At 43.2% G+C, this 72089-nt stretch overlaps 1 protein-coding gene across 1 annotated transcript; it reads right to left on the reverse strand.

Annotated features, from left to right (window-relative positions):
• Nucleotides 1-3246: 3246 nt before the first annotated feature.
• Nucleotides 3247-54007, reverse strand: LOC147703517 (serine protease 27-like). The gene is made up of 6 exons (XM_086929500.1): nt 53812-54007; nt 53114-53140; nt 32984-33146; nt 30393-30658; nt 15132-15301; nt 3247-3534 (listed from the first exon to the last, which is right to left on the reverse strand). The coding sequence occupies exons 1-6, from the start codon at nt 54005-54007 to the stop codon at nt 3247-3249; spliced, it is 1110 nt and encodes a 369-aa protein (XP_086785626.1).
• Between the last annotated feature and the right edge of the window lie 18082 nt (nt 54008-72089).

Here is a 72089-nt window from a genome sequence, read left to right on the forward strand (position 1 = left end):
CATCTGTCCTACGGTTCAAATTTCTTGTGTATTGCACCTCATTCTCAACTACATTGATAGCTCCAGCCTAGGAATCCAAACATTTTCATCTTTCAATGTGGAGGGAGTGTTTGAGAGTGTACCCTCACATTGATGGAGGAAGGATTCGCACAAAAAGCGACTTGCTTGAATTCATGAACCTCGAATAACCCTAACTATGTAACCAACCTGTTTGTCTTACTAATTTACCCTTTTTCTATTTATATTGGGTATCCGAGTGAAGCTTGCTTATGTGTTTTCTAATCTTAATACGCCTGCAAATAAAATGGCTGCTGCTAAGCGGGAATTTCTACTGCGCATGCATCTGTCATACCCACGTGACATGACGTACTCGCAGCTTTGGAGGGAACCCTGTCGCATCTGCGCGCTAGTGTTAATATGGCTGTTCTGTGTTCTCAAATGCAAGAGGTTTGCACTGCTGCTTTTGCTAAGCTGTTCGTTCTGCCTAATTCTAATGCTATAGTTTATTATAAAGTAATTGGTATAGTGTAGAAATTCATGGTATACAGTGTAATCATTTATTCTGTGTTCTAAACCTGTTTCTTTTCCATTTCATGTTACACTTTTGAAAACTGGCCTGTTTCGTAACGCTGTACACCATCTTTGTTGAAACTGAGTCTGCGCGAGAATCACAAGTCTCCGGAGCAGTGACCTTTGGACTATTGCCAAGGAGCTGACTGACTAGAAGATGCTCCTGAGAAGCTGCCCCAATGAACTCTAAATTCTATAAATTGTAATCATCAATAGAACATCCATTGTTAGGAAGAAGAAATCGGCATGAGAACCTGAATTTGATGGGCGTGGACATAAATTTAAATAAGGAGACTGCGAAAGTCTAAAATTTAGGTGGTGTGAGGACCTGTCCTCTTCTTTTGTCCAATTGAAATTGGGGATCCTTACACTTGCAAAATTGGGGGGTGGTACACTGACCTGGAAAACAGTATAACTAGCGTAGGTTTAGCTAGAGAAATTGTCCGACTTGTCAGAATAGCTGACCTGTCACTGACCCAACGCACTCAATAGGTGACTAAGAGCAGAGAAAGGCTGGGCACTCTGTCGGGAGGTTCGAGGAACCAGTCGGGGTTCTGGAAAGTTGAAGTGCTGGCGAAGCACTTTGCTGGTGAATGCTGTAACCCAATCGGGGTTTTGGCTGATTCCTTGCAGAGGGAGTAGCGCAGGTGTTGCAACCGAAACTGCGGGTGCTGGTCTTAACCTTTGGTGGTCCGGTCCTGATACAAATCCTGGGGTTATCCTGTCCTGATTTTCTGATCTGCACCTGCTTGCCTACTGGCACTGAAATCTTTGAGGTTTCTCCTGTCCTTTCCATCTGACCCGTGGCCAGGGTTGGTCTTCACACCATTCTAGGTAAATATAAATCTGTATGGGTAATTGTCATTCTAATTTGCGTCCTTTTCTTTACCTTCCCTGATTTGCAAAGTTTGATTGCATATGTTCCTTTTTCTTACCCTTCCCTTGGTTAAATGATAAATTCATGTTTTGCTGTTTATTAGTATGTTTCATTTTTCCCCACCTTTTAGTTAAATGCTAATTGTGTTGCTTATGATAGTATAATTGCTCTTTTTCTTGACCCTCCCTTTCAGAAGTTAAGCTTGATTAACTGAATTTATAGTGTGTTCCAAATGTTTACCTTCCCTGTAGTTATGTGCTAAAATAGAGTTTCGATATTGCATATTTTGTTCTCTTTCCAAACTGTTAGCAATTGCGAAAGTACTTGGTTTTAGTATGTTCCTCTTCCTTACCTTCCTTTAGTCAAATTGCGTAAATCTGTTTCTTGAAATAGTATGCTCCTTGTTTTACCTTTCCCTTATTTTCGAGTTTGCTAAATGGTTGGCATAATCTATCTTTTGCATAGTTATACACTGTTTCTAATCTTGGTTATTGACAGTTTAATCGCTTTTAATCTATGGGTCATGACTTTTGATGATTAGATAAAGAGTTTGAACCTACCCAGAGTCTGTGGTTATTATATGAGTGCAAACGTTATGGGATTTTTGATTGCCTTTCTTTACATAACTCTCTGATCCATGTGGTCCTAAGTACCTATGACCAGGATTGGTAAATCAATGGTATAGGAATTAGTGGAATTAAATAAACTGGTAGTAGAGTGTGGGTTACCTGATTAAGTAAATGTGTAATTGAATTATGGGCCCAGGTGAGTATTGGTAAAATTATAGTCGGGTGACCTGCGCGCTCTATCAACATCTCCAACCTGCAGCATGAGGCGGTGCTGAACCTGGCAAGCTGTGGAGTCTGTTGATCTAGTCCCAGAAGCACATGATAGAGACAGACAGAGGTGGCAGAAAATGGCCAGTGGGATGGGGGAATGGAGGAGAGAATGAAGGCAAGCATCGAGGCCTTGATATGGTTTAATTTGTTGATTTTTACAAACATCTAGACTTAAATTTGCTCACAAAAGAGTTTGTTATTTTTGTCATTTGAAATTGTATGTTTGCTACTAGCCATCCCAGCCGAAATAAATGCAATCTCAGCCACCACTTTATCACATTTTGATTGAATATATAAGAGGTTCCTCTTATGGGCACTTGGCAGCAGCTCTAAAACTAAGGAGATCAACCTGCTTATATACAGGATATATATAGTGCCCTAATAGGGTCACCAAATAAAAGACAACACTGGGCTAGCATAGGAACATTTATCACAATAAATCCAAGAACACAATTCTTACAAAATTTCTATATATTTATTTTGATCATTGCAATTCATTTTATTTATCAAGGTTCACAAAGTGAAAAACAAACACAGATAAGTAATACCTATTAAACATGTAAAAATAGGTCCCACACACAGCATTAATAAAACAACACTCATCCAAGGGTCCAAAAATACATACACATTCATACATCCCTGACAAACAACAACATTCTGACAATCATACATGTCAATGAGATTAACAATCAAGGTTTTTGTACAGCCAAATGATGTAGATATCGAAGGCTCTCGTGTATCCTCCCAATAATGGATAGAAGTTAAATCAAAATACACTTAGCACCAGCTACCTATGCCATTTGATTATACGGGATCCTGTAGATGTGTCCTTCATTCGAACCGCATTATGTCCATGACACCTCTCTGCTTCTCTGAGGACCCAGTGCTGTAGGCTGAGTGCAAGAACACCCTCTGAATTGTTACATCTGCAATGTGTCGGTTCCAGAAGAGGTCAGAGTGTCAGAGAAGCACCAGCAGTAACACTGTCATAACAGGCATTGCTATGCACACAGTTCTAGCCAGGCCAGAGAAGAGTTTGTGCCCTTGGCTGACGTTGACGAGGATTGTATTTTCTGCTTTCAAAGTAATGCTGGGAATGTACTGTTTGATCCAATCGGTATAGGATGTAACACGTGTGTAGACCCCTGGCTTGTTGACGGTGGCGCATATATCATCACCCCAGCTCACGATTCCTGCCAGCAACCAGGTGCTGTTCCACTTGCAGACGAGCGGACCCCCGGAATCTCCCTGGAGAAAGAGAAAAGTCTGTCAGAGCAGAGAAATCACTGACTAACTTCTGCACAAACACAAATCAAATGCGGCATTGATGACACAAAGCCCACCTGTGCCACAAGCGTTGCAGGAAAGCAAGAAGCTGGATCCATGATCAACAGGTTGATGAGTAGAAGCCCATAAAAAAACACAAACAGAGTGACACAAGGATAGAAGCACCACCATAACGAACTCAGAGACAGCGTCACACCAACATATCCTTAGAGAGAGCCTCAGAGACCCTTTAAAAAGCAAAATCCTATAGATAAACTAGAGCACCATGCTGTCATGGAAGGTGCCCCAGTGATTCCACAGCTCTCGAAACAGTCACCTGTTATTCATGGATTGGAGGAAATCCTTGAATCTTCTAAACCAAATGGAGCTGTTCTTGTGGGGGGTGATTTTAACTGTTGCTATGAACCACTGGTGGGGATTTAATCTATTTTTGAGAATGAAGAATTGGCTAGGGGGATTCCGCTCTCAGCCACAAATAAGAGTGCCGTGTTCCATCACAACTAGTCCACTTCACTATAGAAAGAGGCCAAAGGGTTTGCAATGGCCGGTTCCCCTCAGAGGCTGTATGACGGTACAACACATACATTTACATTTACATCGCGTTACATTACATTGCGGTTTTTACAACGCAAGTCGTTACAACGACTTGTGTTGGAGGGCGCTGGACTTAGGAGTAGTATAATTTACTATTCCAACTCCAGTCTACGTACAGTAGGGAAGGTGTTTGAAAGTAAATTATACTATTCCTTGTCCTAGAGCGCCATATAGCGCAAGTCGTTGTAACGACTTTCGTTGTGAAAACCGCAATGTAATAGCATCGCAATGTAATTCCCGCGTTGTAAACAATGTTTCCCCCCTCAGATATTGAGTTTTCTAATACTTTTTCTAGGGAAAATCCAGGTCAAGAATAGATTATGTGATGATAACTATAGCAGACTGGGCACATATTCAGAACTTCAAGGTAGATAGTAGAGGAGAGAGTGACCACTTCCCATTATGTTTATCCTTGTCTGGGCGGTTAGTCACCGGCCACCAAACACACCCAATTGACTTGGGAAATAGGTACCCGCAATGGTCAGTTATTTACAACCGGAGAGCAGTTAAATGGTCTGCTATTATGGGCCAAGTTGAACCCCTTACAAGTATCTATAATACTTTTTGCGAAGCTTTAATCCCCTATGTTGATTCAAGTCCAGAATCCATACCCATTACACAAATCCATCACCGCTTGGCAGAGAATATAAAGATTGCTTTAAGGAAACCACAGATGGGAGACTGTAAGTCAAGGCTCAATAACCAATTTTCTAACCCTTGGTTTAACAAAGAATGCTCTTTAGCCAAATGACGGCTTTTACTGGCTCTTGAGGCCAAATACATTCAGATTAGATACCAAAGAGCAGAATATAAAAAGTGCAGAAAGTAGCACAAAAAATTGGGAAGGCGCCAACTGGGGCGACCTTATTACTGCAGCTAAATCTAAGAACTAGTCCATGTTCTGGAGAATAATAGCACACAGCAGTAAGATAAGTAAGGCTGTCACAGATCACTTTTTGGACCATTGTACTTGGCATAGAAACTTATCTAATGTGTACGCCGTGTCTGGGGAGTCTATATAGACCCTACTGTTTCCATTGATGAGCCGCTAGCTTCTACACAAAATGCGCCACTTCAGTTTAGTATTGAAGACACTGCGTTAGCCATAGCTGCCATTAAACTAGCAAAGGCGCCTGGCCAAGATAAGATACCAGGGGACCTTTTGAAACATGCCCCCGAAGTGTGGGTGCCTACCTGAACCTTTTAAGTAATGAATTAGCTAGTGGGGAGCCTATCCCTGAATCCTGGAAGGGGGCATAGAAAGGTCCTTATTTACAAAAAGGAAAGAAGGTATGATCCTGCTAATTATAGGCCTATAATCTTGATAGATACCATCCAAAAAGTCTGTGCAAAGCGAATCATGGGCAATCTATATGACTGGATACTGGAGAACGATGTACTTTTGCCCTGCCAGGTCGACTTCAGACTAAAAACTAGTACAATTAACCACGTTTTTAGACTCCTATGTCTAACCTGGAAATACACAAGAATAAAACTTGGACATTTACATGTTGCTTCCATTGACTTAAAAGCAGCTTTTGATTCAATTCCACGAGATCTTTTATGGGACACTCTCTGCCAACAGGGAGTGCCAGAGGATATTTCAAAACAGATTGTAAGGCTCCATGAATGTAACTTCGTGAAGGTACGCTGGGGTACAGCGGGGGAGCTTACAGAGGAGATTCCTGTCAGGAGGGATGTGCAGCAGGGCTGTGTCCTTGCACCTACCCTGTTTTTAATATATCTAAATGATTTGGTCCAGCATTTGCAAAATTCCTCCCATGACTCGTCTAAGCTTGGAGGGACTCATATTTGTGCCTTAACGTTTGCTGATTATACAATCTTACTGTCCCAGACCCCTAGGGGGTTACACAACTTACTTGACAGCTCCAGCAATTATTGCAGACTAAAGGGCCTTGAAAGAAACCCCACCAAGAACAAATACATGGCTATAAGACCACATAAAAGCTTGAAAAATAAAATATAAAATAGTCTTGAACCCAGCACCATTAGAGTGTGTTTCCAATTGTATTTACTTGGGGGTTACAATTGATTCAAAGCTATTGTGGAAGCCACATATAAACAAGGCTAGAGCAATTAGATTGCAAAAATCTGTCCCTATAGTTAAGAAACAACAATCTACTGTGTCAAAGGCTATCACTCCGACCCTGGAGGTTTATACATTTAGGGCCCAAACTGCTGCCCTTTATGGGTCAGAGCTATTGGGTGGCTAAAACCTAAATCTCCTAATAGTTGGGGAAAATAAAATTATGAGGATGTTTACGTCACTTCTACAAAACATTCCTGTGATTTCGTTAACCTATGACATTGGCATCAAAAGATTGTAACAGCTAGCTATATGGCAATCGTTGTCCTATTGGGCCAGACTCTGGACCACTGACGAGTTAGAAACAGAGACAGACTTTGCGTAAACGAATGGATCTTGATGCCCACCTTACCTTCCCTTGGTTGGCCCACATTTAAAAAATGGCTCTTGGGTCTGGGCCTGAACAGATTTTGGGTTAATCCCAGACTACTGATGCGATATTCAAAGACCGAGATCAAGCATATTTTTTGGAATTTTATTTTGCACAGAGTCACTTTAGATTGCACATGAGGGAGACTTACTCCACAATTTCTGTCAATTAAAATGGTCCCGAGTTTTGAGCAATTTTTGCATGAGATTGAACCCAAGCTAGCAAAGACACATTCTCTGAAATTTAGATATGAGATGCTGCAGATAAACTCCTTTATTGCTTAGTGGGCTAAGTCACAGACTACGGGAAGGGACCCTAAGTGTACCCTCTGTTTATCAGGCACACATGAAGATATTCAATATTACAAATATCCTGGGGTCTAGAATACAGTAATGTTCTGAGCACTTCAAAACACCGCCCCGACGGCTTAGATGTCCGCCAAGAGGTACCGATGGAAAGAGCGGTGCCTCCTTTTTCCCTGAGCCGCAGCCAGGTGAGGTATCCTCCTCATGCATATTGGAGTCCGTTAGCTGTATGGGCTTTGCAGAGGAAAGATTATACATTCCTGATTACAGGTGATCCGGTTGTATCATTTCCAACCGCTTCAAATGTATTTGTATTTCTCACTATGGTCTTATTTTTCACTTTTTTACACTGTGCAGTAGCAACATTCTAGTTGGTCCTGAAGAAGGCATTGGACAAAATGTGGTCCGGTTGTGCTGAAAAATGTTGACCTTTTTTTCAAACATCAGATAGTTATTTGTTATAAACTGTTGTTTCCACTGTTTTTTGTTTGGATTGCGAGAGACAAGAATAAATACAGGGTCTGTCGTAGTTCAATTTTAAAATCACATATTACTCTTGTTATTTTGCACTGCATTCAATTCCCACACAAGTCAATTGCTCTCCTCTGGTAACTTACTATTAGAACAAAAAACATCCTCTAGCTCCCCGGTCTGTATGATGGGGTTGTATCCCTTAGTGTCACTGGAGTGACTTTAAGAGGAAACCCAGATGATGAAGCATGTCACCAATTGGTAGGTGATGGGAATTCGTTTATCTAAATGGGATTTTTTCATTTAGGTAGGACTCTTAATTATAGTAGCATAGACGTCCAGGTTTTTGCAGTGTTTTGGAGTGCTCAGAACATTACTGTATTCTAGACCCCTGGATATTTGTAATATTGAAGGTTGTGAAAGGGGCAATATAACCAGGCAGGTACCTAAAGATAGCCTCAGACCCTCTTTTAAACTGTGTATTCTTTGTTTACAAATGAAGATATTGCACATATTTTATTTTTTTGCCCAGTATCTATGGTTCCTAGAAGTAAATGGATTAAGCCGCTGTGCCAGAACCTAACAACTAGGAAACATCTAGAAGCGTTGAGAATATTAAAATCAGATAGCTCACAACCTATTGTGTTTGGTATAAGTAGATATTTGCTGGCTGCTAGTTCCCTAAGGAAAAAGAGAGGGCTAAAATTTTAAGGTAAACCATATTATAACCATTCCCTCCCAATTGCTTTCCAAATGCCATCACACTTGAATCTAAATATCATGTGACCTCTTAGCCCAGTACAATCTAAATTAATTTAAACTATTCATAATGAAATCAATGGATATTTTGTAAATGTATTATTGCATCTTTTATCTTTTTAGTACCATTTTAATTATATGTCTTGCTAGACTGTGCCAACCAAGTACGCACTTGCACTTTACATTTATACTAATTCGAGAGGTATAATGCTGTAAAAGTCTCTAGACAATCTGAACATTTTCAACATGTACAATTGCTATGTATTTCAATTTTTAGCTAAACCATTTTTAGTTTAAAAAGAAAAGAATTTTATATGCAATGTCTGTGGTTGATTGAATCTTCTGACATGTTTTTTTATGATTCTTTGAATCGAAATAAAGATTGAATTGATTGAATCCACAGTCATCCTTTGTTACTAGATCACTCTTCTGCAACAGTTGCCTGTGTTCCTATGAAGTGCCAAAAAATCTAATATTTCCAATTCAGTTCACTAAGTAATCTGAAAAAACTTGTTTGGTAGCAACTTCAGAAGTCATAACTGCTCACAGAATTTTTTTTCTAGATTATGCATTATAAAAGGAGTTATGGAGCGGGATGGTAAATTACAATTCATAGTATAATGAAGAGTAGCCTTCAATAAGCAAACCACTCCAAGTAGATTATGGTGCTGGAAAGCTAGATTTTCATCAAATGAATGTAAAATTGAGAAATTGTGGAACCCATATTTAGAACTAGTTGGTTTCAAAGGGAGGAGGGAAATCGGCTGAAATGTTTAGTGCACAAAAGTTGCCCAGTAGTTTTGCACGGTTGTGTTGGTGCGAGGGAAAAGGACGGCTAAGGGTTAGGTTAAATCAAAAAGGCATTCTTCGAAACATTCAAAGAAATTCAGTAAAGGATAAGACCATTGAAAAGAAGGATGGTCCATTACTGTGTCAGTACCTGTGGTGTATTCCAAGCCTACACTGGGTGCATTGGGGTGTTGTTTTTGGTTAGAGCAGCCATCTGCTGAGCAGCCAATCTGCTTGCAGGGTACTTTGCACCCCCTAGGGCCAGATGTATCAAAGGGTTTTGCCCATTCTGTGTCTATGGGGAAATGTGTTGATACATATGGCCCTTAGCTCCTGTATCCATATCTCAGAGTTGTCAGCACTGAATATGTGAATTGGTGAGAGCGATCCTGGGCTATTCTTACGTCTCTCATCTCCCACCACAGCTGCAGAAAATGCCTAAAACAGTTAAAAAGTGAAAAAAAGAAGTAGGCGAGGCTTTACATTTGTGGAGTCCTTTAAACTCCAATAAAAGCACAGAGTAAGCCAGTGCTTAATTTGTAAACATATAAGTGCTGGGCCCTCGTGATGAGGAAACAGCAGTTACCACCACACATTGCACAGCCAATGACAAAACGTACACAACTACTAACCATCACAGTGTTACAAGTGTGAGAATTCAGACTGTTTAAGGCCCCCAAGCTTTAAAAATGGGTTGGGTGGCTGCTATTAGTTGTTTTAAACATGTATTGAATTAATAAATAACTACTATCCTGCTGGTTGGCACCATGAGCCTCCAAACTGTGGGGTCCAAGTGCTAGTTGCACCCTGCAAAAATAAGGTATCCTGCTGACTCTGTATGAATGCCTCGTTTTCACTTACTTCTGGTGGTGGCAATACAGGTTGCTAAGTGGATAGGTATTCTCACTGCTACAGGACAATTTCTGTGCCTTACTTCAAAGTAAGACACAGAAACCTCGATTGCCATCACTAGAAGTATGTGAAGACGAGGCGTTCATACAGAGTGAGCAGTATACCTTATTTTTGCAGGGTGCAACTAGCACTTTGACCCCACCTTTCGGAGGCTCATGGTGCCAACCAGCACTTTGGCAGCAAGTATGCTCATAATTGTTTTTTTCCTAAAGGATTAACAAAATAAGATTCATCATAACCCAAAAAGGCTAATGGACTAGAGCGTGTGTTTTATGTTTTATGTTGTGTATGTCTTGTCTGTGTTCTTTCTTACAGGGCACACCACCACAATAGGATGACATACTATGTCTAGCAGTTGTAGCCCTCACATTTTTATAGGTCACTGTTCCTGCACTACTGGATATTACAACAATAATACCAAAAATATTCTCCTTTTGTGTTCTTTTTTGTCCTTCTTTTTAGGTTCTTATTGTAGGAACTTTGGAACAGACAAGTAGGCACATACTAGCCTTTTTTGCTTAAATATCACTTTTCTGTAAACAAACCAAAATTTTCGAGGGACGTGAGTATGGTGGGGATCTGTGCACCCCGTCCTGAAGAAGCCCAGCTGAGAAACATGTCGACAACGCACAACGAGGTGTTGTACATTAACATACAAAACACCTCACACCCACTCTTTTAACAGAACCAGCACAGGGGCCCATTAAAGTTTTTGTAGACCTCACGTGCCAGGTACTTTTTAACCTCACTTTGTCACTTTTCAGAACCCACCACTCACCTAAACACACTGAAACCTCACATGCACCACACATAGCCAAAATATAAACGTGCTCCTGTGTAGTCACTGGTCAGTAGCACGCTGCATCCCGTAGAGGGGTGCGAAGACCCCAATGATGAAGCATGACACCAATGATCCTTTTGGTGTGTGAGGGGTATTTAAAGAACACAGTGTGCTCCCCACAATTGTAGGGACCACTCTTACAAAATCTTGATGTGGCAGAAACTAAGCCAATTTAAGCTCCAAAATTACAGAAGGAAAGTGGCATTAAGACAAAACAAAACAGACCTCTGGTTAGATGACAAGAGTGGAAGTGGGTGAGTCAAGTGTCTTATATTTGCTTCCATGGGCAACCAGTGGGTATTGTGCAATTCTGTAAGTAACTGGTGAATTACTACTTGCTTTTCAGTAACTTGGTAACAACTTCACTGCTCACTGGATGTGAAATATTGCTATCTGGTAGCTGACTCTCCAAATTATAGAGTAGTCAAGCAGGCATGGCTGACTGAAGGAGGTGACAAGGATTTGCAACTCAAATACAGAATGGCAAAAACCTATAGCACTCGAAGGCCGCTCTCCAATCAGAGCTGTATCTTTATATGAGTGTAGGTCTTTATGTACAACAATAAAATGCTGAACAGTAAAATTTGAATGCACAAATAAAGCAGCAAGTTCAGTTGCTTCATCCAGCTTTTAGTGTTAGAACTAGTAGCCATGATCCTAAATTGTGGCCTTTTTTCATAATTTTATAAATAAGTAAACTAATAGATATCAATTTATCTCTGCTAGTTTCGTGAAACACCAGCAGAGGACTCTCACAAACTTTAATCAATTATTCATGTGGCCATAGATCAGAGGTCTTCAAACTGTGGGGTGCTCCCCCCGGGGGGGGGGGGGGGGGGGCGAGAAAACATCCTAGGGGGGGCGCAAGCTTCACGGAAAGATTTTCCCTTTACGTTTATTCTCGAGAATCATGGCCATCGAAAACAGGACTCTCTCTGACTGGGGGTAGCAGTCAGAGCAAATAATAAATATGTGGAGGCTTCAACTTTGACCTTCCTTTAATCCGAGACAAAAGGCAGGAAATGGCAGCGAATTTCACTTTCACTCAAAATGAAACTTAAAAACATATGCTGCTTTGTGTGGTGCATCTTCCCGGGCCTAAGCTTTTCTTGCTGGTGACTTTTGGCGTCCTTGCTGCTGCCTTTTACATCGGTTCATTGCACAGCTGTCTAGACATTTGAAGCGACTCATAAGTCAAATGTAAACATTTTCCTGCAGTATAATTTCCTTATTCCCCCCATCTTCTCTCTACTTCTGTTTTTTTACCACTGCCAAACATAAATTGAGTTTTGCCTCAATGCACAGCCCTTGTACAAACTTAGGGCCAGATGTATCAAGATTGCGTTTTGCGAATCCTAAATAGCGATTTTTTGCGAATCGCTATTTAGAATTCGCAAAACGGAATGTATGTACAAATTCGCAATTTTTTTTCAATTCCTTATTATTCTTTATTTGCGAATTCGCATTTTGCGAATTCGCAAATAAAGAATAATTTCCAATGCATTCCTATGGGCCAGGAGGCCCTTAGGAATGATAGTGCAATAATTCTCAAATTGCGAATTCGCAATTTGCTAATCGCAATTTGAGAATTATATCAAGGGTGCAGGGGTGTCTCAAAGACACCCTGCTGCACCCCTGAAATTTACATGTGTGTGCATTTGGCACTCATACATGCCCTATGGGCATGTATGTGTGTCACATGCCACCCTCACAAATGCCAAATAGGGCATTTTTAAAAGAAATCGCAAATTACCACCAACTACAAGTTGGTGGTAATTCGCGATTTCTTAACACAAAATCGCAATTTCAAAATGTTTCATACATATCATTTAAGGAATCGCAAAATTTGCGATTCCTTAAATGCTATGGCAAAATAAGGAATCGTAAATTATTGCGATTCCTTAAATTGCGATTTTTTCATACATAAGAAAAAATGCAAAAAGGCTGTTTGCGAGATCGCAAAGGCCGAAATTCTGCGAATTTCGGCCTTTGCGAGTCGCAAAAGCCTTGATACATCTGGCCCATAATCACACAACAGGTGTTCACACTACTAGACAAGCTGATATTCTTTCAAACATACACACACACGTAAGGCATGCAACAGTTTCATGGACTGTACACGTACTTAAAACAGGGAAATGTTCACGAAACGTGGGTGGGTTTAAACACCACCAGAAGGGTTTGGCTTCTGCAAATCTGCTGTGATGCAGGCATTTTCAGAGCTTGAGGCAAAATTACATTTGACCATTTGCCATAGTATTTTCCATAATACAGCATTTTCAGGTCATTTGTTGCAGTTTTACACCCATTCCTGTTCATGTGTGATAGTGCTGTCAAGAAGCCTCCTGCACAGCCTTAATGTAGATTCGGCCCATTAAAACCTGACAGTTGCTGTCTATTCCTATCCCAGCTCTAGTCAAGTAGGTCATTTTATTACCTGTACCAGGGCCCAGGGTATCTATACTGCTATTACATGATAATACAAAATTAACATATATGGCAGTGATAATTTCAGTTGATTGAGATGTACTTTCAGTGCAAAGACCTTGCCCCGAGAATGATGTGGTTGCCAGGTCTTCCATCATTCTGCTTGTTCGCTAGATCAGACTGCATGGTATTATATGTGGTCCTGAAAGGTGGGGGTGCATGCACTGGCCTTGTGGTGGTTTTCCCCAAAGGAAAGTTTCCCATCAAAGGGTGTTGAATGAGTTCAGTGATTGTGGGCCAGATTTACAACTCCCAAATCTTAACTTCACAAAACCCTGCTAATGTTGTTTTGCTATTGTGAAAATTACTTGCCAGCTGACGCCTCAGGGATAAACCGGTTGTCGAAGAGGCCAAATCCCAATTTCCAGAAATTATAGTGATGGGGGGGCCCGGCTCCTAAAAAATATTGCCTGGGGGGGCTGGCCCTAAAAAAGTTTGAAGACCTCTGCCATAGATGAAGAGAAAATGGCTCATGTTCTTTTAGAACAGGTGTGACCAGCAGTTCTAGGAGAGACAGATCATGCTGGAATGTCATTATAATCACTGATTTTACAGGAGTTATCTTGATCTCATGTGGGTAGTCCTAAACTCTAGTGTGGATAACATCTACTAGCCCAGGTTGAACACTCCTGTTCAAGACAAGTGATAAGTCCTGGATGGCAGGATCTATACCTTTGCTTCAGAACAACCACAGAAAACGTACATGAGCTTCATTTGGATCCAATATATGTAATTTATCTTATTTGGATATTCTTAATCTCTGTAATGGGTCCAAACCTTCTAGAAAATTAGATATTCATATTCTATACTAGATGTCTCACCTGAACATGCCACTACAAAGGATAAGTAAAAATGTATTGCTTCCAAAACTATATTTTGAAATTAATACATTTACGTCTTTGATACTCAACAGAATCATGCTCCATTATCTGAAAACTGGCATTTGTAACAATTGGGTGACAGTTATTAGAAAATATTTAAGATTTAAAAAAAATTGTACTAAGGGTATTTTTCTATTTCCTTTGACCAACGTTTAATAAAAAATGGATGTTTGCCAGGCCTGGATGATCTACTGAGAATTTTGTGAAAAGCTCTGCTTAGCAATGGTCATGAAAAAGGTGACCCCTGTATGGTCTGTGAAGTGGTTAGCAGATCCTAGGCCCCTGTATGTCTGGCTTACACAGGAACAAGAATGTATGTGCAGTATAGAAGTGGATGCCACACAAACATGCACCCTAGACCTTCTATCATCTGCTGCTCAGGATCAAACAGTAAGCCAGAAAAGTCATGACAGATAGGGCATGCCAATGTACCAATCTCCAGGCTCTGGAGGTTTTTACTTTTTATTGAATGTTTTATTTTAAAAAACATATTTACAATATGGAACATTTGTCTCCACCTTAGCCTCTCAGCTATGGAATAATCTGACTCTTGACCTTAAGTTTACCTCTTCCCATTGCATTTTCAGGATAAACGGCTCAACACCTTTTTGTTTTCCAGCTAATTTGACTATGTTACAGTCAGAAATGTTATATTACTGTTGCATCAAGGGACCACAGGATGTATGTATGATCGGAATTTTTTTTTCTTATAACATAACATCACCAAACATAGACTTTGTGTAGGTATGTGTGAGAAGTATGTCAGTGAAATTTAATGTGGCAACATGACAAACTATTCCATACATCACTAGAGGGTCATCAAAGAAGTGGAGTAGAGTTTTTGCAGGGCAAGATTCTTTCACCTAGGGGCATGTAGTAGTTATAGAGACGCACGGGTAGGGAAAGACGGTTTGAGGCAGAGACAAGATTACACTTTGATGACTGGTCTAACTGCAAATCATGATCTCTCAACTCTAGAGTGTGCGATCTCAAACGCAATAAGCTATACCATAGGAATGTTGGCCCTTCCTTGTTCACGTACCTGGCAGGAATCCCTTTTGCCCTCTTTGTACCCAGCACATATCATATCGGGATACACTTTGGGGATGGTGGAGCTTCCCCGGGAGCCGAGGTGGTACCACTCATCACATGTCTTCTTATCGATGATGGGGAGTTCAACCTCCTGCAGTACCTTGGGGGACGAATTACCACCTGAGAAGAAACATGGCATTGCAATGGGTTTCGTATAGATGTCATTGGGTGAGGGTCTAGAAGGCCCATGTGCAGCAAAATAATATATAAACAAAACAATATCCCAACTGGTATAATTTTAGGACAGTTAGTGGGGACATGAATACAACATTGTCCAGGATGGAACAAGGAGACTCCAAATGATTTGCAAATGTGCTCAAGGCATCATTTTACTAGGCATATTTATAAGGAATAGACAGATATAAGTCACAGTTAATATCAGCACTGCAATTTCAAATTGAAGAATAAACAACCCGAAGTTGTACAAGGTGCACGAGTGAGACAAGTGAATAACACTACGGCGACACAAGTGACAGAGTGATCAGCGTGAGCTGCGCAAGGTATTGGTGCATAAATATATACAGTGAGTTTTAAAAGGCACAGAGTGGTTTGTAAATAATTTCAGAGGATAATTTTTTCTTTTGTCAATGTTGATGAGAACCACTGTGTGAAGCGCGCCTAAAATCTTGCTGATAGGTCGACGGCGTTTAGATCCGTGGCAATTAAGATCATCATCAGGACTGGGGGGGTTGGTAGCAGTGCGAAAGTTGGGCCCAGTGGGGTCGAATTGGAGGAGGCAATCTCGTGGATCTGTTAGTTGAGGTTAGCAGAGAAACGGGTGCCGGGTCGGTCAACCCAAGAGGTGGTTGCTAAGGAGCCAATAGTTTTGGTAAGGTGCTCCAAGGGCCTTCAATCCAGTTAGGCGTAGTCCCAAGGAAGGCAAGTAATCCAGGGGAGAAGTATGCCGGTCCGTGCGTGACCGGAGGTAGGGGAGCGCGAGGCAAATCAATCTGTCCTTGATGTGAATCGATCGTTGTTCGGGCGTTGCAACGCCCGAACAACGATCGATTCACATCGAGGACAGATTCACATCGAGGACAGATTGATTCGCCTCGCGCCCCCCTACCTCTGGTCACGCACAGACCGGCATACTTCTCCCCTGGATTACTTGCCTTCCTTGGGACTGCGCCTAACTGGATTGAAGGCCCTTGGAGCACCTTATCAAAACTATTGGCTCCTTAGCAACCACCTCCCGGGTTGACCGACCCGGCACCCGTTTCTCTGCTAACCTCAACCAACAGATCCACGAGATTGACTCCTCCAATTCGGCCCCACTGGGCCCAACTTTCGCTCTGCTACCAACACCCCCCAGTCCTGATGATGACTCTAATTGCCACGGATCGAAACGCCGTCGACCTATCAGCAAGACTTTAGGCGCCCTTCACACAGTGGTTCTCATCAACATTGACACAAGAAAAAATGATCCTCTGAAATTATTTACAAACCACTCTGTGCCTTTTAAAACTCACTGTATATATTTATGCACCAATACCTTGCGCCGCTCACGCTGATCACTCTGTCACTTGTGTCGCCGTAGTGTTATTCACTTGTCTGACTCGTGCACCTTGTACAACTTCGGGTTGTTTATACTTCAATTTGAAATTGCAGTGCTGATATTAACTGTGAATTATATCTATCTATTCCTTATAAATATGCCTAGTAAAATGATGCCTTGAGCACATGTGCAAATCATTTGGAGTCTCCTTGTTCCGTCCTGGACAATGTTGTATTCATGTCCCCATTAACTGTCCTAAAATTATACCAGTTGGGATATTGTTTTGTTTATATAGTTTACTACCCCAATCCCAACAAGGTTGACGGGTTATTACTTCTGTGTAATTGTACAGCACAATAATAAGTATACCTCCATCCCCCATTGTCATGCATGCATTAAATTAATACATGTGCAGAGAATCTGGTAACATCATATATGGTGTAACAGAGTCTTGTTTCTTCAGCTATATCAAAAGGTAACGAGCCATAGCATATGGAGTTCAGCACCACGGTTCGTCCAATTTTGGGAAAAATTGCCTCGCTCATGTAATATATTATGATATTAATAATTCAGTGGTAAGCTCTGTAGAGAAGGGGTTACCAGGTAAGATTTGTAGGAGGAGGCTCATGAGGACCATAAGTTATTATTCATACAAGAGGGAAAACATTTTAGAAATTGCCTTTCAATAATTTTGCGGAGGGCAGAAATCCCTAAAATAATTTTAAAAAGTGCATTGTACAGTCTTCATCTTTCGTTGCTCTTACACGGGTTATTAACCCCTCCACACGGCTAAGGGACGTATAATGAGGGAGGTTGTAATCCAGTTTCATCTGGAAATGGTAGGTTCCATCTTTCAACCCTAATCAGAATTACAAGTTAGAAAGGCTAACCCACACTTTGTGTCCACTTCACTGTAACACGTTGCAAGGAGAAACCTGATGGAAAATCAACAAGAAAAACTGTTACGAAAAAAGCAAACCAAGCTGAAACCATGTGCCACACCTGATGCCACATATCATGTCTTATTCTCAGTTGAACAACTCACAAAGATGCTGCAATACCGCACCTGATCATTACTGCAACCCTCGGTATTGATAAATACTAAGGAACAAATGTTTTATTTTTTCATGCAAGCAGTGCAGCAATCAAAAGTGATGCGCTGGGTTGTCTAAAAGAAAGAAAAAGCAGGACAGCGCCATATCTAAAACGATATGGCACTGCTGCTCTCTTCGAAGCACTCGCACACTTCCTGGGTGCTCTGCATCAACCACACTACTACACACAAGCGCCTTGAGACCCTTGCGGGTGAGTAGTGCGCTATACAAGTATCAATTGACACACCTTAGTGCATCTGTGTGTGTGGTGAGTCTAGCCAGGGCTTTGTACTAGAAGGTTACCATTCCAGCACAAAACAGTATACTTAGACTAACTTTACAACTTTTCCCACTCTTCATGTGTACTATACAGTACAGCACACATTCGAATTGGAAAATGTTTGGAGAGAACAAAACCTTTCTCCTACTTAAGCCCTTGACTGAAGAAGATGTATTTTGTGGGACAAATCCCTGTCTACAAATGTTAGTAGATAGAGCTTACTAAAAATCTTGGAGGGTAGTTTGAGAAAGTCCATGCTCCACCCACGGGGTGCCCCTTTGATGCAACATAGCACATAACTATCTTATGTTATGTCACTTTAATTTGATATCGCGCACGAATCACACCAGCAGGGGCATCTCGGCACTGAGGACGGGCACAACAGCAGGAGCAGAGAACTGAGTTAGAGCAATCCGTCTTCAGTCATTTCTTACATTTGATGTAATCAGTGCAAATGCGGATTCGGAATGGCAAACTGTTCCAATAAGTGGAAGCCATATGTGAGAAGGACCTGCCTCCACACCTTGACCCTCGGATGTGGGGTGGTAAGTGACACTTTATCTATGGATCCCCAGTTCCTAACTGGATATTAGCGTGTGAGCTTTTGGTGTAAGTAGCTAGGCCCTTTCCCCATTCAAGTTTTGTGGGTTACACAGCAGATTTTAAATACAATTCTCTTTCTGACCGGTAGCCAGGGTCGTGTTCTCAGAAGTGGGGTCGAGGCAGATCTCGAGGAAAGAATAGCTATGGGAGATGTTGCGACTTTTAGAGAATATCCAGCGTTTTGCTATGGAACTTCAATCCCAAATCAACACTTTCCACTGGTTTGTGCCACTGTAGATAAATCCGGTTGTTGGTGTGTTCTTTTTGGAATCAAGCTTTTATATGGTCTTGGGTGATGTGCATGTAGTCCTTTCGTGTTGGCATGCATATGACAAAGTTTATGTGGGCTCAAGTACCTGTTGTGTATCAGCGTGTATTACATTTCTCTACTTCATGTGCTGCTTGTTGATTTCCAAAGATCTAGCCATAGCATTAGCCAGCTGCTGTGTTGCTGGGGTGAAATGTTAGGTAGACACTAGCCCTCCATTCCAGCTGGGATGTGTGTTTTCTTCACTGATGCTGCTGCTTTGTCTACATTTCTCTCCTTTAAATGTATCTTGGGAACCCTGGTTTGCCTGCTTGCAACACCCATGCACCTCTGCTGGCATGTCTGAGCTGGCATTGGCCTGTACATAGTTAAAGACATGTCTGGACTGGTGTGTTAAGTAAGTGTCGGGCAAATAAAGATTGCTCAAGCGTTTAGATAGACTTAGCACCTACAACCGGTTGTTGAATGTCCAGGAATTCTTAATTACATGAATAACACTCAAGTCTAAGAAAATATGTACGCAACAGGGAGTGTCTGGTTTCCCTCTCATCGCTGCTCGCGCCCATTCCTGAAGTACCATGGGCATATCTGGGCAAGCATAGCCTGGCGGTCTGGTCCAAGTGCAACTGCATTTGAGAGACTGATGTTACCATGGATTTGGATCCCCTGTTCCTGATCTGAAGTAAGCTATTTTTATAAGGCGTCACACCTTTGTTTGGAATTTTGTTTCTCATCTAACTTTCAAACTCACACATGACATAAACTACAGTCTTCATGTCTCTTTGGGTGGACTGTGTGGTGAAGCAAAGATAACTTGTGTCCTGTGATGAAACAAGAACTTTGGGCTTGATTTATTCTCTTCTCAGTGACCCCTATATCCCTTAAGGTTTTTTTTGTACAATATCCTTGTCAATGATTTTCAGGAATTCAATAACATAGACTGCCTCTCTCATTTCATTCAGTTAACAACTTTAACCAGAAGATGCCTTCCCGATGTGGCTCCCTTCCACAATTACACTACCAACTGGAGACTACATAGCTTTGCTTGTAGTAACATTGGCCAGCCACGGTTCCTCCATGGGGGCGGAGCAGCGCTGCCCTTCCCCCCCACACTGCTGTAGAAAGCTGGAAAAATAAAATGGTAATAAGAGGATTTTATTACCATTTTATTTTTCCGGCTTTCTGCCGTATAGAGAGGGCGAGACGGGCCAGTGCGTCATTGATGCTAATTTGCAGCAATGACAGGTGGCCCCTTCAGTATGAATTGCACGTCGGTTTGGCCAGCTACCTTGCTACAGCCAGCCCGACATGCGCAATTCAAACTCTTAGACAGCAGGGTTGGTAAGCAGGCACAGGCCTTCAGTGATCTTCAGAGCGCTGAGGCAGTCTGCTCCTGCCAATCCAGACACTTCTCTCATGTAGTATGAGAGCAGAGTCTGGAATGGATATGGAGCTGTGGGACCTCACGCTCGAGGAGTACGTAGCAGGGGCCAGAGAACACGGAGGACGTGCTGCAGGCTAAGAAGGTAAGTGAAACCTTTTTTTTCATTTTTAAATGAAATTTGTTATGTTTTTTTATTTTATTTATGTTGACGCACCATTTCTGTGGGTCACTAACCGCCACTGCTGGGGGCTATCGATGTATACCTCAGTGAGTGGGATACACTCTGCAGAGGAGAACTCAACACCCGGCTGCCATTGCTGATGGTGCCCTGGAGAACATTCTGATCCCTGGTTCCTGGCACTCATGCAAGTCTGCTGTGAGGAGACTTTAGGAGCCCCTGGTCTGGCAAGGCTTGTTTGTACATGTGGCTTCTTGCATCTTCACATGCCACTTTGTGAATTCAGTAAATTTTCCTGAGATTATTCATCCAGGCTCCTGTCGTAGAATTTATGTTCAAGAAAAGCTATGTATTTGACTTAGATAATGCCGCTTCAAGATGGCATCTTCTTTGCTTGATTGATTGATTGAAAAAGCTTTATTCGAGTTATACACTCATAAAAGCACAAACATATAAATTCATACATTTTTAAAACATCAAACATTCAATTACAATAAAATTTATAATCGAGGATACATAATTCATAAGCATTAAAATTGTTACCAATTGGGATAAAATAAGCTTTTTCATGATATGCAAAAGCTAAATGCATGATGAGGTATAGGGACCTCCGCGTTACGGACCATTCCCGAAGTTTATACTATTAAAAACTCATACCATACATATTAGCCGCATTTTGTAATTAAAATTCATATGTATCTCCCAGTAGATATTTGCAAGGATAAAACAAACAAAGGAAAATGTAAAATTCAAGACATATTGGGGGATAAAGCCCTTCGCCTTATAGACCATGCCCACCCCAGATATTTTGCTGTTCCTACTACGATGGACATTTCAGTAGAGGAACAGATAATTCTCAGCCCCTCCACACCGCTTCGGACACCAAGATTCCTACATACTGGAGCCAACCAAGATTTTCTTGGAGTTACATAGGCCTCACATATAAAAAGAAAATGTGCGACGTTTTCATTGGGGGCCCCACATGACGGGCAGCACAAACCACTACTAGTTTTCCAGCTGGACGTCAGACTCCTCAGGGGGAGAGAGCCTGCCCTTAACTGGAAAAATAGTTTCCTGTCTAGTGGGACAGTTATACTGTCCCAATACTTTTCTAGGGATGGTCTTTGTTTGATTTCCATAAATCTACCCCCCATGGAATCCGAGTTTGTGCTCCTCCAAAGTTTCTGGTCGATGTAATCCCAATATATTTCTTTGATGTTGGATTTGCTAGGGAATACCTCCCCAAGGGGGTTTTCCCATAATTTGGAGAGCCCAAGTTCCGCAAGGACGTCCCTAAGCGTTTTTAGCCATTTAATTTTGCAAAAAACATCTGATTTGGCTAATGCTAGGAACCCCTCAGCGTAGTGTCTTATTTCCATGGTTGTCCATAGCCGTCTCCAGTAGAGGATAGGCCTCAGTCGGGCACGGTCCCTGAGCGATCTTCTGCCTAAATCAAGGCCAAGCGGTATTAGTGGGGTACTTTGGGGAAGACTAGTTATCCCTCTCAAAAACCTGTTCTCGGATTTTTGAACGGTGGTAAGATTCTCGAAGCCCCAGACTTCAGCCCCATAAAGGGTTGCGCCCAAAGCTTTTGCGTCATAAACCATAAGAACAGGTTTTATGGGCCTGGTCTTGGATTTTACTTGCTCAGCCCTGAGGGCTCCTGAGATTTGCTGGTGTTTCAACACCGCCTTCTCTATGTGTCTTGACCAACCAAGTTTGCTTGATATCTCAACCCCGAGGTATGTGAAAACATTTACTAGCTCTAATTTAATATTATTCAAAAATACCCTAGGTTGAGATTGGCGCTTTTGCCCAAAGGCCATCAACTTGGTTTTATTTACATTTACCTCTAGACCCCTTTCCTTACAAAATGCGTCAAAAATATTCAGGGCTCGCTGGAGACCCGACGGGGTCTTGGACACTATCAAGGTGTCGTCCGCGAACATCAGGATAGGGACTCTGATGCCCGCTAACGAAGGTGCGTCAACCATTGCGTCCAATATCCTATCTACAATGCCATTAATGAACAGGGAGAACAGTAGGGGAGCCATTGCACATCCCTGCCGCACCCCCCGCTCAACTGGAAAATGAGTGGTGGATTCCCCATTCCTCCCCCACTGGACCTTGGCATAGTTGGTTTCGTGAAGACGCATTATCAACGTGAGCAAATCAAGTGGGACCCCTATTTTGGACAGAACCTCCCACAGCGTGCACCTGGGCACCAGATCAAAGGCAGCCCTTAGATCTACAAATGCTACATAAAGACTGCCTTTGCCCAGGAGTACAGTCCCCCACCGTAGCATGGTGAAACGAAAAATTTGGTCGACCGTACTGGTTGCACGTCTGAATCCTGCCTGGTAGGGGGATAGGGCATTGTTGTCATCTACCCAGGCCATAAGTTTGTCGACCAGCATCTTCCCCACTACTTTTTGCATAGTAGCCAACAAACTTATTGGTCTATAGTTTACTGGGAGTGACCGGTCGCCTTTCTTAAAAATCGGTATTATTATTGCCCCCTTCCATATATTGGGGATTTTTGCCCCTTTGGCCAAGCCATTTCCCAACAGGGTCGCATATTTTGCCCACTTGACCTTGTCGTATTTAAAGATGTCTGAGGGGATTCCATCTAGCCCGGGGGCTTTTCCCCCCTGCAGAGTTGAAATTACAAGTTCCGCATCCTTGGTTAGAAATAAATCGCCCTTGCAAAAAACCATAGGGATTGGTTCTATGGCCACTATATCCCTGCACTCAGCATACTGGGGTTTAAAATACTCGACCCACAATGCCTCATCGACATTGTTGTCGGGATTATTGGGGGCACCCCCTCTTCCCCATTTCACAATTTTCCAGAACAGTCTGGAATCCTTTTGCCCTGAAGCCACCAGTAGCTCCTCCCAGTACTCCTCATCCCACTGCTTCTTAGCCTTTCGAATACTGTCGTTATAATATTTCCTGGTGGTTCTAATCGAGGCCTTGTCCCTGCTCTTGAGTGCTCTACCCAGCCCCAATCTAGCTACCCTACATTGTTTGTTAAACCAGGTTGGCAATGTGACTGGTACTTTCCTATTAGCCTTCAGAGGCTTAGTAAAGTGCGGCTTTATCAAAGAGAAGAATGTGTCATGTATATCGGTTATTTGGACAGAGCCTGGTAATACAAGATCTACTTTTTCCATGGCGGCAATAGCAGTGTCTACCTCCAAATTAATGGACTCCAAAGTGGCCAAATTAGCCAGGACATATGGCCATTTCACCCTTCTTGAGTCATTGGCCACAACAGGTACGCTCCCACTACCTGACACTGAGTTAACTCGTGCGGCCCTCCACCAAGAGTGGGAGACACAGAGGGGGTTATGGTCGCTTTCTACTCTCCCCACAATTTCCATGTCACCCACACCACACCATAACTCAAGACTAACGATGACATAGTCAATCCTACTTTTGTTATGTCCATTGTCGAATGTACAATTACCACATTGGTCGCTTTTTGTCCTGCCATTAAGGGCCCTCAGACCATACTCCAAACATAATGCATTCAACAACAAAATATCTTTGGTCCACCGCTTCACAGGTAGGAGATTTAGGTTGGGGATGCCCCAGAGGGCATCTTCCTCTTGTCCTATAGGGTATGCAGTGTTTTCTAGAGGCTCAAATGTCCTATTCAGGTCGCCAGCCAAAATTACTCTATGTCCAAGTGACTGAGATTCTAGGGAAGCGGATAGAACTTCTAAGGTAACAGAATTCCCTAGCCTCATGCCCCTGGCATATATATTATAGATGTCTATTATTGTACCCTTGGCTACAGTTAGTCTCAGTAATTGAATATCCTTGCAACCTAAATCAATCATTTTTGCCTTTGCGTTTGAATTTTGCTTAATCCAGACTGTAAGGCCTCCCATAGGCCTACCCCTGGGGCCTCTAGTTGCCGGTATACAGAAATTTAGGTAACCCGGGAGGTGAATTGGCTCACATGCCCACGTCTCTTGGAATAGGCACATTTCAAACCCACTAACAAAATCAATCCACTGCTGTGACAACACTCTAGCCCCCAGCCCCGCAACATTCCATGACATAAGTCTCTCCAGGGTGTTTTCTATGCAAATCCCCTTTGCGTTAGGTGCTGTTGGTAATAAATCATCCTGTTTCCCACGGTCACAATCCTCACTTAGAACAATATTTACACAATTTGCATCTGTACCCTCCTTGGTGCAAAGGGTAGTTAGAAGATCCGGTTCACCCACACACCCCTCCAAACATGCAACAATGCCCCCATCCCTAACATTCGCCACTTCGAGTTTTTGGCTCGTTTCAGCGTGGGGTGTCAATGTAACATCAGGGTTAATTCCCCCAACCATATCCTCTTCCGGTCGTAATTGTTCAACTGGTCTCTGTCAGCATCCCCACCTCGTCTGCCCCTGCCCATTATAGGGGTTAAATGCCTCTGTGTAGCAATTATTTGACCTAAATATGGGAGCAACAGGGGGGCCAGCCTCAACCCAGGTACAGAGACTGGGTCTCGGTTGCTCCCTGGAGCCCCCTAAGTAGATCACAGGTCTGGGGTAAAAGAAAGTGAGGTCCACAACCCCAATCCCACCGATATTAATGTTCCAACCTTGCCCCGTAATCAGCCCCACAACCCTTGGATCCTGGAAGTTAATTATAATACACTCACCCCCCTGTTTTTTTTAGGTATTCCCTATCCAATTGACCCTTCTGGCCCCAATTATCAGGCCATCTACTCCCCCTGGCAGTGGTCTATTGACAGAGAGCCAATGCATGGCCTTGTTTTTTAACATGTCATAAGTTTCTCTTTGACCCTCCATTAGGGGTGGGACGTTAGTGAGTATGGCCACATATGGATAGGAGTCCGGGGTGAGCTGTACCGGGGGGATCCTAGTTGGCAATTTGGTTATTTGGGTCTGTGTATGTGCTTGGTCTAAGGGAACACGACTCTGAGTGAGAGTGTTTTCCACTGTTACACAGGTGTTAATCCCATTCCCAGTACAATGAGCATTAATCCCACTGCCATTGCTAGAGTGGATTTTATCATTTCCCGCCTGTTGGACCATAGCTTTTCCCGATCCGGTCATCAAAGGTGTGGCATTTTTGCTAGTTGTGGGAGGTGGATTTTTTACACTATCCTTGCTACCATTGTTATTAGTATTGTTGGGCTTAGGATTTTTTACACTGACCTTACTACCATTGTTATTGGTGTTATTGGGCTTAGGTTTCCCACAATTACTGATGGTTTTGGTAGACATTGGACCAGGTGCATTCTTGCTATTCCCCCCTTTGTTATCCTGTGCAGAAATACCACTTACGGGCGGGGATTGTAGGTCAACCAACACGGCTCCTTGATCTTTATCGCCTGTCTGTTGGTGTTTCCCATTCTCACCCACTTTTTTCCCAGACTTAATTAGAGATTTAATAGAAAAGAAGTTATCTAGGCTAGCTTGTTCAAGATGGTCAAGTTGTTCAGCTAGCTTCTTAAGTCTTAGTTCTACTGGATTTAGAAGGGAACGCATTATTTTTTCCACTTCTATCAGAAGATTATGATTGGGAGATAATGACCCCGAGGGTACTATGGTAGTTTGATCTGGGACTGGCACCGCCAATGTTATCGGAGGCACCGTGATAATAGGGTCCACTTCCACAGGGGCAGCTTCAGCCTCCCCTGTAGTCATTAGTACGCCATTCTTTGGAGGGACATGGCTAGAAGTTAATTTAGTACCCAACTTCCTGTACTTTCTTGCCGGTTTTAAGGGTTGTGATTTTTTTGCAGTAACTCCCCATTTCCTTTTAACACTGGGCTTAGATTTAGACGCTTCCATTTGTACACAATGATTTTCTAAAGCTCCTTTCCCTTTTGCCGTTTGGCTAGGTACATCAAGATGCGCAACAAATGAATTGGTTGCTACAATGTCCAGTGAAGAGTTAATTGCTAACTCATTGGGCAGAGACACATCAAATGATAGGTCCTGGGTGGCTGGTAAAACAATGGATGATAGTGGTGTCACCAGTGCTGGAAAGTTCAAACCTGGATTTTTGTCAGGTGGGTTTTTCAGAAGCTCAATCGAGAGCCTACGCCCGGCTCGTCTTTCCGCCAGAGCGATCTCTTTGTCAATATCCTGCGGCAAACGCTTGAAGTAGGAGTCAAGAGGGCCCATGACAGCAGGCTCAGCTTCCCCCGTGGGAGGCAGCAGGTTGGAAGTAGTTGCTGTGCAAGCCATAGTGCTAAAGAACCCCCTTCTACCCACCTACAAACAAGTAGTTCTCAAAGCAAATACAAAAAGAGTGGGTTGATCAGTACCTGGACCGTAGATGTTAATAAGGTGGCCCAGCCCGGCCTCCAGCGGCCCCGGACGGCCACAGACGGTCCCGCCCTTGTCCCGGGCTTCGCCCGGCGCTCCCGCGCAGCGAGGAGTGGGCGTTGATATATAGGGAGGGAAATAGGTGAGTAGGCGGAGCTTGCAGGGAGAGCGGCCCAGGTGTTCTCTGCCGGGCTATCAGGGACTCCTGGGATATGGAGTCCCTGACCACGCTGCTCGCAGCCCTGCAAGACTGACCAGCGCCCTCAAACACCTTCCACGTTCCCCCGGCGCACTCCTGTGTCCTGAGAGCGAAGCGGGACCCGCGGAGCGGGTCCGGCGAGGGGTAGGCGTTCCTGGTGAAGGCAACAGCGTTCCTCAGATGGGCAGCAGCTTACTCCACAGACGGGCAGCAGAAACAAAGGTAGAGGGTCTTTGTGTAGATTCAACCATTTTGTTTACTTCCAGCTCAAGGTTTGGAATTTCCTATTCAGGTATCCAGCACGTTGTAATTCATATAAAAATTCTGACTTGTTGCTCACTCTGATGAACAGGATACCAATCCAGGATTCAGAGTCCTGCTTATTTCCACATATCCCCTATCTTGTCCCCCCTTTCAGAGTTTTTTTTTCCCATTTGGTCTCTCCCCAGAAAAAAAATTACTCTGTTCTTGTGCTTCATCCTTCCCTGGGGCTCTTAGTAAACTCGCAGTAAAACGATAGAGTGGCAAAAGCTAAGAGAAGATCTACCTTCGAAAGATGTAGCGACCCTGAGTGTGTTACCAACCTATCGCAAGCCAGAGAATGATGGGTCCAGTCTTTATCTGCTTTGACGCATGCCTGGTGAAGATGTGCTGCTGGAACAGGGATGAGTACCGTGTCTTGGACCTGGCCTAGTGTCACACTGTCTAGACACTGGGTCCTCCATCCACCACGAGGGAGCCCTGCCAAGGTCCTCCCTAAGGGGAGATCATCACTTAACCCTCTTGCACCAGTGTAGGAGATAGACCTAAGGCTATGCGAGGCTGCTACATTTTGAGCCGCATTCCCGAGGGCTCTTTGCTCAGGCTAAGCTGACCCGAACTGAACTCAATGGAGGCTTCTGGGGCATAAGTAGTCTGTCAGCAGCCTCTCCCATGCAGCAGGGCACCGAGCCATCTCACTGCAGTCACTGCCACTCACTCCAGACTCGGCCAAGGTACATCTGATTACCTCATCTTTCTTTCCTGCCCAAAGATGTGCTGCTTACATTCAGTAGCTGCCGGCACAGGTAAGAGCGGTGGGGCGGGGCGGGAAAGTAGACATAAGTAAAATTTTATAAAAAAAGAAATAAAACTACTAAGCTTGGGCTCGCCGCATTGCAGAGTGCAAGGTAAGTGGTTTTTTTAAATGTAATTTTACTTCTCTCGTTATATGTCGACTTACCAGACCCCTACCCTGCCCCGGCCTGCGCCCTGCCCACGGCCTCACTGCTTTTACCTGTACCGGACGCCACTGCTTACATTTTCTTCTTTGGTTCTCAGTAGGGCTTGTGACAAAGCTTAAACAACCAGTGAATCGAGTACAGTAACTTTGACTCGCTCCCACACTCTCTAATGAATATTTTATTTCTCCATTCATCTTTTTTTCTTATATTCCTCTTCTTCCTTAACCCTCCTTGCTCTTTCAATTGTGTCCTTTTTTCTCTACCTTTCCCTGATTTTCTAATCTTTGCCTTCCTTTTGTATTTCTTCAGGTTTCTCGTTTTCCTTTTCTTTCTAGTCCCCCTGACTCTTTCTTCACTCTGATTTTACATTGTTTTTCTATTTTTCGCACCATAGGCTTTTCTTTTCTTCCACTGTATTTTCTTCCTGTAATGTTTGTATTAAGGGAAACCACTAGCGTTTGCCCTGTTTCCGGCTATAACGGGAAAGATTCTTAGGACTGAATCCGTCTGCAGGTCAGATGTGTATCTCAGAGGGCTCCCCATCCTTGCTTTAGGAAATAACTAGCAATGCTTACTGTCCTGTTTGAATGTCCTTAGAGCTCTTGGTTCCCAGGGTCAAACTGTGGGGCAGATTTACTAAAGCATTTATAAGTTTGGGAAGCAGTACTACAGAAGCACTCGTTTATGTACTCTCAGTGGCGGCTGGCATGTACTGAGGGTGATAGGGCATGGGGATTTTTTTTTTAGATACTTACCTTCCTGGCTTGTAGTGCAACGTCCTCCTCCCATGGGTGTCTTCTGGAAGTTCCGGACCCAGGAAACTGCACTACCCAATCCTGGTGCTGCTCTCACAGCATGAGAGAAGCACCAGGATTGGAGTAAGCCGTCTCACTCAGCAATCTTAAGAGCACTGGGGGCCTGCACTTTCTGTAACCCAGTTGTCTAAGACAGGCAGTTAAGAAAAGTTTAAAATGCTCATGTGTGGCTGGACATCCCAAGACAGGCGGTAAAAGAGGAATGCACCTTTTAAAGTGGACACCTCCCTGTTGCTGCCACTCGGCATCCTGCCCTGCCTCGTCTGACACTTAAGGGTCCATTACGATTGCGGGCCGCAACAGCAAACAGGACCGCCCGCAAGATGTGGTGAGGTATCGCAATGGCAATTAGGATGCCATCGCCATGGTGGTGGTGGCATCCCGCATATATTGCATTGCGGCGGGCGGTGCTGAAAGCAGCACCAGCCACAATGCAATATATGCATGTTGTGCATTGGTATGCACAAAGTGACAGGCCCCCAAAGTGAAAACCGCATGCCTTTCCATGGCGGAGTCAGTCAGTCAATAAACTTTATTCTTTTTTTGTTTGAAAAACCATAACAGTTACACAGATACAATACATAAGAACAGTAAGGTATTGACACAATTTAAAAGAAAAGGTCCAGTACCGCACAGTAAATCAGCTAAAAACATATCTAAATAAACAGACTCTACATATCCATACAGTGCCTTGATTTCACAGATGCATTTAAAAACCCTACTGTAAAAAAGATACAGTCATCCTTCAACAATTGAAGATACACAACCGCCGGTCTCGGCCATGGAAAGGCATTGGAAATGCCACATACTAATATAGATGGCGGTATCTGCAAGGCACCGCCATCATATTATGGGCCTTTTCCGCCCGGTAACCTACCAGCGGAAAAGCAGCAGACATGATAATGTGGCGAGGGTAAAAGGGCGTCCGGTGGGGTGTGTTGGTGGGCGGATCACCACCGCCGGTCAGGTGATCTGCCCGCCATGCTAATAGGCCCCTTAGTTCGGGATGGGTAGATGAAAAATTAAATGGAAATAAATAAACTTTATTACCATTTTATTTTTCAGCTCTGGGGCTTGTGGGGCAACGCTCCTCCGCTCAAATGGAGGAGCCGCCCCTGCGTACTCTTTAGTAAATTAGCCCGAAATGCTCAGATCCCCATTCACAAAAGTGCAGAAAGGACCCAGTCCTTTCAATATGCACTAACTGTACATGAATATTCCAGAGCATTCCTATTTTCCCAAATCCATGTAAGCAGATGTAAAAGAGTACTGCAGAAGTACCGCTAAACATACTCCAAAATGTCGCTGTGTACAGGCCCCTGCATGTGCAACATAAAATAAACAGTAAACAAGACAAATACCTTTAGGTCGGATGGAGCCCCAGCCGGTGGCCCAACATCTCAAGCCCATGGGAAAGGTTGTGGTCATGGATGGTAAGCAGACGGGCAGTATGTAATCGGTGTAGCGGACCACATCCCGGAGCTCGATCAGGGCAATGTCCCCACTGGAGCCTTTCCATCTGTGTGTGGAGTGGACATAAATGGCCTTTGCAGGGATGGTAACGGCAACAGGCAGGTAGAGTTGGAAGGCCCCGAGAACAACTTCATATTCCGACAGCTTAAATCCCCTGAAATGAAAAATTGAGGATGAAGTGCCACAGTCCATCAGGAGCTTCGGGTCCTCCTGCTCTGAGCAATACCAAAGCTTTTGCATGAAAGGCTTGGGTCTGACTTGGAGCCTGGAGCACCAGAGGAGAATCTTGCTGGTGGATGGAGGTTCCTCCAACATATTATCTACATAGCAGATAAAATACAGCCAGTGGTTTTCTTCTCTATTCAGGTTTTCCTCGATAAATAAATAAAGTACCACCCGAACCTACCAACTGCTTGAGTTCTAGTGGGGATTAGGTGTCTCTGTACAAGTGCAGTGAGTAATAGATCTAGATAAGACAAAGTGCTTGGCTGCATGATTTCTTAATTCAGAGTTTCCAATTGAACTGTTGATGATGTGAACCACAGGTACATAACAATGAAATTGATATTCAAAACAGCACAGATCAAAATGGAAATTGACTGATAAATGGACACAGATGCAGTAGATGAGGTGATGCCAATGAACAGCCTATCTGTGCATCCAGTCTTTAGGTGAGACACAAACAGTCAGGCATGATGTATAGAGGCACCCAGTTTTATAAACGAGGAAAGCCTGCATGACATTGTTGATGAAAAAATATCTGCCTACAAGGAATATTTATCAAGCTTTGCAATATGAAAATTAAGCAGGTGGATTTCTACTACCCAACTCCCGCCTCACAAAACCAACATCAAATAAAGGATCTAGAAAAATCCTGGAAGTTCTTCCCCATGGAGTTACTGAAGGACATTTAGCTGAAAAATTCCTCATTTCCCTGAAGTAAATCCTGGGTAAGTCATTTGGTTGTTTGTCTGCAAGCCCAAGAAGTGAAATGCTGAATCCAGAACCACACTGGATAACTTCTGATCTTTGTTCAATTAGGGTAAGACTGGTCTTACACACTGAGACCTACAAGGCACAAAGGGCTTGATTACGCCTTAAGGTGTTATTTAATGCACCTAATAAATAATAATACCACGGGGTACGTTATCTATCGGGTGCCATAAATATCAACTATTAGTAGTTTGTGGGGAATAATGTGGATTCTGGTGTTTAATGCTTGAAGATTCACATGCAACAGTAAGTATTGTATGCTTTTGCCCTTTACATTTTGGCAGGTTTGAGCTGCCGAAATATAACAAAGGTTGAGTTACTTTACGCATCCAATAATTACTGGATGCTTTAAATCCCTTCGGTAATCCCACCAATGCATAAGCAGGGGTTTACACATGGGTCTGAATTTACCAATCCACTTGTAACAAGGCCCTAACACTATACTGCCCCGTATGAGCTTCGAAAAGGTCAACAGCTTCAAATATGGCACAAGTCGTGTGCCACAAATCACCTGCTTTACCTATCTCCTGTGGTTAAATGGCTGTCTAAATAAACAAAAAAACTTCTGAGATGAGTACCAGGCACTGACACTGCCCGAGTTCCCAGGTCATCTACGCAAGCTGCTCCTCACCGACTACCCATATATTTATAAAATATAAAAATATTACATCACAATTGTCAAGCCTGCTTTTTTAGGAAGAAACCACCTTTTCTCACTCCATAGGGCATATATAACACCTGAAAAGCTGTCAAAAATGGGGAAAGGTAGACCTACCATATGCGCAAAATGTGGCCTTGAAAAAGTGACTGACGTTCATATGTTCTACCAATGCCCAGAAATCAGGAGGTTTTGGGACGAAGTGGAAATAACAATATCAGGTATTTTGGGTATCACGGTAAGCCTATCACTGATTATTTTTGGTGTAATGGAAGGTCTTACGGGCATCCCTCAAGATCTGTTGTTCTATGCAATTCTACTGGCCAAAAGATAAATTTGTCGGAAATGGGTGGGCGCTATCCCACATCAGCATTTGGAGTGGTTGGAGTCTCTCTTCTACATGTCTCGGATGGACTTATTAGGGAAAGACTCTAAGAGGAAAAGATTTTGGAAACCCCTGCAAGTTTGGGGTGCTGGTGCATGTAGGGCGTCGGGGGGAATAAGGGGTAATGATGACATATGAAATAGGAAATATAGATCTGTCCAATGATTACACCTGTAAAACTCTCTAGTCTGGCTGCAGGGCTCCCCCGTTTGTACTTAAGACAGCTGCTGGCGTGAAACTAAACCCTGAGAGAGAGAGAGATATCAGCAGGGAAGGAAATGCTTATTGTCGGATGCCCCTAGGTGGTTGGTCTCGCTTTTGTGAAAGGGCTGAAGTAATGGACATTATACTCTGAGGTGAATGAGGACAAAAAAAAAACAATATTACGTCACGAAACTGGGAACTGCCAAGCTAGGAGGATGGAATGTGAGGAAACTGCTTACCTTACAAAACAGTGAGCTGCTGTCAGCACCCAGGTTTCACCAATCAAGGAACCACCACAGATGTGCACCCCTTTCTGACGTATGCTGGCCTGCCAGGGCCACTCTCCATTGGTGGCATCCTGTCCGCCCACAATTCTGTCCGAGCTCAACGGTCTTCCGCATCCTGTGGATCAAAGGTACATCCTGTCTGTTTAAACGATTCAGATTATTTCTTTATAATTGGTAAAAGTGTGCCATCTATGCATGTCTAACCTGTGTGTTAGCGTGTACTGTTTAGCCTAGTCCCTTTGTGTGCTGTGCCTATTGTAAGGTGTGCAGACTCTGTAGGGCAGTGTTTATGTGAGTGCCCACAATATGACTGCCAGGCTGCAAGTTAGAATGCTATCCATGTGCGTGGCCAACTTGGAGGTCCAGATGGGGCTGCTGTCCTAGAGTGGATAGAGCAGTGTCTCTCGGACTCCTGCTGCAGAGAAAATTGATGGTTAATATATTTGGCTTCTGATGCATCGAAGGCTGCCCTTTCTTACTCAACTCCTCACCTTTCCCTCTTCCACTCCACATCGGATTGATCAGGGAAGCACTTTGGTCTGGCGCTTCTAAGATAGTTACATTTAAGGTTTATGCTGAATGGCACTAAATATCATTCAGATCAAATGCGCTGTAATGGCGGATGCACATGGTCAGAATAAAGCAGACATCTGATCCAGTCCTTGCCTAAGAAACAAGCATTGGCAAAGCCAATTGGTCCAGCCTTTGCCACCCATTGGCTTTGCCAATGGTGTTTAGTAATGCTGTCAAGCATCCCTGATGCTGTGCAGCTTGGCTAAAGAAATCAAAACTAAAACAAGCATTTGCAATGCAATAGGTCTTGCATTTGCGAGCGTTGAGCTATTGGCGTTGTAAATCAATCAATCATTCAGGGTTTTTAAAGCGTGCTAGTCACCTGTGAAGGTCTCAAGGCGCTAGGGGATGGGGATGGGGAAGGGGGGGCTGGGGGGGGGGGGAAGGGGGGGTTGTGCTGCTCCGGATCAGCCAAGAAGCCAGGCCTCGAGGCTCTTCCTGAAGGTGTGCAATGACAATGGCATTTAATAATGTGTTTTTTTTAACTTTTTTTTGTTGCTTTCAGTAATTTTTTATTGAAAGAAAGTTTATATATACAAGGTGCAGAAATACGAGAGGGGGGAGACATAGCAATAATGGTAATGGCATTTCGAACCGGTTACATAGTTATATCGTTACTTCAAACATCAAGTTGGCATAGTCTTTGGCGGCAAGCAGTGCATAAACAACATGCACTTTGTACTTCTAGTTGTGGCTTACGAGAAGCAAGGCTGGCAGTAACTGTGCCTCTTTTATTGCCAGCCTTGCTTCTGATAAGCAAGGACTATAAGTACAAAGTGCATGTTACTCACTGCTTGCAGGTTCTCAATGCTTTAGCACAAAAGGAAATGTTATGTTTTTTAAATGGTCCTGAAGAATTGCATGGTTCTACTCTGCATATTGTTTTCAATTTCCCTCTCACAAATGTTGGCGTCAATGATTCGTTTTGTATGCCACATTCAGGGTTGCGCTTGGACACAGCATCTTCCAGTTGCATTGATTGCCATACACTGAAGCCAAGACACAGCTAAGGGAGGAAAAGCAGGCTGATACTGGTTTGGGCAGTAGGAGGTTACCAGCCAAGAAACAAATACAAGGACGTTCCTTGCATAAGACAATGCACAACAAGTGGGAAGAGTTAATTTAACATCAGAGAGGCTGGAACAAACAGCAGTCTAAGGTTGTTCCTTATGAATCTGTATTCCCACTCGTTGTACATTGTCTTACGCAAGGAACGTCCTTGTATTTGCTTCTTGGCTGGCAACCTCTTACTGCCCAAACCAGTATCAGCCTGCTTTTCCCCCTTAGCTGTGTCTTGGCTTCTTCTGGGAACTACCCATGTAACGCAAACCTGCCGCCCCCCCCCCCCCCTTTTCCCTCTGCCACCAGCAGTGCTGCACTGCATGTGAAATTCTTCACTTTCTGTCTCACATGGAGCCGCTGGGCAAGGCTTCAAAGTGACTGAAATAGCCTAAAAATCTATTATGTGTGCAGGTATTCAGACAGAATATCAAGTTGGAATTGTCAACTTACACAAATATTGAGTTGGAAATATCGCGACACAGAAATATCAACAGCAAGAATATCATGGTCTAGAATATCGAATTTAAGGTAAGAAATATTGTTTTAAAAAATATCGAAGTCATTAATATAGTTAGCAAAAATATAGTTTAAAATATCGATTTTTTAATTAGTGTTATCTATTTTAGTTTATATTTTAAATGTATGTGATGTATGTTTTTTGTATAATTATTTTTTATGTTTTTTACTATATGTGTTAATTTTTTTATTAGTTATCAATTTTATTTTAATTAAATATAACATTTTTGAATTTCGTAGTGGGTTGTGGGTTTATAGAGAAATAGGGTGTGAAGTAATTTAATTATAATAAATGAATGAATATTTTGTATTTATTCATATTTATTTAATTTAGATATTATAGTGTTAATTGTGGAAACTAATTTATTTGTAATTAATTATTAATTGGTTGTTAACTAATATTACTTAATTATTTGGTAAATAATTATGGAAATTATGTACAAAAATTAAGTGTGGGTTGTGGGATTTATGGGGGGTAAATGGTGGCAAGTAATTTATTTTTGATTATTTCATAATTTGTTGTTAATTTTAATTAATTAATTTATTGAAAATTAATTATGGAAATGTGTAATTATTGTATTCAATCAATCAATCAATCAATCAATCAATCAAACATTTGTAAAGCACTCTACACACCTTTGACGGGCTCAAGGCGCTGGGGGGTGGGGGGGGGCAGCTACTGATCAAACAGCCAGGTCTTGAGGAGTCTCTTGAAGGTCAGCAGGTCATGGGTCTGTTGCAGGTGAATGGAGAGGGTGTTTCATGTCTTGGAGGCGAGGTGGGAGAAGGATCTGCCACCGGTGGTTGTTCGGTGGATTCGTGGAATGGTGGCGAGGGCGAGGTCGGTAGAGCGGAGCTGGCAGTTTGGGATGTAGAAGGTGAGTCGCTTGTTGAGGTATGCTGGTCCGGCATTGTGGAGTGCTTTGTGAGCGTGGGTGAGGAGCTTGAAGGTGATCCTATTGTTGACGGGAAGCCAGTGCAGGTCCTTCAGGTGGGCAGTGATGTGGCTGTGGCGGGGGATGTCGAGGATGAGGTGTGCGGAAGCGTTTTGTATGCGTTGTAGTCTCTTCTGGAGTTTGGCCGTGGTTCCTGCGTAGAAGGCGTTGCCATAGTTCAACCTGCTGGTGACGAGGGCCTGGGTGACCGTCATTCTGGGTGCGGTGGGGATCCATCTGTAGATCTTGCGAAGCATGCGAGGGTGTTGAAGCAGGAGGAGGAGACTTTGACTTGTTGGGTCATTGACAGAGAAGAGTCCAGGATGAACCCCAGGTCGCGTGCGTGGCCTGTGGGTGTCGGCCCAGTTCCCAGCACAGCTGGCCAGCAGGAGTCGTCCCAGGCGGAAAGGGTGGAGCCGAGGATGAGGACCTCTGCCTTGTCCGAGTTCAGTTTGAGGTGGCTGCTCTTCATCCATTCGGCGACTGCCTTCATCCATTCGTGGAAGTTAGTTTTGGCGGTGGCCGGGTCTTTGATGAGGGAGAGGATCAGCTGGGTGTCGTCGGCATATGAGACTATGTTTAGGTTGTGTGATCGAATGATGTTGGTGAGCGTTGTCATGTAGATGTTGAAGAGGTTCGGGCTGAGGGGTGATCCTTAGGGTACGCCGCAAGTGATCTTGGCGGCTTCAGATCAGAATGGAGGGAGGCAGACTCACCAGGTAACCCACCAGGTACCTCCATTAAGCGCTACACAGCTGCATTGCAGAGAGGTGTAAAAAGGGGCATGGCCTTAGAACACCTCACTGCAACGCAGCTCCGTGGTGCATACTGAAGGTTCCTGGTGGGCTAGTTGGCCCCCAGGGACCCTCAGTATTGAAGGGGATTTAATTCTCCAATTTAAAACGCACCACAGGGCGAGTTTGCAGAGTGGTTCCATGAGGGGGCGTGGCCAAGGCACAATCGCGTATGTTTTTTTTGTGTTTTTTTTTAATGGGGCTGTATAGCCCCCCTTCTTTCTACTTTTTTGGGGCCTTGGGGACCCCATCCCCCAGGTCCTGACTTCCAATGTAAATAAAATTACCGGGAAGAGGGCCGCGTGGGCCCCCCCTCCAGTGCCAAATTCTTGGCCCTGAGTACCCTATCTCCAGGGCATGGGCATTTAAAAAAAATATTCTTTTGGAGTGGGGCTGCATGGCGCCCCTCCTAAGGACATTTATGGCCCCGGGGATCCCATCCTCCCGGGGCCCTCCTTTGCTTTTTTCTCCAATAATTATGATTGGGGTGGGGGGGCTGTGGCCCACCTCCCTGGCCACTTCTGGCCCCGGGACCCCATCCCCCGGGGCTTGGCCACCTTGTTGGGCACCGTGGTGGGAGCCCCAATGCCCCCACGGTCCCAGCCGGCTCCCCGCCTACTGCAGGAGCCGGCATTGCTTTTGCACATGGGGAGCTGATAGGATGCAGCTCCCCAGGTGGAAAAGAAGTCTGCTTTGGTATTTGGAAGAGAGAGCAGGTTTCCTGCTCTCTCTTCCAAATACCAAAGCTGAGTTTGCTATGTCACCCGCCCTGCCATAGCAAACTGCAGTGTCCCGGGGCTGGGCACGCCAGGACACTGCAGGAGCCGGCCCTGGGGGTGGGGATATCAAGGGCCATCACAGGCTCCAGGAGGAGGGCCGTGCGGCCCCCCTCCCAACATCTACATCGGAACCGGACTGGCATAGTTGGTGGCCTGCCGACATGTTCCCTCCAGCCCATTCCTCTGAGTCGGCTAAGAACCTGGGAATTAAAATTGACAACGGGCTTACGCTCAAATCCCAGGTGCTGACCCGCACAGGAACATGCTTCGGTATCCTCAGGATGCTCTGAAAGTTCTTTCAGTTGCTCTCTGAGGAACATCGGAGAATAACCGTTCAGGCCCTCATTGGATCCAGACTGGATTACGCTAATATCCTGTATCTGGGTCTTCCGGAGTACCTCTTACAGCGTATGCAGGTGGCTCAGAATGCACCTGCACGAGCCATCTTTGGCCTGCATCGTCGAGCCAGTGCCTCGAATTTGCTGAAAATCTTACACTGGCTCCCCATCCGGAAGAGGATAATATTTAAAGCTATGACATTAGCTCACAAAGCCTTACATGCCACGGGTGCCCAATACCTACAAAAGAGGCTGGCTTTTTACCTGCCGGCACGATCTTTAAGATCGGAGTCACTGGCACTCGCAGTAGTCCCCCGTATAAAGAAAGCCCGTATTGGAGGACGGTCTTTCAGGCTGCTGACCCCTCAGTTGTGGAACTCTTTACCTCTGTCTTTGCGGTCCACATCCAACTTACTCGCTTTTAGGAAGGGTTTAAAGACCTGGCTTTTTACTGGCTAGAGTTTTTTTAGTTTTATCCTTTGGTTCTGCCTCTCTTTGTTTTTGTTATGTTTTACCTGTCTCCTTCCCTGGGTCTGGAGCACAAAGCGCCGGGACACTCCTTTGGAGTAGCCGTGCGCTATAGAAGACCCATAATAACATAACATAACATAACATAACAAAGCCCCGGGGGTGGTGGTCCATCACAGACTCCCTACTTTAAATATTTAGAGCCCCAGGGAAGTAGCGGTCCCCGCGGCATGTGGGGGGACTCAAGCACTCCACACATTTTAAACATTTTTTTTAAAACAAGCCCCAGGGGTAGCGGTCCCCGGGGCTGCGTGGGGGCTGTGAGCCCCTGCAAATATTTTAGATAAGCCATGGGGGTGGCGGTCCCCGGGGCTTAGGGGGGCCTTTGAGTCCCCCACACATAATTAATAAACCCCGGGGGATGAAAGGTCCCCAGGACAGTGGGGCTGTGAGGACCCCCACCAATATGTTTTAAAAGCCCCGGGGTGGCAGTCCCCGGGGCCCCTTTGGGCCCCTATTACAATACATATTTTGCCCCCGGGATTTGGCCCACCCGGGGGCTAATTAATAAAGGAGCGCCGGAGCCCGCATTTTTTTTTTCTTGGCAGGAACAGCGCACCTTGCGCAGATTTCGCCGATTTAAAAAAAAAATCGGACACAGGAGACCTTGTGGGACCCCTAAAGCAGGCCTACTAGGGGGTCAGGGTGTTTCTACCTTTCCCCCTTTTTGTGTTTTGTGCACTTGTTTGACTGATTTCTTGTGCCTCAGTTCTACTGAGGCACAAGATGTCTGCCAACACCTCCGGGTTTGGAGTGTTGACAGCCAATTAGCATAAAGCTTGTGATCGGGAGGGTGCGCGGATCCTGCGCGGCCATAGATATATATGCGTTTTTACTTTTGATTTTCTCAGCAACTACAGAACCGATTTACACCATTTAACAAAACGGGTTCTTTCTAAACCAAGAACTACCTCTTTGCCAAATTTGGTGTAATTTCGTTCAGCAGTTCGGGCTGTAGCCGTGTCTAAAGTTTCCTATGGGAAATTGCATGGGGAAAACATGTTTTGAGACCCCCTTTTTTCTTAGCCCCCGCTTGCCGAATCACCCCGATACTTTCAGGATAGGAGCGGATAGGAGCTCTGCACGAGTTTTGAAAATTTCGCCAAGATCCATCAACCGGCGCCAAAGTTATTGGAAATAGAATGTTGTGAAGATCCTAACTATAACTAACTACTGGCGACCGCCAGTAGGTATATATATATATATATATATATATATATATATATATATATATATATATATATATATATATATATATATATATATATATATACAGAGACACCTCCTTCCGTGAAAAGAGAGAAGCCACAGCGGGGAATCAGGTCGGAGGTAGCTTTATTTGAATACACTTCGGCAAATGCATTTCGGCGAAAACTGCCTTCTTCAGTGCCAGGTGAGTGTTTGTCAGGAGGCGAGTTCCTTCTCCTTTTCATTAGTCCTCCTCATCACTGATTGGTTCCACCCTAGCACCGTAATCTCATGTGAGTGGATGTGTCCTTGTGTAACTGGCCCACCGTGTAGCGGCAGACCACAAGTTCCAGAATGCCCCTGGATGGTGCTGGGCTAAGCTGGAAATGGGTGTAAATCTGGTGAGGCATCCGGACATTCAGGAGATTAGAACCACCGCCATAGTCCTGAATATGGTTCATAAAAGGCCTCTTTGGGTCCCCACACCGCATAAACCGTGCCACCAGGAGTCAATTGCACGAGGGTCAGTATAACATGCACCAGGCCCAGAGCGAGGAAAAGTTTCCTCTGCAACGCGTTTCTTTCATCCTGGATAGCAGGTGAGCTCCTAACCATCCGATACCTCGGAACAAAACAAAGGAGCAGACGCAGCCGCAGCCGCCCACGCCAGTGAAGTAGGAGCCTCTTGAAAATGCGGGAGCTTCTGAAATGCGGCACAGGCAACCGCGTTGTAGCAAATGCAGAGACACCTCCTTCCGTGAAAAGAGAGAAGCCACAGCGGGGAATCAGGTCGGAGGTAGCTTTATTTGAATACACTTCGGCAAATGCATTTCGGCGAAAACTGCCTTCTTCAGTGCCAGGTGAGTGTTTGTCAGGAGGCGAGTTCCTTCTCCTTTTCGTTAGTCCTCCTCATCACTGATTGGTTCCACCCTAGCACCGTAATCTCATGTGAGTAGGTGTGTCCTTGTGTAACTGGCCCACCGTGTAGCGGCAGACCACAAGTTCCAGAATGCCCCTGGATGGTGCTGGGCTAAGCTGGAAATGGGTGTAAATTTGGTGAGGCATCCGGACATTCAGGAGATTAGAACCACCGCCATAGTCCTGAATATGGTTCATAAAAGGCCTCCTTGGGTCCCCACTCCGCATATATATATGCACGTTACATTTGCACTGGTGTGTAAATAAAAAAACGCTAAAACCATATATATAACACTACCTCCGATCCCAAACTCGGAACGGCGAAGCAAACAGGAGACGGACCACCAGGATAATTACAGGTATTTCTTTATTGCATATCTCAGCTGGGTTGAAGGGCTTGACGCGTTTCGGGCTGGAACAGCCCTTGTTCACATGCAATAGAACCGATGTAACTTTTACATTTTATAATGCTGGTGATCCTCGTATAACCCGCCTCCTACACTGGTCATGTGACAATAGAGGTAGAAAACATACTGCTTAATGTGCAAAATACGCCAATGCTCACATTGCATAAAAACTTCGCAAGTGTTGGCATTCTAGTAAGATGCATAATTTAAATAAATTATGACAAATAAAATAACAGGATAAATCCTTACTTTTCTAATGGAGTTGACAAAGCGTTATATTACTGAATAATACACCATAGCTGTTCTTTAGTCACTGACCATGTCATGAATGATGTAATATGTGACATCATCAGCATTGGATTGCGGATGCGCGAAATATATAGTTAGTGCAACTAACTATATGTGGAATTTCATTGGTTTTATATCAATGAAATGTCCAGCTAACTATATAGGAGGAATTTCAATGTTTTTTTATATGTTAATTCCTAACTATATAAGGCCTAAAACCTATGGTTTTTTCAGTGCATTTCCAAGGTTTTTTAAAGGCTAATTCCTAACTATATATAGTCTATAACTTATGGTTTTTTCAGTGAATATATATATATGTATATATATATATATATATATATATATATATATATATATATATATATATATATATATATATATATATATATTGTTCCCACCACCGCTGGTATGGAGTAACGCTGACACGGGCGGTCCTGTTGCAGCCACCAGCTGGCTGTGTAAATTCGCTCCACAAATCATTAAAGATTATGATGAAAACAGGACACCCAAAGCTGCAAAATCCAAGAGTTTTATTTGGCAGATGACGAAAGTTCCACGACGCGTTTCGCCATCACGGCTTGGTCACGCTCGTCTCGTGGCATTGGTTACCATTATTTAAACACAACACCCCAGTGCAGTAGAAAACCATCACGATACCTGATGGCGGCCATCTTGTAACATGTTATTTTGCACATAATTCTCCGTATAATATTTAAACCATAAACGTTATGCCTCTTACATTTATACATTGGGTTAAAGGAACATACGTAATTAAAATCATATGATTGTCTGCAATATTGTCATTACAAGGTTTCGTGTGCAAAATTGTACGTCAACTACTGCCGTGTGCTCAATAAATTAATACTGGCACAAATGTTTAATCCCCACGTTATTTAAATCATTTTAGGAGTAAACATTGTTGCGCTGTTACAAAGACGGAGTCCCGCGTGAAGCGGTCACTGATTGGTATTAAACAATAAGTAGGACTGTTAGCGCTCTAGTTGTTCTTTAGAACACTCTGGGACATTCTGTCATTGGGCTATACTTGGGCTACATCTGGGTGATATTTGGGCTACATTTGGGCTCTTTTGTTTCTGGTGGCCATTTTGGGAGACTGCATGTCAGAATGTTTTAATGAAATAGAAAAGGATTTGAGAAGTCACTCAAAATGTGCCCTAATTTTTCATTCTGCAGCACTAATCATACTTTCTATGGCAAAATATACCCCCTCATGTTGTTTCTTTTTAAATTAAATGTTTTAAGAGTTACCACTTTATTCCAATCAAGATGGCTTCAGGTGTGTCATACCTTTGTAATAAGTAGGACTGTTAGCGCTCTAGTTGTTCTTTAGAACACTCTAGGAGGCTGCAGTAGAACACAAAGGAATCAACTGACAGTCTCTGTCCTTGTTGGATGTACATGTTTTACTGAGAATGTCAGACTTCATTTTCACATGACTGAGAAAGATAATGTGAATTTACAGAAAATATGCTTTCAGTTTAGCTTATAGATCCCCTTCCAAACCACTGTGGGGAAATCATGAGATATTAGTTTTATTTCAAAGAATATTCATGATATCACAGCAGAAGGTTTTTTCACATGGTAAAATCACCTTAGAACCCACCACAATTCCTAAAACGAGTATGGTACCATCAACAAATGATTTATAATGTAACTAAAGTCCTAAAACCCTCTATTAACTACAATGCTTTTTAATGAGGTGCTATCATGTATATTGGTCCCAAGATGGCTGCCAACACTTCTTGGATGAAGTGCTGACAGCCAATCAGATCAGATGTGTGGTTAGGCTCCGCCCAGATATATATCTTTTTTTGAACCTAAATTACTCAAAATCCACTGGAGCACATATATTGAGACCTAGCAAAGGCACATCGGGCTAACAGTCCCTACAATTTTGCCAAGTTTCGTGCAAATCCATTCAGCCGTTCGAGCTAAAAGTGAGGCCAACCGCCCTATGGAAATTAACATGGGAAAAACGTGTTTTGGGACCCCCCTTTTTTCTCAGCCCCCCCTTGATGAACCCCCCCCAATTGTCAGGTGCTGCTCAGAAACAAAATGTTCCATTTTCCTGAAAATTTCAGCCAATTCCGTCCACAAACGCCAAAGTTATTAGACATAGAATTTTCAAAAAACCAATAGAGAAAAAATCCTAACTATATATACCTACTGGCGACCGCCAGTAGGTAATATATATATATATATATACATATATATATATATATATATATATATATATATATATATATATATATATATATATATATATATATATATATATATATATATATATATATATATATTTAAATTAATAGTTTGTTAATTGTTTTAAAGTAAATATACATTAATTATTATGTATGTGTACTTTTTTAACTAAGTTTGTTATATTTGTTAAAATGAATATTAAATCTACTTTATTTTTTAAATTAATTTAATATTTATTATTTTATTATGTATATACAATGATAATAATAATTGTAATTGCATTTGGTGATTCTATATGATTATGCATTGCCATGAGTTGAATTGCATCTATGTGTATTTAAATGAATTGACATATCCTATCATTTGAACTGCGAGTGAAATCGTGTGTTTCATTAGGGTACATTACCCATGTCTTTCTATGTATTTTGAAGCAATGCAACTTCATTTGAATGATCTTGCATAGTTATCACCTTAGAAACAGGACCGTGCAATCAGAGTCTCACCATGTAGCACAATTGTGTGTGGATTTCACCAATGCTTCCTTATATCAGTTAGGAGGTATTTTACCACACTATATATTAGCGGTAGATTTGTGGCAAGTAGAAAGCTGCTGCGCTAATAGGCGCCATGCACAATGGCCGTATAAATGACGTTTAACGCTAAAGGTTATCGCAAGACGGGTAAAAGTTCTGTATGTGCATTATCTGTTTTCTAAGTCACTATATAATTCCCCATATTCATGGATATAGATTATTTTGACTTTGATGAAATGGTAACATTACAATGTTTATTTAAAACTTTATTGAACTTCATTAAGTGTAACTTATGATGTGGAATGACAAGTATGTTTTCTGTTTCTACGCACCTCAACCTCTATTTTTACGGAGAGTTGGGCACTAGTCACCAAACTTGAAAAAGGCATCGCCGAAATGCGTTGTTGTGGGCACAATAAAGCATAATTTTGCTATCCTCTGGTGTGTCGCCTGTTATCTTTTCGGAGTCCCGGAAGCGTATCGCATTATGGAAATATATATATATATATATATATATAGTTATAAAAATTGATATTTTGTACAACTATATTTTTTACATCAATATTCTTTTTCTCAATATTTTTTAACTTACCTGTTTAAGTATAGGGAGTTGATATTTTTGCATTCTACATTTTTTTATCTGTATTTTTTACATTGATATTCCGTCAGTGCACCGTGTGTGCAGTGTGACCGCGGATTCAGACCTTGCCCATTGATGTTTTTGTGCTCCTGCTTATAGAGAGGCAACTTGAAAAGGGAAGCCGAGAAGAGGAGAGGAGCCAATGACCAACAAGATACTACAGATACTATAAAGTGAAGAGGCATTTAGTAGGAGGTGACAAAATTCATACTATGCAGGAAGACAGGTGGGTGAGAGGAGAAGGAGTCATTGGAAGGAGAAACGCTTAAAAGGGCCACTAAGGATTATGCTGTTCTGGGCTGAAAGGAGCAGCCGATGAGAATGCTTCTAATGTGGAGTCATGTGAAGCATTGCGAGAATCCAGCATTAGGAAGTAGGGCAGTGCTTTGGAGTGAAGATGTAAGAAAATACGACAAGCAGGGTATGGAGGAAAAGAAGGTTGAGAGAAGCAATCGAAGGCATAGCGAGAATGATAATAATACATCGCGTATAATGCAGAAAATGTGATTACGGCGATAGAACACATAAATGCATAGCGTGGGATAGGAGGATAATGCTAGTGTAGCAAATCAAGTTGAGGAAGATAATCAAAACTGGCACCTTAACATTTAATACAGAAAAGTGGTTGCATCTTTGATACTGTGGTTGAGGTTGATTCAGATGCTAATTTGTTTGCAGTTGTCGGGCTGTTAGCAGCCTTCTTTGGCTTATTTCCACTCTGGATCCACTGAGTATGCATGAACATTGTCTTGGATGCACTTCGCCTACCCCTCGTATGCTGGTGAGCACCTGTGGCTGCGCAAAAAAACTTTGTAACGTTTCAGTTGCATTGATATAGCACTTTATATCCGTTCAAAGCACACACTTAACACTGACCACACACGAACGTGACTTACTCCCTTTCGCTGCTGCTTGTGTTTAGTCCGAACAGAGGTCCCTCCATGGAGTGTTGGGTAGCAGGCTTTAATGAGCCCTGTCTGCTCACGCGCCCTGACCTCTAGCCTGCAGTAGGCCTCTGCGTGGCACTGCCTCCTCGCTGCCTGTATTTTGCATCTCCCCAGAGAGTCATCCCTCAAACTGATGCTCTGGGAGCCAGAGCCAGCTTCCTCTGCTGAACTTGCAAGAGCTTAATGAACAAGGTGCGCAGATGCTAATGTTAAAGTGTGACATGCTGTCATTGTCAAAGTAAAAGCGGGCGCCGTGCTCAAACATTAAGCAATGCGTCTGGGGGTGACGGGATGCAAGAGAATGTTAACAAGTTTTGAAATCGCAAAATAATAAAGTAATAGTATCATTAAATGCGCAATATTATGCAGCATAATTTGCCTTTTCTTGCCACATAAATTACTGCAAACCATGGGTGCCATTGTTGAATGTGCAAGCCTGTGTTTTAAAAGTAAAGCAGGCGCCATGCTGCAACATTAAGCACGGTATCGAGGACCGAGATGGGGATGAGGGGCAGCAAGCCATGCGTTCTGGGAAAGCTAGTAAACGAAAAATTACTATTGAAAAAACCCCAAAAAAGAACAAAGAAGGAGTGAGGGGCAGGTGGCGGTGGTGGGGATGACAGAGGGGGTGGGTGGCGGTGTGGGAGACGATGGTGGGGGGCCGACACAGACGTGCATCGAGCACTGACACAAGCATGAAGCAATGCAATTAACAAAAAAAAGAGTTCCCCAAATAACAGTTACGCTGTCGAAGCATAACAAAACTGTACTTGGTTGGTGCTGCACTGGAAAAAAAACTGAAGGATGTTTGCAGCCTAAACCAATTACGCGACAGCAAAGAAGACCGACACTGTGTTGATCAAATGGTAAGCAGCAGGCGGGAGCTACCTCATTCACTGAATACTACAGGTCTTGCCAATAGTGAAAACGCGCTGCCTAGACTCGACCTAAAAAGAACATTAATGTGCCAGTCGTGTCATTTTGTAGCACATGCACTGTGCATGCACTGTGATCTGTAATTAAAAAAGAATAAGTAGCACAAAGGCAAGAGAGAAAGAGGGTTACAACCAACATGCGTTTTCCCTGTGACAGGGCACGTTCCTTGAGAATTGCCATCTGCACAGCCGCCAAAACTTTCTCCACAGTGGAAAAGCGCATTTTAGCCGAAGTGTACAAGTGTGACTTGTAAGCCATAGGTACTGTATCTCCTTCATTAAAAGTTAGGTACATGAAACCTACCGTCCCCGGGACAATTCTTATCACCAGGTTGGTCTGGTTATCACGAGTCTGTAAGTATTCAGAAGCGAGCAAATCAGCTTGCAAAGACTGCAGAATAGCTGAATGCTCAGGCAGCCAGCATGATTTGGAAAAAGATGGTTGTATCAAAGCATACAAAGGCTTGATACGCTGGGCATATTCCGGAATGTATGTTCTACCGAAATTCAAAAAGCCCAATAATGACTGTAATTTTTTCAGTGTTGTCGGAGAGCGCAACTGTGCGCATTTCTCCAGGAAATGAGGAGCCAAGCCTTTTCCTTCATTGGTTAGTTCATAGCCTAGAAACAACACTGTGTACTCTGCAATGTGCGACTTCGCAAAGTTATATTTGTAACCCATGTCTGCAAAGTTACAAATAATACTGTTCACTCGACACAGATGCTCCCAAAGTTCGTCATCTGTGAGATAGATATCATCCACATAAGAACAAGCATCTGGGTCGACCCTCTCCAACAGAGAGACTATGCGGGCGGAAAATACTCCAGGACTATTCTTATAGCCCATTGGGAGACGCCGAAACATTTTTTGGACACCGCCGCATGTGAAAGAAGTCCATTGGGAACTTAGACTGTCCAATGAATGGGCATAAAAACCATTGGAAATATCAACCGTGGTTTTGAACCGCTTACGCACAAGACTATTTACAAGGGCAGAGCCGTGAGTATTCTGTACTGCACAGTTACGGCAATGCGAGTTTAAATGCCGGTAATCCAAAACCAAACTGTAAGAGTCGTCCGGCTTGTTTACAGTAAAAAGGGGGTTATTCATCGGTGACACACATGTTTCAATTACACCTTGATATTCCAATTGTTCAAGGATCGCTGCGACCGAAGCTTTAGCTTCACGTCGTATGGGATATTGAGGTTGAGGCTGCGGCTGAGACCGTAAAGGAATCTCGTGGCTCGGGGACAATTTATCCCAGCCACACTGATTGCGGTACACAGCCGGTGCAAGCGCCAGAGCCCACTCTTCTGCAAAGTGCAGCGCATCCACTCTCGAAACAGTGTTTGCGAAACTGGGGAGGATTACCTCCTTCCCACGTGGAGCTGCGAGCACAAAAGGTGGGGGCCAGTCAGCCTCCGAAAGCAAAATGTCATACGTAGACGAAAGAATTTCCCAAAATACCCCTTTTATGGTACGCTTTATGTCACCTTCAATTAATAGGACAATTTCAAAAAGTCTATCAGGGGGAGCAACTCTTGTATCAGCTGTTTCAATCACAACATAAGTGTCAGTCGCTGTCACCTTCAGTAGTGGACGGAGGGCCTCTCTCACTATGGTACCTCCGCCGCGCTGTCCAGCAAGGTCAGAGCCCAAGTCAGATTCCGAAGCCGCATTCTCACAATCTGGGGCATATCGATGCGCCGTTAAGGCTGCGACTTTCTTCTTGGCAAACTGCGGTCTCTGAGGCGTAGAGCCCTCCTGCTTGTCTGCACCGTTGCGCGGGTGGGGCTGACCACGTCCTTGCTGGCCACCCCGGCCTCTGCTGCCCCCTCCACCACCGGTTGACGGAGCCGATGAGTCCTGAAAGGAACGAGGAGAGCGTTGGTCAGAAGCCTGAAAACGTTCAGGTGATTTAATCATCGCGCGGTCGCGCAAATCATAAACTCGTTCCGACTGCGCAGGCAACGGAGACGCAGGGCGTGAAACCTGTGTTTGTTGTTGTTGCTGTTGCTTACCCTGATTCTGTTTTTTAGGCCAATTTTGTTTCTTGGACTTGGGTTGAACGTCAGTTTCCGAAGCTTGTCCCTGGGGCTGCTTCTTCTCCTTAGTAGAAAAAGGCTTATTACCCTTACTATTGCGACCTACTGTTTTATAAGCCGCCAAAATTACACTCGCTAACTGTCGGGGTTTCTCGGCATTGGGAACCAGTGCCAAAGCGTTAGCCACACGAAAGTTCACTGCATCCCCCTTGACATTCGCAAGGATCAGACCGCAAACCACATCAAAGGAGCCACATAGGCGCATACCCAACTCAACAGCCGATTCCGGCCCGTGATCATCTTGAACACGTTTAAGGACTGTAGACAGATTGGACACAGACGGGGAGCCAAAGCACCTCGAATAGACCGCCGCAAAAGTCTTACGCCAGGTCTCACAGTCAACAAGCTCAGGGGCCAAATCTTTCGGCAAACTAAGCGTAAAAATCCTGTGTTTTTCACCAGGAGACTTATTAGGAAACACCGCCTCCAGCTGGTCAAATTTCTCGGTAAGCCAGAAAGGAAAATCATCCTTATCCTGGGGCTTCTTGCCCATAACGGAATTCACCATGACAGGACTGATTTTCAAACCAGCCTGCCCTGCCGGAAGGGCTGCACCTCTAGGGGCTGCCCCATGAACATTACGACTTGTGTAATGCACAAGGGCTCTAATCACGGCAATGGCGACGACATGAAGTCGCCTAAGGTCAGCCAAGTTACAAGTGGCGTGATTAGGGTGAGGAGTAAATCCAGCCAAAGCGGGCCAATTTGTGCCCGGAATAGACAAAGGACCTAACCTCGGAGCGGTTAAAGAGTGGGGTAGGGCGCCACCAAACCAAACTCCATGCTGCCAAACATCAATAGGTACTTCCTGTGCTCTGTACGGAGCATATTCTGCAGGTACAGGCGATGCAGTGTACGAGTGGAACACACCAGAATTTGCGTCCACTGCCGGAAATGCCACCCACAAATAAAACAGCTCGTAAGGGTAAGCATGTTCCGCACTCACCACCATAACCACAGCCAAGCCTTCCACAGGAACATCATAAGCCCGCAAATGATCACGCACCGCAATGCGACTATGCAGCGGGATGTCCACGGCTTGTGCCATGATTGCACAGGAACGTGAAAAAACAAAGATTACTTTGTAGCACAACTGGGTAGTAATTCAAGGAAATCATTTTTAGAAAGATTCAAGCTTGAAAAGACCTATTTCAAAAATAGGTAGGTTTTTCCAACACCGCCGTTTTCCGGAAATGGGAATGAAGGGGTTAAGGTTTGAATGATATACTACTCGAGTGTCATGATATAAGGCCAACAACGTATGGGCGCCATGTAGCAGGGTTTCTGTTCTCCCACAGAACTGTGCACAGAGATCTAGAACCTCAGTGAATTAGGGTGACCCAAAACCCACCTTAGTATCCAAAATCCCCTTACCGAATAGCTACAGTGTCTCATTGGTCATAACAAACTCCCAATGACTTAGACAAACCAGAACATGAACTTGGGTTACCTCAGGTATCGTGGAACACATGAACACTCTTTCGCTCTATAATCATTTCAAACCACAATGGGGAGTAAAAGAACACACGTGCAAGTTGAACTATTTATTTTTCAATGCAAGGTTCTCAAACGCAGTATCTTATATAATACCAGAATGCATATTATAAAAATCAGAGTTATCAGCATAGTCACTAATCCATAGTAAGCGAACGGTGATAGCATATTATAATGCAAAAATCTATAGAAATCTGTATCACCTATATTTTGCGCACCCTATTTAGCATATTATATTATATCTAAGAAGGTCTCATTTGGGTTTTAGCAGGGCGGGCCCATACCTCTAAATGTCAGTAGGAGAAGATCACATCATCAGCTACCAGCTCTCTGCATGCGAAGCACCATCAAGTGTGTTTTTGCATTCTCTGTAACTCTATCTTAAACCCGCTTAGAGCCCAATGTTGGCAGCAACTTTATTTGTGTTATGTCTAATGTGGTGCGAGGATCAGGCCTCCCAGCAGCCTTGTGTTCGGTTATTCTTAGAGGGTTCAGCTCTCAGTGTGCAGACAGTGTACCAAGTGTACCAAGCACAACTGATATCAGAGCAATAACATATTATTCTCAAATAAATCACATCTTTCGTCTAGGTTGAAAGCTACAATAACAATTATGTGTCGTGTGCAAACTGAAGCCGAAGGAAAATAAGTTGTTTAAACATTTAATAAACTGATGCTAACTTAACACAATATATAGAAAAGCAGTAACTATATGACAGTAGGCTTGACCTAAAATGAGCCCTTCCCTTTTTAAAAGTATTTTACCAACAGCATTGAGTAATATTGATTGTTTGCCATCCCAAATTGCTGACCCTCTTTCCTCTCTCTTTTACATTGGCTAGGCTACATGCTGGCATAGTTCATGTGACGTGAAATGCAGAGGTTAACACTATCTGTGAGCGTGCTCCTGCTAGGCCCCTGAATGAGGAAATTTATTTGGCTTAAAAGTTGGCACCTTAGTCTCAAACTCAGCGTGATCATTATCTGGCTTTTGTTGCCTCACAATTACAGGTCAATTTGCGGTGCTGTTAATCCCACTCTGTATGAGTACAACGCCTGCGATGCAGGAGCCCTTGCAAAGACCAGGTGTCAGAGTGCACCAGGAGCCACAGGGTTACCATGTGAGCAGAGGAAAAAAGGAAAGTATAAAATATTTTGTATTGTTGGGGTTAGCAACTGTGTAGGATGTACTTATGATTGTCTGTATACAGACAGGTTTTCACATGTTTTTGCCACCCCCACCCTCCTTGAAAAGGGAGGGAAAAAAGTGTTCATTTAATGAGAAGAAAGCAGTGGCGGCTCCTCCGCAATGGTGGAGGAGCGTCGCCCCACTGCCTGGCTCAGAGCCAGTAAATAAAAAAAAAAACAATGTCATGCCAGATTTTGATGGAAGGTATGGGGCTTTCGGAGGAGGAGTGCAACCTGCACTCAAGTCCATAAGTCCACATATGTGTTTTGGCCTTCCGTCTCAGGCCGACCAAAACACATATGCACACTTAGGTTTTCTCCAGCCCAGCTGCATTGAGCAGTTGGCCTTGAGAAACCCCACAGACTCTCTGGTGTGAGCAGGGCGTCTTTCCTGCCTGCTCAGACCAATCCCCACACTGCTATCATGTGAGAGCAGCGCAGGGATTGCAGGAAGTCTGTGACGTGGCCCCAGCGCTTGCTGGGGCCAAAAAGGACGAGACCGAGCGCGACGCGGGAGGCAGCGCAAGGTAAGTTTTTACTTTACATTCATTTATTATTATGACTCCCACCCACCAGCCCCGTCATTCTCCATGCTCCCTCCACCTCTTGATTGTGGCGGCCACCACTGGAAGAAAGCTGCAGTAGCCAACCCTCCCTACACATTGTGGTTCGCTCCTCTCTTGTCTGGCCACAATGTGAGTACAGATAGACTTCAGATTTTTCGTGAACGGAATTCTACAGTGTTTAGACACAAAGGAGGTGGGAAGAGAACTTCCAGCATAATTGGAACATCCCAAAGAAGAATGTGGGAGTAAGATGAAGGTGTAAGGGCAACAGGTTTGTGGGCTAGAAGACAGCAACAAACTGATGTACTGCACTCATGTGCCTTGCACGGTAATGGTTTTTAAACGTTACCAGACCTGTCAGTACAATATAAAGCATTGTGAAACCGTGCTATACCTATGAAGGGTCTTTGTGCGAGGCTCAGTGATTTGGTACTGTCATCACTACTATGGGGCCTATTAGGATGGTGGGCGGACTTACATCCGCCCGCACCCTGGCGGGGCTGGGATCGGCCGCCAGTGGTGCGGCGGTCCCACACCGGCAATTAGGATGCCACCGACACGGTGGCATCCCCCATCCACAACATTGTGGTGGGCAGTGCACACAGTACCGCCCACCACAATGCTGTGGCTGACACTGTGCATTTGCCTGCACAACGTGGCAGGCACCGCGCGGTGCCTGCCACGTTGTGCAGGCAAATGCAGGGGGGGTACCATAGTTACAACCCATGTACACCCCAACCCCCCAACATCCTGGGGGCCCGCAACGGGCACCCAACTGCGAAATCAGCATGCTTCCCGCTGCCATCATAAGATGGATGATGGTGTCTAGCAGACACCCCCACCATATCAGGCCCCTTTGCCGCCTGGTCACCTGTGTGACCGGCGGAAAACCGGCAGACGGTCTTTCCGTCCGCCGGGGTCCCCCCGCCATACTAATATGGCGGGGGAAATGGCATGCGGGCGGAGGAGAATGTCGGGTAGATCGCCACCACCATGCGGGCGATGGCGATCCGCCCGACATTCTTATAGACCCCTAAATGTTCAGTACAGTGCCTATCCACACTGCTTAAGTGCTGTTTACCCATGAGTCTGGTTGCATAGCTAAAGTAATGGAATATTCCTTACCTGAAAAGGCCCAGGTGCTGTGGAACCCTAAAAACAAAGAGGAAATGGAAATGAATGCAGGTTAAATCAGGAGATGGAGTAAATTTGGAATATGCAGAGCAAGTGTTATTGCTTTAGCGAGCATCACTTCCTCTTGTTTAAGGAATTATTACAAACTGTCATATCAGTGAGACAAATGTTTCTTGAGATATTTTGTATTTATCATAAAAAGAGCAAAAACATTACAATTTCCATTACCAATGAGAGGCCTATAACTGTAGACCCAACGGTTCTTCTTGTTAACGGCCAATATTAATAATATCAATATAAAAAAGTGACGTTATTTGTAACTGCTTTTAGATTGCTGCTCACTAGGATCAGCCTATGCAGGTAAGGGCGGTGGGGTCTGTGGGGTTGGGTTGGGGAAGAAATTCGACAGACAACTATGAGGGAAAATTGAATAAATAATTATTTTTTCCTTGTCGTCGGCTGTCAACCCCCCCCCCACCTGGCTCCACCGCTCTTACCTGCACAGGTCACAGCTGCTGCTTACCAGGGCTAGAGCCGCTTTCTGGGACAGTGGGCAATCAGGGGTGATCAAGGGGGCTCCAGATTCAGACCCTGCTTTCTAACAGCTGGATACCTTTCCCATTGAGACCTGAGACAGCAACTGTTTGAAGAACATCCCTTGCCAGAGTGAGCGAGCACAGCCCAGTTACCGCTGCTCATGGCTGCCATTGCTGGTGGGTGAGGCACCACTGGCGCCCCAGCACAGATGTGCTGTTTACCGTGTCCACTACCTCTGGGAAAGGTGGAGCCTTGCCTGTGCCCATCAGCCACAGGCACACAAATGTGGACCCAATTCACAAAGATCCTCTGCACTTCTGGCGAAGGCTCAGCAGTCATGCCGGCCATGACTGCGGAGTCTCCTCCACAAGAGTGGGGGCTCTTTGTAAAAAGGGCCCGTTGTGTTTAAATATATTCCATGGTTCTTAGTGGGTGTGCCATATAAACACTGTTTACAATACTAGAGTATTGACAACATTGACAACATTGAGCAGCAGTTCATGCTCCCCCTAAAATAACTTTCTGCCTATCTGATGAGTTAATAAGTGTACAAAGCAGTGATGGATGGAAAGCTTGAATTATTCTCAGCCACTGGTAACCACTCGGGAAACACACCCAATCCATTGTTATTCTGCACACCATTCCACCTCAGTATGGAACCAGCAAATCTATCTTGACCCTGCTCCAATGGGAACAGACAAGCCTGAACTGCCAAGCCATGTCCTCCCTGAACTGGAACACAAGCAACCTAGGACTAGTTTTGCCCTAGTTATAGTGTCATCACCTGGGTACAGATCAGTTCCAGTGACACAGTGTGCACGAGACCCATGTCTGGGCACACTGGGCATACTTATCCCTCTTAGGTCCTAGGATGATTGTTTCCAGTCCAGGGAGGACCTGACCTGGCAGACCAGACTGGACTGTTCCAATGGAGAGCAGGGTCATATGGTTGGGTCCAAACTGGAACGTCATGGTTGGCAAATAAACAATGGGATTAGGCTCAGAGCTCTGACTGGGGGGTGAGAGCTTGACATTGTTCAGCATTCCATTTAATAACTGCTTTTTTTGCATTTGTTGCCCTAAGTGGAACACGTATGCCAAGATGTGGGTCCCATGTTCGCCATGCCTCCGGAGTCAAGCATTTGTGGCTGAAGAGAAGTGATACCCCAAAATTGGTCCATCGGATGCTTGTTTCTGGTCCAGGGAGGACCTGGCATAGCAGTTCAGACTGGACTGTTCGCATGGGGAGCAGGGTCAAGTCTGAACCGCATATGGCTAGGTCCAATCTGCAATAGCAGGATGAGCAATAAAACTATGGGTCCAGGCCCTAATCTCTGACTGGGGTTGATTATTCGACATTGTTAAGCAATCCTCCAATCAACTGTTCTTTTTGTATTTATCTGATGAGTTAAACAGTAACGAAATACTAGTGTCAAAATCTAGACATCACTGGCTGTGCTTCAAGTCCCGAGCTAAAACAAGTCCTGTGAGTGAGTACTACATTGTACTACATGTCCCACAATTGTTTTATTAACTTTTGACCCAAGTTTTTCACCATAAAATCAAGATTAAAAACTAAAACATTAGTATATAACAACAGATAGAATTATAGCAATTCCTAAAATGTTTCAGATATGTGTTGAAAACAAACACCCAGAAGAGGAAATATTTAAAATGAAGTAGAGTGTGTTCATACCCCAGCCTTGCCCCATACAATGATGGAATACTGTTATGATCTCAGGAGATTGGCCACTTTCCTCATCTTGTAAGTACATACATCTCACGCCGTAGCACTCTGTTCTTGGCACCACTATGTTACTTGGTTTTATGAAGTCTTGCGTATAGTTTCCAAATTACATCCAGAAATAATTTCATGCTAGGCATAAATAAGTCTCGTTCACAAAGAGAAGTGGCTTTGCCATTTCTCTGTCTCTAGCCGGTTCTAGGCAGCTAAATGTAGCGCCAGTGCTAGGGGAAACACAGGGGTGCCCTGCATTCTTGTAAATAGGGAGCATCCCTGCATTTGGAAACTGTTGCAGCACAGTGTTAGCAATCTTGGCTTATGCCGCGCTGCAACAGTTTTCTTGTAAGTATGCCCTAATGCATGGAAAGCCTTTTGAGAATATCCACACACTTCCGTAACTCTCTTTCATATGCTCCAGCGACGGATACATTTTTGTCCACTTCCCAAATTTCAGAACCATGTTCCAAAATATTGTCATATTTGCTGTCAGAACTTCGTCTACATTTGGAGAAAGACTATAGCCATAGTTCCCAGTGAACCCATTGACCACGCTGCATGCTGCTTCTGCGTTCATTGCAGCCTTGTGAATGCTGAGGTTCCAACTTTACTGTTTACTGAATTAATTATTCTATAAACAATTTTATATCCTGCAAAGCCATCTGTAATTTATCAAAAGTCCAAATTACTTCTGGTGATAAATAAAGGTTGATTAGTATAATCTTTCTAGATTGCCCAGTCATTACTTAAAGGCAGCCGCCAGTACTAAACTCAACTCAGATTGAGCTTGTATGTAGCAGCCTCTGTGGCCTACCTGACTTGTACTAAGAGTTAACAGGTCAACGCTGGGTGCACTTTGGCAGTGATGAGACATTGGCTAAATAGAATCAAATAGTTGCTAATGGCTTGACACTGATGGCAATGACACAAATTAATTAAATCCTTTACCCCAGCGGTGAGATGAACGCAGAACACTGCAGTATTCCAAAACAACATTTTAAGTCAAAACAAAGTCCTCGCATGATCTGTGATAAAGAACTTGGAGCCACTGCATAGAATGGTAACCAAAATAGTGCATCATGTCGGTGTTTCAACTCTTCACATCACTAGAAAAGCTTCATCAGGAGTCTACAAACAGTCTCTCTCTTATAATTTTTCAATTGTGTATGCACCCTATGAGGTCTCTCGTTCACCCTTAGACTAGTTAGTTTATTTTCTGCAAGGTCATCTGATTTTATTTTTCTGACCTTTAAGAAGTTATTACTCTTCCTTTACTTACATTTTCTGAGATCAGGTATCAAATTAAAGGTGGAGGAAGAAAAATGTGAGCATTTGGGATTGAAAAGTAAAATCTTGGGGTAAACCACAGCTATTGCTGCAGCCCATCCCTCTATTTTGTCTTAATCTCTTTCACGACCTCACTCCCATGGCTGCATTTCTGTGGGAGGGAATAACTCATCTTAGTTTAGCCACAAATCTGTGGGCTTCTTAATATGAAGTTTATTTGAGCAGAAAGTCATATTTTCTGAAAGATAACACCATGCTGTGCCACTATGTGTCTCAGAGATGAGTAACAGAGCAGCTTAGGCACACATGCAAGTGACAATCAGTAAGTGTCATAAAGAATTAACAACACATACAGTAACTAACGACTTCAGCTGGCTGCAGTGATACTCAGTTGTTGGAATAAGCTACTGGCCCTTTTATTGACCATACTTTTTATTTTCTAGTAATCATTACAGTTTTTATTATCACCTGTGAATGTGTTATTGGTTACTAGACTGAGTATCAGTATCCATCCACTTGATCCTCATTCTGAAAATCTCAGAAATCACAATGTGTTATGTTATGTTATTTGCATTTGTAGAGCGCGTGATTACCCTTGGGTGTCCTGGCGCTATGGAAACAGGTGTTCCCAACTGATTCCAAGGTGAGCCCAAACACTGCAGTAGTGGGTTTCTGCAGACAGATTTTGCCAGGTTAAACATGGCGGAATAAGTGCTAGAAAAAAAGGGCAAAATGGTTGAATTGCCATGAAAAGGGACGTGCTGCATAGATTCCTTATGGAAATGAGAAAACTTGCAAAAGTCCAGATATTAGGGGCCATATGTATCAAGGCAAAATGGGTTCGCAAACTTCGAAATTCGCAGAATTCCGGCATTTGCGAACCCATTTTCGCTAAATGGTATGTGTGAAACATTTTTGGTGCAAAATAAGGAATCGCTAAATTTGCCATTCCTTATTTTGCGATTGCATTTAAGGAATTGCAAATTTTGCGATTCCTTAAATGCAATGTATCAAGGAAAAAAACTTTCCAAAATGCCATTAAGGAATTGCAAATTACCACCAACTTCTAGTTGGTGGTAAGATGCGAATTCCTTTAGAAAAGCATTTTTAAAAAAATCAAAAGGTGCCATGTGACACTGATACATGCCCTTAGGGCATGTATGTGCGCCATATGCGCACACATGTCATTTTCAGTGGTGCAGCAGGGTGTTCTTGAGACACCCCTGCACCCTTGAAAATATTCACAATTTGCGATTAGCAAATTGCGATTCGCAATTTCCCCTTCATTCCTATGGGCCTCCTGGCCCATAGACATGAATGGGAAATTATTCCTTAATTGCGATTAGCAATTTGCTAATCGCAATCATGGAATTTTAGGGAATCGCTAAAAAGAAGCGATTTTCCACATACATACCATTTTGCGATTTCTAAATAGCGATTCCTTAAAAATCGCTATTTAGGAATCGCAAAACGGAATGTTGATACATATGGCCCTTGGCATCTTAGATTAACTGACTCCCTCGCTATGGGTAATTCTGAATTGGGAATTCCTCTGGACTGACCCTCATTACTTACAATGAGGGTCTTTGCATTATAACTGGAGATGATTATAGGTAAATTAGGCTTATACATTACTTAGCCAGGTGCAGTTTATTCACTAACAGAGCTACATTTCCCCTGCCCTCTACTGACCGCAGACTCCTCAAACATTGCCTGCAGACTAACAAAAGTGCTGCCATGCTGTACTCATGGTACACTGTGTGATAAACAAGTAGTACTAGAAATAGGAATAAATGCTCTTGAAACAAACAAAATCAACAAACCCTTCAGGTGGTCCTGCGGGCTTCTGAAAAAACCCCAGCTGGCAGGCAGCCTCTCTCGCTGCACCATCTTCCTCCATTAAACAATCCATTGATTTTCACTTGATGCGAGGCACAAGATGGCTGCCAACACTTCCTGGTTTGAAGTGTTGGCAGCAAATTAGAGCCAAGCTCGTGCTCGCGGAGTTAGGCTCCGCCCAGATATCAAAAGTTGTCTTTTTTTTAATTTCTCAGGAACTACTGAATGGATTTACACCAATTAACAAAAAGTGCTCTTTCTGAACCAAGAGCTACCTTTTTGGCAAATTTGGTGTAATTCTGTTCAGCAGTTCGGGCTGTAGCTTTGTCTAAAGTTTCCTATAGAAAATAACATAGGGAAAACGTGTTTTGGGACCCCCCTTTTTTCTCGGACCCCGCTTGGTGAATCACCCCGAAACTTTCAAAACAGGAGCTGACTGGAACTGATCACTAGTTTGAAAATTTTGTGAAGATTCGTCAACCTGCGTCAAAGTTATTGGGAAAACAAAAACACTTTTCTTATGGAAAGTAGGTCCTAACTATAACTACCTACTGGCGACCGTCAGTAGGTAATATATGTGTCTATATATATATATATATATATATATTGGGTTTTTTCAGGAAAATCCCCAGCACTGCTGGGCACTTCTACCACCTTGAGCCAGTGCGAGAAATGGGTGCCAGGGCCCGTTCAACATAATTCCGACAGTATGCACCATGATACACACGAATCCAGGGTCACATTTAAAATTGTTTATTCACAACAGCAACACGTTTTGACCTTGCAGTCTTTTTTAAATGCCATTTTGTTTGTGACCCTTTTTCCATACATATAGTGCACAATGATAAACAGTGAAGATCAACATCATTTCAGAGCAGGGAATGGATATTGAAAAAAGACCTCCCTCACATTACAAAAGTCTTTAATATATTATGCCTCCTGGTTTACATAACAACCTCGAATGGAAGGCCTTTTATATGTATTTGTAGAAATATACAAATAACTATTACACTTTATATTTCTTTTCACTAGTTTTCCTTTCCGGAGTTCCCATACGACACTCCCCCTGCTTTATAACGGTATAAAATCTATTTATGTGACTATGAAAAGTTAAATGCGCACAAATTAATTTGATTCCTGATTTTTGAATTTTTAATTGTACTTATCATATGTTTGGTAGGGGAATATTCACACACTGGTGTAGAATTGGAAATAGCAACAGGTACTCCGAAACACGTCTGTCAGTGCTGCTGTCTGGCTTTTGAATAAATATTGGAAATCTTAATGTTCCCATGTGTGCACTGCGTTGAGCAATGGAGAAGCGGTTGCCGGTGTAGATATTAATAAGTGGTTCACCCCTGCGTGGAGCAGCACCCGAGACGCGAGGTGCGGTGGCTGGTGAATTGGGAGTTGTAAGGGTATATATATATATATATATATATATATGGCCAATGAAGAGAGGAGGGAATCGTGATGCAAAGTTGCGTCTCCTTGAGACGAGGTACATCTTAGAGCTAGACAGCAAGCAACCGCAGAGGCTCAATGCAACGGAGGATCTGTACACCTGTTTGTAGAAGATTAGGATATTTGTATATTGAGTCCTCGACAGCATTTAATACAAAATGGATTCTAGACTTATCAATGTATTATATCTGTACTGCCTTAAGGGTATTTGGTTTTTAATTTAATGAACAATGTTGGTATAACACCTAAATCATCGTCGTCTCCTCATATTCTGACTAAAGAGCTTTTTCAAATAAGGAGAGGCAACCCCATGGCGTAAGTCCATGGGATTGATTTTTTTAAAAAAACGAAACCTGTTTTCTTTAAATGAATTTTCATTTTATGTTCAGCACTTTATGCACGAGCACTTTAGAAAACCGTATACATTTTGCACTTCTTCTGTTGCCGATGATACGATAATGCAATAAGTACTTGTATGCAATTTTTTAAGGGTCGTTGCCCACTGGGGCTTGATTTTCTCTGCAATGAGGCGGAGTTGGCCTCAAAACGCGTCGGGCATGGAGAAAAGCAAAGGAGACATGACAGGCAAGCAGCTACGAGGTGCGCAAACCGGATGGTGAGGTCAGCTTTGGGAGCCCTCTGTAAGCTTAAGGGCATTTGCTATTTGGAAACATATACACGGCAGCTCTGGCCGTGGCAGAGGGGCTCCCTTTCCAGCAAGCTGTGAAGGCGGGGAAAGGCTGTGGAGGGAAACGGTTTCTCACTGCGAAGCATCGCTGACCTGTGATAAAATACTGCTGCCCTTCAAGAACTCCGACCTACTCAAGGTTTTAATGAAGCAATCAATAAAACGTGTATGAACACTGAACCTACTTAATGGAACTACTTTCTCACCGTTTAAGTACCACAGTTACCATCACGCCTGACGGCATTACCTGTGAGCCACGCCCATTGTGGGCGTTTTGTCAATAAATAAAAGTATTGTCATACAAAACGGCGAGCCTTCAGTATCTACACACAGCAGCCCATGATTACGAGGCGAAGTTGGCCTCGAAACGCGTCGGGCATGGAGAAAAACAAAGGAGACATGACAGGCAAGCAGCTACGAGGCACGCAAACCGGATGGTGAGGTCAGCTTTGGGAGCCCTCTGTAAGCTCAAGGGCATTTGCTATTTGGATATATATATATATATATTCACTGAAAAAACCATAGGTTTCACACCAGTTATAGTTAGGAATTAGCATTTAAAAAACCTTTGAAATTCAGTGAAAAAACCATAGGTTTCACACCGGTTATAGTTAGGAATTAGCATTTAAAAAACCTATTAAATTCACTTAAAAAACCATAGGTTTCACACCAGTTATAGTTAGCTGGAAATTTTACTGATATAAAACCATTGAAATTCCCACGTTATAGTTAGTCGGACTCACTATAACTTGCGCGTGCAATGCACTGCTGATGACATCACATATTACATCACTCATGACATGGTCAGTGACATCACTCATGACATCACTGATGACACCATCCAGTGAATATGTGTCTTTCTGAAAAATAAATATTAGTGAGTTATGTTTAAATATTTAAATACATATATTAGTGTTTCACTTTGTGTATAAGTGGCTACATGTGTTGATAAGTAGCTACATGCGTATGTATATGGGTTATTTGATATTTTTATTAGTATCAGTATGAGTGTCTATATGGTTTGGTGGAGGTATTACTTAGCACATAGATGCATGAGTGACTGACTCTTTGTTTGTATGTGTTTTGAAGACAGCATATGTACAGGACTGTATGGATGGATGAGTGTCTATATGTGTTTGTTAGTGAGTGAATGACTGTCTCACTAGTGTCTTTATCAGTAACTACATATGTTTTAATCTAGTATATATGAATATTGATGTATATAAGTGAGTATATGTGAGAGTAAGAGATTGTAAGATTTCCTGTTTAAATAAGTATGTGTTTCTATAAGTGATTGTTTAAGAGAATAAATATGTGTAATTTTCAATAGAAGTAAGGTGGAAGTGTGTGTATAACTCTATATTCAAATAAATGGTTGTTCAATAGTTTATTTGCACGTGTGAATATGTGTGTGAGTAACTTTTGGATGAATGTCGGTGTGTAACAGGATGTATAGGTGTATCTCTTCATATGATGAGTGAGTATATGTATGAGTGACTATATAGAACTGTTGGTGAATGAGTGAATGAGTATATAGATAGTGGAAGTACAGAATTGCTTGTTGTAACTGATATAGGTATGTCCATTTTTTAAAAATTTCAGTTTCTATTTTTTAATATGTGTCTCAAGGATTACTTTACACTGAGAGGAGGTCTGTCACTGTGTCACAAGGATGGTGTCATCAGTGATGTCATGAGTGATGTCACTGACCATGTCATGAGTGATGTAATATGTGATGTCATCAGCAGTGCATTGCACGCGCAAGTTATAGTGAGTCCGACTAACTATAACGTGGGAATTTCAATGGTTTTATATCAGTAAAATTTCCAGCTAACTATAACTGGTGTGAAACCTATGGTTTTTTCAGTGAATTTAATAGGTTTTTTAAATGCTAATTCCTAACTATAACCGGTGTGAAACCTATGGTTTTTTCACTGAATTTCAAAGGTTTTTTAAATGCTAATTCCTAACTATAACTGGTGTGAAACCTATGGTTTTTTCAGTGAATTTCATAGGTTTTTTTAATGCTAATTCCTAACTATAAGTTTCACTTTATAAATAAGACTGTTAGCACTCTAGTTGTTCTTTTTAACACTCTGGTACATTCTGTCATTGGGCTACAGTTGGGCTACATCTAGTTGAAATTTGGGCTACATTTACAATTTTTAGTCTCTGGTGGCCATCTTTGGGCTACATTGGGCTACTTTGGGCTACATTTGGGCTACATTTTGGCTCTAACATATATTAAGCCCAATGTAGCACAATACATATTTTTCTAAAGTTAATTTTTTTACAAACCACTTTAGAATAGGGCTACCTGTCCCTACAATTATCCCATTTTTTTTTTTTTTAATTTTTGGGGGGAGCGTTCCCAGAGCGCGCCCCGGGGAGCGCCCCGAAAAGCGTATTTCTGAAAAGCGCCCCGGGGCGCGCTCCGGGGAGCGTCCCATGAGCGCCAATATCGCAAACGTAAACATGATCGTGACGTATCGCGTAGCCGTGACCGCGTGATACGCACGGCGTAAGCGCACCCGGAAGTACTCGAGCGAATACGATCGCACAACGTAAACTTCCGACGCGCTTACGCTGCGCGACCCGGGGCGCGCCCCCGGGCGCGCCCCGGGGCCCGTAGCGTAAGCGCGTCGGATCATGTGAGCAGAAAATAACACTTTTCATTGGTTCATAACAGTTTTGGTTTCATAATGATGAAGCCCCTGGTCTTGTGACCTGAAAATAACACTTCTCATTGGTTCAGGACAGTTTTTTTTTCTAAATGATGAAAGACCCCACCTTTTTTCCTTATTCTGACTTTGTCCTTTGACTGAGGAAGACCTGTTTGTTGCTCTGTCTACTTTTTTGCTCTAAATAATGGCTTCATTAGTAGCATCAGCTGGTGCATCTGCCCCACCACTACCACCACAACCACCAAGAGGACCAGCTCCAAATTATATTGGTGGTCAAGAACAGGAGGAGGAGGAAGAGGAAGAGGAGGAGGGGAGAAGAAGATGGCTGCCAGAAGAAAATACCCCATACAAACCCAAACCACACATTGTATGGGAGTTTTTTTCACTCCCAGAGGGGGAAAAAAAGGTGAATGCGGCCAAGGTGACTTGCCTCATCTGCAATGATGAACTTTCACGGGGCAACCCAAACAAGAAATATTCATTTGGTAACTATACCATGATTCGGCACATGACAAGAAAGCATCCAAACAACTACTCTCGTGCAGAGTTCCGGGAACTGGCCAGTAACCTCCCCCAGTCATCAAGGACCCCCTCCCAAAGAAACCAACCCACTTCCTCGGAACCAGAAACATCCGAGGTGATGCCTTGCATTCAGCCGAGATTTGCTGATTTTAAAATTACTTGTACTGCATGTGGCAAGCTTATCTCCTATGGGGAACAAAGCGTTAAGCTCATCGTCCTTGCAGGTGATAATCACAAGTGCCCCAAAAAGAAGTAATTTTTGGGGTTTTTTGTTTTTTTGCTCCAGTTGAGCCAGTTTCAATTCCCTTTTTTTGTTTCTCCCCCTAAAAAAATAAAAAAAAAATATAAAACTGTTTTGAAAAGCCAAAAAAAGTTCAAAAAACACAAAAAAAATATAAAACAACAAAAAGAAGAAAAAAAAAAGTTCTTTTTAGAACTACCTCCAATTTCTAAATCAAAACTTCATTTTTTAAAAACTCTGTCACCTTTTTTCATCATAGTACGCTCCCCGGGCCGCTCCCCGGTGCGCGCACCGGGCGCTTCCCCCGCGCAAAACGAAAAAAAAAAAATATTTTAAATGCCCCGCGGGGCCCTTTTATAGCCCCCACATCAAACCTAGGGGGTCAAAGGGGTCTATCCCTGACGCCTTATGGTCAGTTCCCCCTTTGTTTTAGCCACCCCTTATGTCTCGATTTTACCGAGACACAAGATGGCGGCCGCTCTGGACTGTTTCGAATGTTTACAGACAGCCGAGAGCCAATCAGCTTTCCATGCGCACCTCGCGTCACGCGCCCGGAGCGCTCCCCGGTGCGCGCACCGGTGCGCTGCTATAGATATATATATTTTTTTGAACCTAAATTACTCAAAATCCACTGGAGCACATATCTTGAGACATAGCAAAGGCACATCGGGCTAACAGTCCCTAAAATTTTGCCAAGTTTCGTACAAATCCATTCAGCCGTTCGGGCTAAAAGTGAAATCGACCGCCCTAAGGAAATTAACATGGGGAAAACACGTTTTGGGACCCCCCTTTTATCTCGGCCCCCGCTTGACGTATCCCCCCCAAACTTTCAGGGAAGGACCGGAGCTCGACGAGGCCATTTTCATGAAATTTTCAGGCAGATTTGTCAACCGGTGCCAAAGTTATTCCAAATAGAATTTTGAGATTTAACATTGAAAAAAATCCTAACTATAACTACCTACTGGCGACCGCCAGTAGGTAATATATATATATATATATATATATATATATATATATATATATATATATATATATATATATATATATATATATATATATATATATATTACCTACTAGCGGTCGCCAGTAAGTATATCTAGTTAGGACCTAGTTACCATAGGAAATTCCGAACATTCTATTGGGCATAACTTTGGCGCCGATTGAGGGATCTGCCTGTAATTTACGTTAAATTTGCCTCGCTGCGCTCCGCTCCTTCCCTGAAAGTTTCGGTAGGATTCGTCAAGCGGGGGCCGAGAAAAAAGGGGGGTCCCAAAACGTGCTTTCCCCATGTTAATTTCCTTAGGGACATTCTGACAAGGTTACAGCCCGAACGGCTGAACGGAATTACTCCAAACTTGGCAAAATGGTAGGGACAGGTATGCAGTAGTGCCTTTTCTATATTTGGTGAAAATCCCTCCAGTAGTTGTTGAGAAAATTGAATTTGATCAAATTATATATCTATATGTGCTCACCGTACACGTACGTGCGCGTACCCTTCCGTGCGCGAGCGAGTTTCTGATTGGCTGGCAGACTGTCAACATTCCAAACTGTCCAAACCAGGAAGTGTTGGCCACCATTTTGTTTTTCAGGAGAACTGAGGCACAAGAGAGCCCAAAACAAGAGTGGAAAACACGAAAAGGCCTTCTCAGGGGGTCCCAAAAGGACCCCCAAGGGCAAAAAAAAATTGCGGAGTACGCACACCGTACAAGTAGGGTACGCATACCGTGCGCGTACCCCGCGATTTAAAAAAAAAGTCAAGGGGTCAGGGGGTCTCAACCCTGCCCCCTTTTTGCATTTTCCACTCTTGTTTTGTGCTCTCTTGTGCCTCACTTCTCCTGAGAAACAAGATGGCTGCTCATGTGCTCCCAGAAGGATAATAACATATATAAACGTTATCCGCTAATGGAATTAGCATTTACAAAACCTTTGAAATTTATTGAAAAAAATTATAGGTTTTACGCCTGAAATAGTTAGGAGTTTGCATTTAAAAAACCTTGCAAATTCACTGAAAAACCATAGGTTTCAAGCCTTATATAGTTAGGAATTAGCATTTAAAAAACCTTGCAAATTCACTTAAAAAACCATAGGTTTCAGGACTTATATAGTTAGGAATTAGCATTTAAAAAACTATTGCGGCACCAGTAACAGATCTTATCAATGCATCTTTTGCGCAGGGGATGGTTCCACCTAGTTGGAAAAAAGCGGTTGTAAAGGCCCTTCTGAAAAAGCCTGGTCTAGATCCATCGGACCCGGCTAATTTCAGACCGATTTCCTTGCTGCCCGGGTTTGCTAAGATCGCGGAGAGACTGGTGAACAGGCGTCTGTCACAGTTCCTGGAGTCCAATGTCTTGTTGCGGAATTCCCAAACGGGATTCAGGCCGGGCCAAGGCACTGATACTGCCCTTCTGGCAGTCGTGGAAGAAGCCAGGAGCATTTTGGATTCAGGAGGATCGGTGGCAGTGATCCTCCTGGACCTTAGTGCGGCTTTTGACACCGTAAACCATCAGGTGTTGCTCCAACGACTGTCAGAGGTGGGCTTGACCAGAATGGCCTTGAAGTGGCTCGCGTCGTTTCTGCACCAACGTACCTACCAAGTCTGGGAAGGTAGTGCACAATCTGCCCCCATCCCCTTTCAATGTGGTGTGCCTCAGGGCTCCTCCTGAGCCCCACATTGTTTAATGTCTATATGGCACCATTGGAGGATGTGGTGGCACCACTAGGTATCAAAATAATCAGCTATGCTGATGATACCCAGTTGGTGGTGGCCCTTTCCCAATTGGTGGATCATCCGGACTTGTTGCACTCCTGCTTGTCCAAGGTGTACACTTGGATGGGCAACTCAGCATTAAAATTAAATGGCTCTAAAACAGAGCTGATGTTGCTGGGACATGCGGGGCCTTCTTTGCCGCCAGGCAGCTGGCCGAGTTGTCTTGGCGATTCTCCAAGCCCCAAAAAGGAGATCAAAAGTCTGGGTGTGTGGCTTGAACAAGACCTGTCTTTCAAGACCCATGCAAAAAAAACTGCCGGAGTCTGCTTTGCTCTGCTTCGATCAGCCCGTAAGATTTTACCCCTTCTCCCTCCAACCTCCAGGAAACTTCTTATACAGGGGCTGATTGTCTCGAGGTTGGATTACAGCAATGCGCTTTTCTTGGGCGCTCCGGAAGCAACGCTCAATAAACTCCAACAAGTGCAGAATGCAGCAGCAACGCTGCTGATGAATATTCCAAGGAGACAGTCAGCAAAACCAGCATTAAGAGCACTGCATTGGCTTCCAGTACGAGAGAGGATAAAATTTAAATCTCTCTGTACGGCTCATAAAATCCTGAGAGGGAAAGGTCCTCCCATCTTGGATAAGATGGTGCCCCCTTACAAGGCTACTAGAGCCCTACGCTCTGACCACAAATCTTTGGTACAAGTGGCCAGAGTAAAAAGAGCCCGGACGGGCGGTAGAAGATTCTCGATGAATGCAGCCAATTTATGGAATGCGCTGCCTTTGAATTTACGGATAGAGACTGGTACTATTCGTTTTCGAAAGCTACTTAAGACCCACCTGTTCCCCGCTTAATGCTGTCTTCTTAGCTCCATTCCTCTGAGTTATGAACGAGCGCTGGGATGCCCGAGGGTAACCGTGCGCTATATAAGATTCCAAATAATAATAATAATAAGAAAAACCTTGCAAATTCACTTAAAAACCATAGGTTTCAGGCCTTATATAGTTAGGAATTAGCATTTTAAAAACCTTGCAAATTCACTAAAAAAAACCATAGGTTTCAGGCCTTATATAGTTAGGAATTAGCATTTAAAAAACCATTGAAATTGCTTCTATATAGTTAGTTGTACTAACTATATTTTGCACACCCGCAATCCACTGCTGATGATGTCACATATTACATCATTCATGACATGGTCAGTGACATCAAGGATGACATCACTGATGACATCTCAAATGACATCACTGATGAGATCACTGATGACATCTCATTTGACATCACTGATCACATCACTGATGATATCATTCATATGATAATATGATGCACCTCCTCACACTCTAATATAACCTTTGATACACCCAGTGTTAAATACAGACTACCATTCTTGAAATCATTGACACACCAATACCAGTTACTACATACGCACTCACTGATTCCTAGGTCTACACGCACATTCACTCATTCACCCATAGAATCACTCATACATACAGTCACTCATCAATACAACACTATCATATGCACTCATACACCTATACAGACACTCACACACTGCCACTCATCCATGGAGTTACTCACACACCTAGTCAGTCATGCAAAGAATCAATCACACTTCCATTTCCTTAACTATACAGTTATACACACAACATCTTACTTATTCAAACATATACTAACACATACTTACTCTCTTATACAATCACTGATACAAGTACACAATGATCCATATAGCCACTCGCACATTCACTGGCTCTCATGTATAGTCATTTATATATGCCAACTCTCACATGCACTGTGTTTTACATATGTACTTACTTGCACATGTAGCACTGAGATATCATTCACTCACCAATACACCCATGCACACAGTCAACCGCCCATATAGCTGTTTCCACATGCACTCTTGAACTCATACACCTAGTGAATCAATGGCTCACACATCTATGCACAGAGGCACACACCTCCCAGCCACCCACACACACACTCAGTCTCCCATTCAAATACTTGGGCAACCAATCAATAACCCATATAGCCACTCATATAGCTACTGATCAACACATGCAGCAGCTTACACAACAACAGACATACTGATGCACACATTCAGACAGTTTAGTCACTAACCCATGCATTTAGTAAGACACATTTAATCACTCACTCATACATCAGTCACACACCTACTAAATCCTTCATCCAGACACCTATACATCCACTCATTCTTCAATATGTAAAACATATTTAAACTTTACAGAAACACACAGTCACTGGATGATATCATCAGTGAAGTCATCAGTGATGTCAAATGAGATGTCATCAGTGATGTCATCAGTGATGTCATTTGAGATGTCATCAGTGATGTCATCAGTGATGTCACTGACCATGTCATGAATGATGTAATATGTGACATCATCAGCAGTGGATTGCGGGCGCGCAAAATATAGTTAGTACAACTAACTATATAGGAGCAATTTCAATGGTTTTTTAAATGCTAATTCCTAACTATATAAGGCCTGAAACCTATGGTTTTTTAAGTGAATATATATATATATATATATATATATATATGTGTGTGTGTGTTTGTGTGTGTGTGCACGCGTGCGTGTGTGTTGTATTCACTTATAGGGGCTTCTGGAAGCCCTCCTCGTCCATTGGCCTGTTGTTGTGTCATTCACATATTTTTTCCACCCACTACTGTATGAAGCATGGTGCGGCAGGTCAGCCCTCTTCAGCCATTGACTAACGCCACAGTAAGGGACAGCATTATGCTCTTTCACGTGGAACACATCTGCACACAAAGTAACTCCCTTCGGTGCCAAGAACTGCTACTATATCTGCTTTTAAGCCAATTGAATAAAACATGTTAATCCCCCAACTATAAAGATTTAAAACAAAACAAGCATCAGCAAAACCTGTATACTGAAACACAGTTTCAACGTGAGAGGCATCAGGTCCTGTAGAGCTGCAATAATTGCGTGTCTAAATCCATCAGACCCACATCTGAATGGTAAACTGATCAAATTCCTTAAAGTTTTTGAAGGCTTTGTTTAAAGGGTTAGTCTTCCGGCAGAGAAAAATGGACAAGCACTTGGGAACTGAATTTTAATAATGAAAGAAATTTTATGAGTGTTTTACAGAGATAAAATGGACATATTGTTTATTCTTTTTTAATTTTGTTTTTGTATATATATGTCTTTTATTGTTACGGTTTTAATTAACTAAACAATAAACATTTACTTACTTACAGTATGCTAGCAAGCAACACCAGTCGTATTGGTTTTGCTAATGCTTGCTACAGAAGTTCCCAGCTGCCTTTAGCTGCCAGAGAAGAGTTCTGGATATTACTGGTGGAAGCAATGTTACCACCAGTTGACCTCCAGTCCTTCTGGCCACCTCCTAGAACAGTGGGCTCCAGATAATTGATTTAACCACGTTTACTGTGCACGTTTTAGATTGGGGCCTAGAACTAGTTTTAACTCTCACTTGAAGATTTTTTTGAAGTTGCATATTTTGAACCCTTTTTTGTTGAATTTGCAAGGTTTTGGTAGCTCTCGGCCCACTGTGACTACATCTTTGTCCCGCCAGACGTCACCAGCTAGTAGGACTTTGCAATTAGCCTCAGGTCTTAGACTTCAACTAGCAACTTTATTTTTGGTGTATATGTGACGATGCCTATGTGGAGGGGCAAGACATCATATATGTAAGATGTAGGGCACACAATGATTTATTTCACATGTGGATTTACATTTGAAACACTGACTTTGACTTGAAACCCTTTTGAGCTACAAAAGGTGCAACAGTAAAATTAGGATTTTAGTCTCTACGGCCTTTGGCCAGCAAATAGTCTCGCCAACTATCCTAAGGGATCTGCAAAATGTGGGTAATTTCCTTCTGCACAATTACATGGAATTTGGGGAAAAAAAATTAAATTGCAAGAATTCAAGTCTAGCACTACGCGCCTATTTCAACTTGAAATGAGTTCTTTGTCCATTTTGGTCATGAAAACACATTTCACCTTAAAAAAAATGGACATGGTGCAAGTGTTGCAAATAGCAGTTGACTGCACGGTGTATAGTATTTTACTAGAATGGACGTGTAATTATGCCTCTTGGCATAATGGCTCCATTTCATGAATTCTTTTTTAATTTTGTTTTTGTATATATATGTCTTTTATTGTTACGGTTTTAATTAACTAAACAATAAACATTTACTTACTTACAGTATGCTAGCAAGCAACACCAGTCGTATTGGTTTTGCTAATGCTTGCTACAGAAGTTCCCAGCTGCCTTTAGCTGCCAGAGAAGAGTTCTGGATATTACTGGTGGAAGCAATGTTACCACCAGTTGACCTCCAGTCCTTCTGGCCACCTCCTAGAACAGTGGGCTCCAGATAATTGATTTAACCACGTTTACTGTGCACGTTTTAGATTGGGGCCTAGAACTAGTTTTAACTCTCACTTGAAGATTTTTTTGAAGTTGCATATTTTGAACCCTTTTTTGTTGAATTTGCAAGGTTTTGGTAGCTCTCGGCCCACTGTGACTACATCTTTGTCCCACCAGACGTGACCAGCTAGTAGGACTTTGCAATTAGCCTCAGGTCTTAGACTTCAACTAGCAACTTTATTTTTGGTGTATATGTGACGATGCCTATGTGGAGGGGCAAGACATCATATATGTAAGATGTAGGGCACACAATGATTTATTTCACATGTGGATTTACATTTGAAACACTGACTTTGACTTCAAACACTTTTGAGCTACAAAATGTGCAACAGTAAAATTAGTCTCAACGGCCTTTGGCCAGCAATTAGTCTCATCACAACAGAAGGCACCTGGGAGTCACAGAAGAGGGTGGATCACAAAACCAATGCAACACAAAAGACACCAGTGAGTGAGCTCCGATAGTGAAGTGCAGGCCAAACTAAGGCTCAAGAGCAAATGGAGAAATAGTTCCCATCAGAAGCCACACTGTACCGCCCTTTTTCTCATCATCTGGGTTCTCCTTACCCAGGAGACTGAACGGCCGGTCAGATGTTACCGTAACCGATATGTGTGAGATAAGGGTGGTGTATAAAGTGCAAAGGATTAAAGTGGCTACTGTAGAGGCAGTGTTGAGGTGGTAAGAGTGTTAAGTGAGGGAAAGATATAAAATTAGGTGATCGGGTGGACAAACAACATTTATTAGTGTCTCCCAATCCCTTGACCACCATGTAGTACGGTGATTATTTGGAACCCGCACTTACACTTGCTTTTTAAACTTTAGGGA

The sequence above is a fragment of the Lissotriton vulgaris genome, chromosome 7 (assembly GCF_964263255.1).
Source record: "Lissotriton vulgaris chromosome 7, aLisVul1.2, whole genome shotgun sequence".
Taxonomy (NCBI): domain Eukaryota; kingdom Metazoa; phylum Chordata; class Amphibia; order Caudata; family Salamandridae; genus Lissotriton; species Lissotriton vulgaris.

Coding starts and splice junctions, on each gene's coding strand:
- LOC147703517 (XM_086929500.1), bottom strand. CDS start 54,007: ATGGCCGGCATGACTGCTGAGCCTTCGCCAGAAGTGCAGAGGATCTTT. Junction 30,659..32,983: donor GCAGCTCACTGTTTTGTAAG/GTAAGCAGTTTC, acceptor TTTTCATTTCAG/GGGATTTAAGCTGTCGGAAT. Junction 15,302..30,392: donor GGGCTCCATCCGACCTAAAG/GTATTTGTCTTG, acceptor GTTTCTTCTCAG/GTGGTAATTCGTCCCCCAAG.